This window comes from Vicia villosa, linkage group LG2 (genome assembly GCF_029867415.1).
Source record: "Vicia villosa cultivar HV-30 ecotype Madison, WI linkage group LG2, Vvil1.0, whole genome shotgun sequence".
In the NCBI taxonomy this organism is placed as follows: Eukaryota; Viridiplantae; Streptophyta; class Magnoliopsida; order Fabales; family Fabaceae; genus Vicia; species Vicia villosa.
This window is the reverse complement of record NC_081181.1, coordinates 99,942,779-100,014,867: the sequence shown is the minus strand read 5'-3', so window position 1 is coordinate 100,014,867 and position 72,089 is coordinate 99,942,779. Positions and strand designations below refer to the sequence as shown.

The 72,089-nt window shown below is 34.7% G+C and overlaps 3 protein-coding genes and 2 long non-coding RNA genes across 5 annotated transcripts; 4 read left to right on the top strand and 1 right to left on the bottom strand.

The window, feature by feature from the left end:
- Positions 1-22,523: 22,523 nt before the first annotated feature.
- Positions 22,524-24,644, top strand: LOC131651696 (eukaryotic translation initiation factor 5A-5). The gene is made up of 5 exons (XM_058921375.1): positions 22,524-22,701; positions 22,822-22,944; positions 23,054-23,110; positions 24,062-24,136; positions 24,250-24,644. Exons 1-5 carry the CDS (start codon positions 22,579-22,581, stop codon positions 24,349-24,351), a joined length of 480 nt encoding a protein of 159 aa, XP_058777358.1. The 5' UTR covers positions 22,524-22,578; the 3' UTR covers positions 24,352-24,644.
- Positions 24,645-26,501: 1,857 nt separating this feature from the next.
- LOC131651694 (isopentenyl phosphate kinase-like) lies at positions 26,502-36,555 on the bottom strand. Its single transcript, XM_058921373.1, has 12 exons — positions 36,378-36,555; positions 35,043-35,267; positions 33,882-33,979; positions 33,682-33,724; positions 33,516-33,577; positions 33,339-33,395; positions 33,212-33,247; positions 33,056-33,133; positions 27,509-27,575; positions 27,376-27,429; positions 27,183-27,286; positions 26,502-27,100 (listed from the first exon to the last, which is right to left on the bottom strand). The coding sequence occupies exons 1-12, from the start codon at positions 36,457-36,459 to the stop codon at positions 27,005-27,007; spliced, it is 1,002 nt and encodes a 333-aa protein (XP_058777356.1). The 5' UTR covers positions 36,460-36,555; the 3' UTR covers positions 26,502-27,004.
- A 5,074-nt stretch (positions 36,556-41,629) lies between these two features.
- Positions 41,630-42,447, top strand: LOC131646519 (uncharacterized). Its single transcript, XR_009297508.1, has 3 exons — positions 41,630-41,906; positions 42,006-42,252; positions 42,358-42,447. It is a non-coding gene; the product is annotated as an uncharacterized LOC131646519 (long non-coding RNA).
- A 657-nt stretch (positions 42,448-43,104) lies between these two features.
- LOC131646518 (uncharacterized) lies at positions 43,105-45,466 on the top strand. Its single transcript, XR_009297507.1, has 8 exons — positions 43,105-43,489; positions 43,584-43,629; positions 43,755-43,847; positions 43,952-44,016; positions 44,129-44,198; positions 44,419-44,483; positions 44,789-44,843; positions 45,189-45,466. It is a non-coding gene; the product is annotated as an uncharacterized LOC131646518 (long non-coding RNA).
- A 12,261-nt stretch (positions 45,467-57,727) lies between these two features.
- On the top strand, positions 57,728-58,978 carry LOC131649656 (uncharacterized). The gene has a single exon (XM_058919408.1). The coding sequence runs from the start codon at positions 57,728-57,730 to the stop codon at positions 58,976-58,978; it is 1,251 nt and encodes a 416-aa protein (XP_058775391.1).
- The last annotated feature ends 13,111 nt before the right edge of the window (positions 58,979-72,089 follow it).

Sequence of the window (72,089 nt, the reverse complement as noted above, 5' to 3'; positions counted from 1 at the left end):
GTTTCGGAGATGCATCTCCGAAATAAAGTTACATTTTCAGAAAATGTGGTGTTTCGGAAGTTCATCTCCGAACGCACCCCCATGATGGAATTCGGAAATGAACCTCCGAATTTATGTCTGGACAGAAGAAAAATGAAAAACAACAACGATTCGCTTTATTTAATCGAGTGAAGATTACAACGATAATATTACTGAAAATTAAAGTTACATATTGTTGAACACGGGTAGGTGGGGATGAGTCAACATTTTGATAACGTCGTCCGCCGATCTTTGAAGTTTGGCGTCCAACTCGATCGGGCCTTTCGAAGAAAATCGGTCGAACGTTGTCCACATAACCGCTAAATCTTCGTCGTTCTTGATCTCAAAAGGTGTGAACTTAATGCCTCCCTCGTCGTTAAGCGATGGCGAGCGGTACTCGAGCTTGACAACCTTTCGATTCTCGGGATAGCGCAAAAGCGTGTTGAGCGACGGTATCAATTCCGCAAACGGCGTGTCGCGCGAGAAGCGAAATTGGAACGGCATCGGGTAGCCGGTTTCAAAGTAGACGAATGCTAGGTGGGGGTAGGTTTGTGTCATTTGTGTTTTGTGGTGTGAAGAGGATGAAGAAGAGTGTGTAGTATTTATAGACTTATTGGAGCATTGATGGCCCAACAAACCTTATCCGGCCTCAGGGGACATTTCGGAAATGAACTTCCGAAAATAGGCTCCAGACATGTATATTTCGGAAGTTCATTTCCGAATTATGCAGAAACAGAGGTGAATTTTGCATTTTGTGCATTGCATTCTGTTTTGTGTAAACAATACCAAAAGCATACAAAATAGGCATAAAATAGGCAATGACAACATAAAACATACTTATATTATATATGTATTGAATCGGTCCGATTTTACATGATAAACAACAATACATACAAAAAATGATCGTTACAAACAAAAACGATCCGGAACGAACTAAAATTCACCGAACCAATCGGTGGATCCTAAGTCCAAAATAGGCACGTTCTTCGACCGCTCTCTATTTTGCTCGCGCTCTTTGCTCATCATTTCTTCAAACTCCGCCATCCTCGAAACGAACGGATCCGGCCAAGTCTCCGCCTCATTTGAACGATGTGCCGTCCATTGACAAGAAGTAGCCGGTATAGGACAACCCGGTTTCAAAAACACTTGAACGAAGTGCCGCGATCGTAGATACCCGATGCATATGATGCGGCCCGACGCGTCCAATGGCGGTCGACTATGAAGTGGAAAGAAAGTCTCACTTAGTCCAAACCTCGTCAAATCGATACACACCATATCATACGCACTTGCTATTAGATGACCCATATCGGGGAATGACATCCACTTCAAAACCGGAGCGATACCGGTAAGTGATGGAACAAGTGCATCATGAATTTTTGCAAACTTTTCTTGATTTTCATATAGTCGGCCGTAGATGTCCCGATACGAAGTCAACTCCGCAATGAGTTCCCGTCGGACTAAAGTGTGATTATTTTCCCCTTTACCGAGCAAACCCGCAACGGCCCGATATCCACAATTGCCGTCGCCTCCAACATCAACGATGTTATCGATATATTTGTGCATAAAAAGTGGCATCTCATCAATGTAGACAATTGGTGATTTTTTGATCGGCGGTGTACGAGGTGGCTTCGAAATACGGGCTCCTTTGTTACCACTACACTTAGACTTCGGTGTCTCATGAATTTCCGGGAACGATGCATCAACATGTTCAAAGTAGGAAGGAGATCGTTTTGTTGACGTGTTATCTTGTATAATTTTGGACTTTTTCGGTGCACCTTTCGTTTTAACCGGTTGAGATGGCGGTTTCAAATCGGTGGTCTCCGGAAATGCGATCTTTCGCAATTGTTCTTTTATGTGCATTTTTGTTGTGTCGTCCGCTTTAGCAAACTTCTCCATTATCACTTCCAACTCGTCGGAGATGGTGATTTTGGAGTCATTTTCTTTCGGCGGGTCAAAATCATCAAAACGAAGCTTCTTCCAATGGTCGGCTACCTCATCCATGCGTATTGGTGAATTCAACTTCTTCTTTTTTGCAAGTATACAAGCACATGGAAGGCCGTATGTCTTTCTAATGGTGCACCCACATAATGAACTATCGGGCCCCGTGGTCTCCGACCGCTTAGCTTCATGAAACAAAAAATTCAAACCCGTTCGAGATATGTTGTAAATCAATTGGGAGAATAGAATTTGGCCCTTATACCGGTGTTCCATAACCGTCTTGCTCCGACCGAACGATGTTTGAATTTCATTGTGTTGATTTTCAAGCATTTGGTTCACGGTGTCCCATCCCCGACACAAATCTCCCTTGCTATCATCCAACCACCTCTTGAAGACCGCATGTGCGGATTCAACACGGTTAGTCGTGGTGCAACCAAGATGTCTAACTCGATTTTTCCAAGCGCACACGACTTTTTCTCTAACTTTGTCAAGAATGGTGGATTCGACGTAATGACAAAATGTCCTAATGGAACCACACAAAGACCTAAAGTGTACCAATTTCTCGGTATACACCTCTTCGGAGTGTGCATCCAAAATTTCCTTCCATGCCGACATTATCCTTTCAACCACAACACCGGCTTTGACAACTTTACCGTTTTCATCCGGCCTATCTTTTGTCCCAACCGCGGGTTTCAACTTGCTTCTCACGTTGCAAGTTATGTGATACCGGCAAAGTAACGCGGTCGATGTCGGGAAGACGGTATCGACCGCATTCATCAAAGCATTGTCTCGATCGGTGACAATGACGTTTGGCATAACCTTGTTAGTTAATATGTGCGCCTAAGAGGGGGGGTGAATTAGGTGATGGTAGATTTTTGTTCTTTTATTCTTTTATGATCTTGTTGAGTGTGTTGAAAGCAATAAAAGCGGAAAGTAAATGAACACACGATGTATACTGGTTCCCCTCACAGATCGAGAGTACTCCAGTCCCCTTGCCAACAAGCAAGAGATTTTACTATAATGTTATGACTCTTACAAGACTCTTCCTAGTCCTTCTAAAGAGACACCCACCAAGAACACCCTTCTTGGATTTCAATAAGTCCTTAAGAGAACACCCTCCCTAAGGATACCTCTTGTTTCCAAAACTATGGACAACAAGGTTACAACCTTACAATCTTATATCCACACTTGGAACAATAAGATGTAATCAATACAAACATAAAGAATTACAAGTGATTGAATATATTTGGTAATAAGTAAAGTTTTCTCACAATAGGTTATTATGTACTCAATGGAAATGATGAAGAAAATTTTCTAAGTATATGAAAGTGTATGCTGAAAATTTTCTTTAAAGAAGTTTGAACACAATGGAAATTTGAGAGCAAGAGCACAACAAAATGATTATGAAAAAATGATAGTATATGTGTTTTTTCAAAAGGAATAAAGAAGCCTTTATATATGATAAAACACCCTTCCAAAAGGCTGCAAAAACATTTTCAAAAAGATGCAAACTCATGGCTAAAAAGAAATTTCGTATGGCTGAAGAAATAATGAAAAGATGTGATGCTTCAGCAGTAATCGGTTACCAGAAGAAGGGTAACCGGTTACCCAATTGCAACGTTCATATTTTTCAAATTTTTAACAGGGTAACCGATTACTGAAACCAGGGTAATCGATTACCCATACAAAAACTAGAGAGAGATCTTTTGAGAAACTCAGTAACCGGTTACCAAAGCTTCAGTAACCGATTACTTCAAATACAAAACCAAAAAACACTTTGAAAAAAGCTTTTTATGTTGAAATGAGTTTTACCAAAAGCCTTTTAAATGCAATGCATGTTATGTGTGATATTTCCATTGATTACACAATTATATCTAAGTGAGTTTTTCTTTAACTTATTTACCTTACAATTGATCAAGATATATTGAAGATTAAACTTGTATATTGAGAGAATTCTTGATCCAAATCCTTTGCCAAAAGCTATGGTGATGTTTTGTCTTCATCAAAAACCCTTGAAGAAGCTTGTCTTCACATTCTCCCCCTTTTTGATGATGACAAACCAATCTTAGATGAAAATATGAATAATATTGCTTTTGCCTTATGATTGACTTTTGCTCCCCCTATCACCAATACTCCCCCTTTATGAAAGAGTATTTCTTGATTTTGAAAATTAAGTATTCTTGAGCTTCTTGAGCTACATATGGTTAGTAAAAGCAATCATATAATTTTGAGATCTTTCTCCCCCTTTGTCATTAACAAAAAGGAATGAAAGACTAATAAAAGTTAGAGTGCATAAAAGTTACAAAGAATATAGACGATATTTTGAAACCAAACATAACTCAAATTTAATAATTTCAAAACATACTAACATAAGGCAAACACTGTTTTTAGAACATGAAATTTAAACACACAACTTTGATGAAAATAACATAAAAGTAAAACAAACAAAGATGATAAAACATAAGCTAAATGATAATATGAAATGAAATGACTATTCTTGCTCATCCATGTTCTCTTCCTCTTCCTCCTCTTCTTCCTCTTCATTTTGGTTGTGAAGCATATCTATTTGGAGTTGCATGTTGTTAAACCGGTTGATCATATAGGTGTCCATAGCACACACCTTGTTGTAGGTTAACATTTGAAGGTTGTAGATAGCTTCATTTGTGTATCCTCCTTCGGGTATATCGGGAGGTTGGTAGTGAACATTTGGTTGTTGTGGTTCAACATCTCGATAAACAAACCGACCTTCCCGGTTTTGAAAAATGCCGGTATTTTTGGTGATGGTTGAAGTGTCGATCTCATTGTCATTAGTCATCATGATTTTAGGTTCCCTTCTTAGAGCAATATCAAATTGAGGCAAAAGGCGAGAAATCATTCTAGCATAGGGTAGGCCACCCGTCAATTTGAGTTGATGTTCCATATTCCTTAAAATCATAGTTGCCCAATCAAGTTTAATGCGGTTTTTGACCGCAAACATAATCATCAACTCGGTATCACTCACTTGAGAGTGGTTAGAGTGTTTTGGAATCAAAATATAGCTAATGAAAAAGTGAAGCACTCGATCACTTACGGTTAAATTCTTTGCCGGTAAAACCAAACGGTCCGCCGTGTTAGCCTTGGCCGCGAAACTCTCCCTAACCGATTCTCTTGAAATGTCATAAAAGTAGCCATACCTAGAAAAGTTCTCCCATGGAGGTGTCATGCCGTGAAGGATAACCAAGCCGGTAGTAGGAATAGTTGAAAACTCCCTAAATTCCTCTAAGGTCATTGAAATTTGTTTCCCTTGAACCTCACTAGACAAAGATAAATCATTCCCAATTTCAAAAGAACAATAGAAATCTTTCACTAAATCCGCATATACTTCTCCATGGTCACTAACAAATCTATCCACTTTTTGATATCTAAGCAATTCCGGAAATTGGAAACTAGTGTTAGGGAATTTATGCAACATACCATACTTTGTTGCCATTAGAGGTCTCTTGCGGATATTGAAGGTGAGACGTCGAGCTTTCAAGGAAGGTGCTGCCGGATGCCTTGAAGAATCTCCATCCATATGCTTGTTGCTTCTTGAAGATCTCATGATGAAAGTTAGGGTTTGGAGATGATAGAGATGTTAGGTTATGGAGGGTTTGAGGTATTATATAATAGGTAGAGTTTATGGGAATTTGAGAGTTGTTAATGTGTGAGTTATGTGAAGGTTGAATGTATTGAATGTGAAAGTTATGAGAGGTTTGAATGAGTTGAATGAGGTTTATGAGAGGTAGGTGGAAGAGATAAAAAGGAGATTTGAGGAGAGAGGAAATAAAATAAAAAATATGATGCATGCATGTATGCCACATATGCAATATAGGAGAAAAAAATAAAGTAAAAAAAAACATATTTAAATAACCTAAAAACGTGAACAAAACAGAGCTGGACGCAGGGTAATCGGTTACTGGGTTTTAGGTAACCGGTTACTCAAAGTGAAAAAACAATTTTTGCGCAAAACTCCCAGGGTAACCGATTACTCTCATCTGGGTAACCGATTACTCAAAATAAAACACTATTTTTTGCGCAAAATGCCCAGGGTAACCGATTACTCCCATCTGGGTAACCGATTACTTATGCAAAAAATGCAAAAAATACATAAAATAAACATAGGAAAAACATGATAAGCATAGAAAGAAAGCACCTTAATATTTTGGTGAAGATTTAGGCTAGATCACTTTCATCCAGAATGCCAAGTTCTCGACGGATTTTATAGAAAGCATCCTTCGGAAGCGGCTTTGTGAAAATATCTGCAAGTTGATTTTGCGTATCTACAAAAGTTATCTCAACGTCACCTTTGAACACGTGATCCCGTATGAAATGATGTCTGATATCTATGTGTTTTGTGCGGGAGTGCATCACTGGATTTTTTGTTATGTTGATCGCGCTTGTGTTATCACATCTTAGAGGAATACAACCAAGGTTTAAACCATAGTCAAGCAGTTGTTGTTTGAGCCATAAGATTTGAGCGCATCCACTTCCGGCTGCAATATATTCAGCCTCAGCAGTACTAAGAGCCACGCTTGCTTGTTTCTTGCATGACCATGACACTAGAGCATTTCCCAAAATGTGACATGTTCCACTAGTGCTTTTGCGATCAGTTTTACAACCTGCATAGTCAGCATCAGAATAACCAACTAAAGTATTCATACTACCTTTAGGATACCATAAGCCGACATTGGTTGTTCCTTTTAGATATTTAATGATTCGTTTGACTGCTGCAAGGTGAGATTCCTTAAGGTTGGCTTGATATCTGGCACATAAGCAGACGCTAAACATTATATCTGGTCGACTTGCCGTTAAGTATAAAAGTGAGCCGATCATTCCACGATATTTTGTGATGTTGACAGGATTGCCTGGTTCATCTGGATCAAGGTAGGTGCCAGATCCCATTGGTGTTGCACTATCTTTACTATTTTCCATCTCAAATTTCTTGATTAGTTCTTTGCAATATTTTGACTGATTGATGAAGATTCCATGCTTGAGTTGTTTGATTTGGAGACCTAGGAAGAAGTTTAATTTTCCCATCATGGACATTTCAAATTCTCCTTGCATCATTGAAGAGAACTCCTTACACATTTCATGATTAGTTGACCCAAAAACAATATCATCTACATAAATTTGTACAAGTAAAGTATGACGATTGAATTTTTTAATGAAGAGAGTAGTATCTACTTTACCCTTTACAAACCCTTTTTCGATTAGGAAGGTACTTAATCGATCATACCAAGCCCTTGGTGCTTGTTTTAGTCCATATAAAGCTTTCTTTAGTTTGAAGACATGAGTAGGATTCTTGTAGTCTTCAAACCCGGGAGGTTGCTTTACATAAACTTCTTCATTGATGATACCATTGAGAAAAGCACTTTTTACATCCATTTGGAAAAGTTCAAAGTCTAATGAGCATGCATACGCAAGAAGTAATCTTATCGCCTCCAATCTAGCTACCGGAGCAAAGGTTTCTTCAAAGTCAATACCTTCTTCTTGATTGTACCCTTGTGCTACTAATCTTGCCTTGTTTCGAGTAATTATACCATTTTCGTCCATCTTATTCTTGAATACCCATTTGGTTCCAATGATGCGTTTGTTTCCCGGATTAGGAACAAGTTCCCAAACATCGTTTCGCTCGAATTGATTTAACTCTTCTTGCATGGCAAGAATCCATTGATCATCTTCTAGTGCTTGAGATACCTTGGATGGTTCTATTTGTGAAACAAAAGCCATGTGTAAGCAAGCATCTTTGAGATTTAATCTTGTTGAAACTCCTTGACTAATATCACCAATAACTTTGTCAATAGGATGATCTCTATGAGTTCTCCATTCTTTTGGTAGATCATTGGTGTTTGATTCTTGTTGTACACTTTCTTGTTGAACACTTTCTTGTTGTACATCCGGTACCTTCACAATTATATCATTTGAAAGTTCTTCCGGTGCCTTCACAATTGTATCATTTGAAGGTTCTTCCGAGGGTAAATCTAAAGGATCATCATCATAACAAACAACTATTTCCTCTTTGGAGGTGTTAGTCTCATCAAAAGATACATGCATGGATTCTTCAATAGTTAAAGTTCTTTTATTATAAATTCTATATGCTTTACTAGAAAGAGAATAACCAAGAAATATACCTTCGTCGGATTTCTCATCAAACTTACCAAGATTGTCTTTGTCATTGTTTAGAACAAAGCACTTGCATCCAAAAATGTGAAAGTGAGCAATGTTTGGCTTTCTTCCTTTGAAGAGTTCATATGGAGTCTTCTTTAAGATAGGTCTAATGATTACTCGATTTCCAACATAAGATGCCGTACTAACCGCATCCGCCCAAAAATATTTAGGAAGATTTGCATCACTAAGCATTGTTCTTGCAAGTTCCACTAGAAACCTATTTTTCCTTTCGACTACTCCATTTTGTTGTGGAGTTCTTGGTGCTGAAAAATTATGAGAGATACCATGTTCTTCACAAAATTCTTCAAACGATGCATTTTGAAACTCTCCACCATGATCACTTCTTATGGATACAATCTTTAATGATTTTTCATTTTGGATTTGTTTTGCATACTTCTTAAAGGCTCTAAAAGCATCACTTTTCTGCACAAGAAACAAAGTCCAAGAATATCTAGAATAATCATCAACAATAACTAAAGCGTATACATTACCTCTGAAGCTTCTTGTCCTTGATGGACCAAATAGATCCATATGCAACAATTGAAGTGGTCTTGTTGTAGTCACCACATTCTTTGGTTTAAAAGATGATTTGGTTTGCTTTCCCTTTTGACATGCATCACATAGTTTATCTTTGACAAACTTTATCTTAGGTAAGCCAATAACAAGATCATGTTTGGTTAACTTATTTAAATGATCCATATGAATATGGGCTGCTCTTTTATGCCATAACCATGATTCATTATTGTTTACCAACAGACATTTTACTTTCAAAGATAAATCATTTAAAGAAATCATAAAAATGTTATTAATTCTTGTACCTTTGAGTTTTACCTCATTGGTGACTTCATCGATGATCAAGCATTCTTCCTTAGTGAATTTGATCTTGAAGCCTTTGTCACAAAGTTGGCTAATGCTTAGAAGATTGTGCTTTAGTCCTTCAACATAAAGAACATCTTCAATGGATGTGAAAGGTGGTGCACCAACTTTGCCTTTTCCAAGAATTCTTCCCTTATTGTTGTCTCCATAAGTGACAAAACCCTTGGCCTTTAACCTTAGATCTGAAAATTGGTTTAAGTCACCCGTCATATGCTTTGAACAACCACTATCTAGATACCATAGGTTTGAAGTGGTCTTCAAGCATACCTACAAAACAAATTAAGTTTTGTTAGGTACCCAAATGGCTTTGGGTCCATCATAGTTAGTTCCTTTCTTCACCCATACATAATGTCCACTAGGAACACTAAAGTTCCTTACATAACAAGCATTGGGTGTGTGACCAATAATACCACAATAAAAACAAGTAGGTTCAAAGTTACTTCTATATCTAGGAGGATAAGATTTCTTCTTAACAAAGTTCTTCCTTTTAGGATAATGTTGCATTACTTTAGGCTTGATCACTTTCTCTTGAATTGGTTGGTTACTAGCCTTGACAAAGATAGTCTTGTTGGATGTTGGTTTATCAAATTTAGAGAAACCAAGTCCGCTCTTATCATTGGAGTATCTTTGTGTGCTAAGAACATTTTCCAAACCAATTTGCCCTTTTTCATATCTTTCTAAAACACGTTTTAATTGGACAATTTGGAAGGAAAGTGATTCACAATTCTTGCATGCAACATTATCTTCTTGAACACTAATCATTTTTTCTTTGTCATCTTTATGTTCTACTTCAATTATCTTAACCTTCTCTTCTAACGATGATATTATTTTCTTTTGAGATGAGATAGTTTTATAGAGAATTTTGCATTCTTTTAATAATTCTTCTATTGCACCTTGCGCACCATTATCAAAAAGAGAATCATCATAACTAACCCCGCCTTCTTCATCGTCGGAGTGGTGTGATGCCATTAGTGCTAGGTTTGCACTTTCGTCACTATCGGAGTCCGATGAGGAACTTACTTCATTATCTTCCCATGCTATGTAGGCCTTTTTATTTTTGAACTCCCTTTTGCCTTTGAATCCATTCTTCTTCGAAAGCTTTGGACATTCCGGCTTTATGTGTCCTTGTTTCCCACATTCATAGCATGTAACTTCTTGTGATGAAGTGGATGCTTCTTTATCTTTATGCTTTGAGAATTTCTTTCTTTTGACATAGTTAGTATTATCAATATTATTTTTATTACCAAAAAATTTGCCTAACCTTTTTACAAGAAGCAAGAAGTTTTCATCTTCATCCGATGCATCTTTCATTTTGCTTTCTATTGAATCTACTTTTAATGCAATGCCTTTGGATTTCTTCTCTAAGTTCTCATGCTTTTCCAATCTTCCAAGTTCTGTCTCATATTCTTGAAGTTTTCCAAATAGTGTTGCGGAAGTAAGTTTTGATAAATTCTTCTTTTCGGATATCGCCGTCACTTTTGGTTGCCACTCCCTTGTCAAAGATCTGAGCACTTTAAGATTAAGTTCTTCGGTAGTAAGAGTCTTACCAAGTGCCTTCAAGTGATTTGTCAAATGTACGAATCGTTTTTGCAAATCGAGAATAGTTTCTCCGGGCTTCATTCTAAACAGTTCGTACTCTTGGCTTAAAGTATTCAATCTTGATCTTTTAACTTCAGCGGCACCTTCATGAGTTTCTACAAGAGTATCCCAAATTTCTTTTGATGTTGTACATGTCGATACTCGGAAGAATTCATCCATACTAAGAGCACCATGAAGAAGACTGATCGCCTTTTTGTCAGCAAGAACCCTTTTTCTATCATTATCATCCCATGACGCTTTAGGTTTCTCCGATCCAACACCATTAACGACCGTTGTAGGAACATGAGGACCTTGTAGGACAGCCTCCCAAACTTCTTCTCCTTGTGCTTCTAGATGAGCCTTCATTTGGATTTTCCAAAAGTCAAAATATTCACCACAAAACAATGGAGGCTTGTTGTTAGAACCACCATCTTTGAAAACCGGTCTTTGATTTGCGGAAGCCATTCTGGATCTTTAGGAACAAGTTACCTATAACTTGCTCTGATGCCAATTGTTAGTTAATATGTGCGCCTAAGAGGGGGGGTGAATTAGGTGATGGTAGATTTTTGTTCTTTTATTCTTTTATGATCTTGTTGAGTGTGTTGAAAGCAATAAAAGCGGAAAGTAAATGAACACACGATGTATACTGGTTCCCCTCACAGATCGAGAGTACTCCAGTCCCCTTGCCAACAAGCAAGAGATTTTACTATAATGTTATGACTCTTACAAGACTCTTCCTAGTCCTTCTAAAGAGACACCCACCAAGAACACCCTTCTTGGATTTCAATAAGTCCTTAAGAGAACACCCTCCCTAAGGATACCTCTTGTTTCCAAAACTATGGACAACAAGGTTACAACCTTACAATCTTATATCCACACTTGGAACAATAAGATGTAATCAATACAAACATAAAGAATTACAAGTGATTGAATATATTTGGTAATAAGTAAAGTTTTCTCACAATAGGTTATTATGTACTCAATGGAAATGATGAAGAAAATTTTCTAAGTATATGAAAGTGTATGCTGAAAATTTTCTTTAAAGAAGTTTGAACACAATGGAAATTTGAGAGCAAGAGCACAACAAAATGATTATGAAAAAATGATAGTATATGTGTTTTTTCAAAAGGAATAAAGAAGCCTTTATATATGATAAAACACCCTTCCAAAAGGCTGCAAAAACATTTTCAAAAAGATGCAAACTCATGGCTAAAAAGAAATTTCGTATGGCTGAAGAAATAATGAAAAGATGTGATGCTTCAGCAGTAATCGGTTACCAGAAGAAGGGTAACCGGTTACCCAATTGCAACGTTCATATTTTTCAAATTTTTAACAGGGTAACCGATTACTGAAACCAGGGTAATCGATTACCCATACAAAAACCAGAGAGAGATCTTTTGAGAAACTCAGTAACCGGTTACCAAAGCTTCAGTAACCGATTACTTCAACTACAAAACCAAAAAAACACTTTGAAAAAAGCTTTTTATGTTGAAATGAGTTTTACCAAAAGCCTTTTAAATGCAATGCATGTTATGTGTGATATTTCCATTGATTACACAATTATATCTAAGTGAGTTTTTCTTTAACTTATTTACCTTACAATTGATCAAGATATATTGAAGATTAAACTTGTATATTGAGAGAATTCTTGATCCAAATCCTTTGCCAAAAGCTATGGTGATGTTTTGTCTTCATCAAAAACCCTTGAAGAAGCTTGTCTTCACAAACCTCTTGATCAACTAACAAAGACTTGCAAATTCCCAAGGCCCACGTAAAGTTTTCTTTTTTTTCACACTCCAAAAAAGCAAACCCCACCGAATAAGTCTTGTCCGTCGAGGTCACACCAACGATCTCTAGAAGAGGAAGCCTATACTTGTTTGTCTTGTACGTCGAATCCATGACTAGAACGGTTGGAAATGTGTTGAACAATTTGATACTTTCGGGATGAGTCCAAAAAATATCACGCACGGTAACTTTGTCCTCGGAGGTTCGGAAGCTTGAAACATAATTGTTATCGCCTAGAAGTTTCAAAAGTTGTTGCATTTCCGACCGAGGGCCCATATTCAAAACCTTGAGATTGTGCCGTTCATTGTAAACTTGCTTGATATTTGAAACACTATCCGGTTTCTTACGCTTCAAATCGGCAAGTATGCTGCGAGGCGCCAATTTGACTATCGTTAGGTCCGATATCACATTTCTCTCTTCGCGGGACAAACGACACGCCATTGGATGCCCGTGTAACTTGACATCCAAGGCATGATTATGCATTCCACAAATTACGGTTAACCGCCACAAATCATCAACCCTCCGAGTGGCACGCAACTTAAACGGACACCCGCACTTTCTCGATCCCGTGTCCTCGTGTTTTAGCACCCGGTTTGATTGTACATATCTACCACCCCGTTCGCAATTCAAAACAACGAAAGCTTTCCGCCTACTATTTCCGTTGTCCGACCTTAAAATAACAATTCCAAATCCATGTTTGTTAGCTTCCTTCCAAACCCAATCAATCAATTGTTCTCGACTACCGAAACTCCGATCATTTGTAAAATGTTGCCGAACATCGACCGCATTGATCATGGGAGTAGCGTCAATAACCGGATCGTTATTAACGTTGACAATTTCCGGATTTAATACTCCATCGTCTTGCACAATGTTGTCCGGATGCACCATACCTAACAAATGCAAAAATTAGCAAAATTGGCCAAAACTGTTTTTTTTAACTGCCAGGGCATATTTCGGAAGTTCATTTCCGAAATTTATTAGGTGATATATTTCGGAAATGAACTTCCGAACCATATCAGTTTTCAGCATAAATTTGTTGAATCAATGTAGTGAAATAGGGGATGAAATGAGAGATGTTTACCTGAAATTGTAGCTTTCTATGCTCCCTTTAACGTGATCAACGGTTTGAAATTTGATTTTAGGGCGAAAAATTGATGGAGATTGATTGGGTTTTAGAGAGGGTTTTGAGAAGTTTTGGAGAAAAATGATGAAATAGTGAAGAAGGGAAATTTGTATATGCAGAAATATTTTCGGAAATGAACTTCCGAAAATATTCACGGTTTTGAATTTTTTATGACTTCGGAGATGCATCTCCGAAAACACCAAAAAAGTGGTGTTTTCGGAGATGCATTTCCGAAGTCAAAAAAAAAAATCAAAAAAAAAAATAACTTCGGAAGTTCATTTCCGAAGCAGGGGCAGTTTTGGGTTTTCGCTGGGGGTGACCCCCCATAGGGAGGTGGGTAAAGAAATTTTCTATGTTAAAGCTATATCGTTTTTGCTTGAAAATATGGAGAGAGAAAAAAGGTTTCATTCACATCAGATAAGAAATAAACTTGAGATGGAGAGAGAAGAGTTTGAATATCTTTAGATTTGTTGTGAAAAAGTTTGATGGAAGTTGTGGCGAGAATTTTATGGTGAGGTTAAGTTAGAGTTGTGTGAACTGGGAACCATAGAGAAAAGAATATGAACTTGTCTTTATGACTTAATCTAAGTGTATGTGTGGGATGTGATAGTTTCTAGAATTTTAAAATAAAGGGTAATAAAAGAGGATGAGTGATTGAGAGTGTATTAGTGATTGAGAGAGTGAATGAGTGATGAGGTAGTTTAGATCAATTTTTTTGCATTTCGTACTGCTCAAGAGACAACAACCCTCAACCGTCAGATGATCTGCAATTTTTTATCCCTTCACCTTCATGCGACACGTGTATTGCCATCATTAATTTTTCTTAACGTGATAAACATGAAAGGGACAATTCTCTGCCACCTTTTCAAAACCAATTTTTCAAGAAACCCATAAAACTTTGCCAAAGTTAATTGGTGATTAATCAATTGAAAATTCTTAAATTATAGATAATTGAATTTAGACAAAGTTTTTTTTTTAAAAGTGTAAATGGGAGAAAAACTTTGCAGTTGAAAAAGGCTAAAACTAACCCATAATCAATTTATTAGTAATTAAGTGATGCACGTTGATGTAATTATAAAGTAGTACCATATAATATTATCTCATTATTGTAGTCTTTTCTTTAATTTGATAAGAAATAATATACAAATAATTGCATTCATTCATTTTCTTTTAAATAATGTTTCATTATAAATGATTGTTAATTTGTATTTAAGATACATTAAATGGAAATAGAAAAAAATAAATCTTTTTCGGTATTAAATTTTAAAATTTTAAAATTTATGTTATTATTAGTTGGTGTTGTTTATACCAGAGTCATACGATAAAAAAATGTACAACTGCTTCAAATACGAGAAATACGAGAAAATATTAGGATACATGTTTATACCATTATACATGTATGATTGATTTAAATATAAGAAATACGTGGGTTTTTTCAATAATTTATGTATTCATCAATCATCACAACTTTTAATGGGTCTAAACCCCCCATTTTTAATAAGTCTAAACCCATATACGTGGTTTGTTTCAATTTTTAATGGGAATACATTATTAAAAATTGATCTAAACTTTTGTTTAAAGTTATAGATTTATTTTTAATATCTTTAATTTTACTATTAAGATAAAAAAAATTAATTTTTATTTAATCAAATATAGTTTTTAAGTATAAATTATTTAAGTTTATATATAACCCGGTTTGGTTTATAAAATCAAATCAACAAGTGACATTATTACGAATTAATTAATATTCGAATATGCAGGTGGCTAAACTATTATAAAACTATTATATACAAGTAATTAGTGGTCACATGGCAATAACATAAGGAAAATTTTTTATCAAACATCCATACAATAGCATAATTGTAAAGAATGATAGTGCAATATGCTATTCGATTTTAGCATTATCTTTTTCATATGTAATATTATTTTGCAATTTATATATTAATATATAATACTATTTGTCTAAATCATGTCAACTCCTACACTAAAGTAGACAATAGGACCAACACGGCCACATTTTAAAAATCTGTAGCATAATTAATGCAGAGTTCTAACAAATCAATATGCTATCACATGCACCAACTTTTATTTTTTTATTCCAAGAGTACATTGTTGCAATACAATTTAAAAATCGCAAAAAAATAAAAAGGATGAATCTCCAAACAAATTCACAGCATCCATGTTAATAGCATAAAACAGCAAATTGCATATGCCTATGAATATAACTATGACTATATTGAAATGTCTGAAATATTCATGCCTCCAGATCTGTAGCGTTAATGGCACCAAAGTCATAGGTAGGATCTGCACTAGATCGAAAGTCGTCTTTCAACCTGAAACAAATGAACATTGCGCACAACGACAGAAAAACAAAATACACCGCACAAAGACGAGAAATCAAAACAAACAACAACGCACTAAAATGACGAAATCACACAAAAAAACACTATTGATTCAAATATTTTTATAAATAATATCAGAAAAAAATAGTATATATATATATATATATATATATATATATATATATATATGAGGAGGGATCAAATTACACCCGAAGAGTTACACCACGAGTTACACTCGTTCAATAACTACATCTAAAATTAATATTTTTTAAATTCAACCGTTGGATTGAAACATAATATCATATAGATCATAGCTATAAAGTTTGAGCTTAATCTATAATGATTTACTATATCATCAAGATATCTAAAGATTAACGTCAAAATGAGCTTTCATATAACGTTAATTTTGATGTAATTCAATGACATAGTAAATCATTATAGATTAAGCTCAAACTTTATAGGTATGATCTATATGATATTATGTTTCAATCCAACGGTTGAATTTAAAAAATATTAATTCGAGATGTAGTTATTGTACGAGTGTAACTCGTGGTGTAACTCTTCGGGTGTAATTTGATCCCTCCTCATATATATATATATATATATATATATATATATATATATATATATGAGGAGGGATCAAATTACACCATTTTATTACACCAAGTATTACACTCATTTACAACCTTTGATTTATTTAAAATCTAATGGCTATTAAAAAATCAAGCTTAGTAAAATATTTCCTTTTTAAAATGACCATTCATTCCATATATATCTATCTATTAAATGCCATATATCTTAACACAATATTATTTTTCTTTCACTTCAAATTCATAGATATTTACATCTACGGTTAAATAAAAAAAATAAATACCACATGAGTTTAATCTCAAAAAGATAAGTTTAATTATTATTTTTAATTAGCTTAAGTAACACTACTAATTAGAAATTGATCAGTGAACAATACTATTTGTATTTACTATAAAATTGATGTTATACGAAAAAAAATTCTCATTGTTTTCTTCAATTCTTTTAATTTACATTTTATTCTTTTCACTTAAATTAATAGATAAAATTAATATATTTTTAATGTTCATTTTGTATTTATTATTTATAATTTAATTTTTTTAAAAAGTTTTATGTGCATTTTGAATGTTAATTTCTATTTTATTTAAAAGAAACTTAGTTTTCATATATTATAAATTTGATAAATTCGATAGTAAAGTCCTATTAGTAAATATAAATATAGTATTGTCCACGGATCAATTTCTTAGTAGTGTTACTTAAGCTAATTAAAAATAATACTAAATTTAATTAGCTTGGTGTACGTTTTTAATAGCCATTAGATTTTAAATAAATCAAATATATATATATATTTGATCCCTCCTCATATATATATATATATATATATATATATATATATATATATATATATATATATATATATATATATATATATATATATATATATATATATATATATATATATATATATATTATATATATATATTCTGTTGATTCAAATATGTTTATATAATTATATGCACCAATTTATTATCACTTTTAAAAATAATAAATTATTTGGTTAAATAATTTAGTTTTTCTTTCGTTTCATTTTTATTATATTTTGGAAAAAAAATGTGTCTACCATATCACTACCCATGCGAACGCACATGTATCCACTAGATGGTATTTATGATTCAAATATTTTTTATTAAAAAATGGTATATGAAAAAAAAATTATTATTGATCTAAATAATTTTATATACAAAAATTTACTAGTGATCCAAATATTTTGGTAAATAATATCTAAACGAAAATAATATTTGTATACGAGAAAAAATATCTATTATTGATCTATATATTTTTATCGAAAAATGATATTTATGATTTAAATATGTTTTATTCAAAAATGGTATACGGGAAGAAAAATCTATTTTTGATCTAAATATTTTTATATACGTAAATTTAGTATTGATCCAAATATTGTAAATGATATCTAAGAAAAAATAATCTTTGTATACGAGAAAAAATCTATTATTGATCTAAATATTTTTATATACGAGAAATGATATTTATGATCAAATATTTTTGATCCAAAAATGATATACGAAAAAAAACTATTATTGATCTAAATATTTTTATATACGAATTTTTTTTATTATTGATCTAAATATTTTTTTTCTTTTTTAACCTTCTATTTAAAATAAATATATTATATAAACAAATGCGCGTAACAGACCAGAAACCCGTGTGTATGCACGAATTTGTTACTAGTTTGTTTCATAAATTAAGTGAGCATAGAAAAGAAGGTTCTCCGACAGAAACTCCACGTGGTGGTTTCTGGTTGTAGCGTTTTAAGAACGCAGACTCAAAGCTGCACTCAGTGACAAAAGTTCCAAAAGTGACGTGTTTGTTTAACTCAATCTTTAAATTCAACGATACCCAATGCTGCTTATAAAAAACGATGCCCAATGCTAAAAATTGATTTTTATTTTTAAGAATTCTCGCACTTTCTTTCTTTTTATAAATAATTTATAGGAAATTTTTATGAATAAAATAAAAACATTATGAGAGTTGGATTGAGAGGATTAGCTTCTCCAATAAAATAGGTTTAGGTCCTCCATTTAAGCTCAATAGGTAAACATGAGTTAGGGGTGAATTGTCAATGAACATCATTGATTTGATCTCTTTAGTTTTAGAATGAGATCATGTTTTTATTCATCTTTTAGAATGTGATCATTTGATCTCTTTAGTTTTAGGCATGCAAATAACTTTCATATTTTCTTTGATATAGTTAAGAATCACATCCCCTGTCTTTATCAATATTAGGGGCAGGAATAGGTTATGAGTTAGGTTTTGTCAAGTCTGAGTCTGATTTGATAAAACATTTAAAACCTAAGTCTGACATGTAATTTATTGAAGGCTTATTTTTTGTTTAGTCTGTCCTTTTTGAAGGTCTGATTGATCTATTAGTCTAATTAAAAGTCTATTTCATTTGAACATTTGTAAATAAGCCATTCAGCTCAATTTTATATAGATTAACCAATTAAAATATCAGTGAGATTAAATGTTTATTTGCATCGACTTATTTGAGTTTATCTAATAACAGACCATTTGTTTGAAAAAACTTAAAAGATGTTCATAAGATTTTTTTTTTCATTTTTTTTTTATAATTTCTTTAAGATAACTAAGATTTATTTTTATATTTTAATTCAGAGTACAAAATACAATATCATAATAATAAAATTATTCATATTTATTTAAATAGGCCAACCTCATTGACTTAAAAGACTTTTTATATGGCATGTGGTTTAATCCTTTTTTTAATTAAATAAACTTATAAATAAGTCTTGGACCGTAGACTCCTGTTAGTCGGTCTGACATATTCCCTCCCTAACCAATTAGTGCCATAGAATGAGATTCAGATCCTCTCTTGCCTTTCTTTCATTATGCCATACCTCCTCTTTTATTTCTGCTCATTGAATTTAATTTAAGGGTTTGGTTTTTTATGTTCCATTTTATATATTTATTTATTTCTCTTTTTTCATCATTAGATTAGAGATGTTCACTGAGGATATTTTTCTATTAATAGGCATGCGAATAATTTTTATATTTTCTTTGACGGCTTAAAAAATTAAAAATCATATCCTCTGTTAGACTTCTAAAACTCAAGGACCTTATTTTAAAAAAGAATGATTTTGGAGAAGTTTTAAAGATTAAAATTTTTTTTCACATTTTTTAAGTAGCTCATTGCTTAGAATTTCACTTTTTAAAAAATAAATAAATAATATTTCAAATATTTATTTACTCATATATAATTACTAGCTAAACTAAACTAACGGAATAAATTTTACTTTCACTATTATTATCTTCTAAAATTAAAATTTTCTACTGTTATCAAATTTTTTAAGAGTTCATTTGGTGCGCAGGATAAAAGACAAGATAGAATATTTGTTTCATATTCTATCTCAATCCAGTGTTCGCTGACACAACAAAATATGATAAGTTAATTCTGAAACTTATCATATCTTGTCTCACCAGTTCAAATTATTATCCTGAATATGAGCTTGGTTAGAATCCGGCAGAATAGAATAAGAAAATGATTTACTAATTTACCCCGATAAAATATAATTTAAAATAAAAAATTAAATATGACAAAATATAAATAAAAATTAACTTGATATTAAATTAAAAATATTAATAATTAATTTAATAAAATAAAAAATTAGAATATTTAAAAATAAAATAATTATTGAAATTTTAAAAATATGAATTCTAATTTTATTTTGGCTAAATTACAGTTTTGATCCCCCTGTTTTAGGTTTTTCACGATTTTGGTCCCCCTATTTTCTTTTTAAACAGTTTTGGTCCCTCATCCCAATTTTGTGCATGAACAGTGCATCAACAGTACATTTTCGTACATGAACAGTACATGTCCGTACATGAACAGTTGCATCAAAATTGGGATGGGGGACCAAAACTGTTTAAAAAGAAAATAGGGGGACCAAAATCGTGGAAAACCCAAAACAGAAGGACCAAAACTGTAATTTAGCCTTTTATTTTTTATCAAATTAAATATATGTTCTTGCAAGGGTATATATATATATATATATATATATATATATATATATATATTATTTGAAATTATTTACTCAATAATATCAATGAATTTTTTTTTAATTATTAAAATATATTTTTTTATCAATTTATTAATTTTAAAAGATTTTACAAAATAATTTAGAAAAAATATAGTTATTTTACAAGTATATATATATATATATATATATATATATATATATATATATATATATATATATATATATATATATATATATATATATATATATATATATATATATATATGATAGGATAAGTACCATATCTTATTCTTATCTTGCTTGACATGCTATTATGTCTCTATCATATCTTGCGCATTAAACAGGTCCTAAAAATATGCTCTCAGGATGACTTTCACTCTATGGACTAGTATATGAAATAGGTCATTTTTTTATGAACGATTCACTCATATATATATATATATATATATATATATATATATATATATATATATATATATATATATATATATACGGCATATCATATGAGAATGTCATATTTATATGAGAATGTGAGAATGAATTTGAACCATTGAATTTTAAAATAAATGATGGAGATTATGGGTAAATCTTTTTTTTTTCTCTCTCCTACATCATTTATTTCAAAAGGTAGGAGAGATAAAAAAAAGATTCACCCATAATTCACATAATCAATTTATATTTAATTAATAACCATTTACTATAACCGGATTTATTAACCAATTCATATAAATGATTATACTTTTACATAACCGGTTATAAAACCGATTTATCCATAACCATATTTTATAACCGGTTCTAAAATTTATAACTGATTTTGAATATCAAATAAATTTTTTATATTTGAATATTATTTTTTACGGTTAATTTTAAATTTATATATTTTTCGAAAAAAACGATTTTTTGTATTTCCGAAAAAAGATTTTTTTTTTGTATTTTTGAAGTAACATTTTTTGAAAACACACTTGATTTTCGAAAAAATTTGATTTTGTTTATTCCGATAAAATACGATTTTCGTAATTATTTAAAAACTCAATTTTTCCGTATTTTCGAAAGAACTCATTTTTTTTACAAATTTAGAAATAAAACCGATTTTTTTCGTATTTCCAAAAAAATCGACTTTTCGTATTTAAAAAAAATGGTTTTTCCATATTTCCAAAAAAAATTGATTTTTTCGATAACAATCAATTTTCCGTATTTCTGAAAAAATCGGCTTTTCATATTTCCAAAAAAACATTGATATTTACTATTTCAAAATATTTGATTTTTTCGTTTTTAGAAAAAAACTCGGTTTTTTGCTTTTTTGAAAAAAAATACAATTTTTTTCCTATATCCTAAAAAAATTGATTTTTTATTTTTTCGAAAAAACTCGATTATTTCTTGTTTTAATGTGGAAAAAAATATTTTTTTTAAAAATTACGATTTTCGTGTTTTAACGTCGAAAAAAACTAACTTTATCGTTTTAAAAAAATAAATTGATTTTATGTATTTAAAAAAACTGATTTATTCGTATTTCTGAAATAATTAGATTTTAAGAAAATATTTTTATTTTAGATATGGATGTCTAAAATATGAATTTAGTTAAAATCATATATCTAAAATGTCCAAAATGTGGATTTAGTTAAAAACCATTTTAAAATTAACCGGTTTTTCATTATTGAATTTAAATATAGTATAGATAATTTATAGAACCGATTAATTTGAACAACCTACGTACAATATTCATTTAATCACTTTAATTCAATATAATTGATAGGCCTTTATGGTCTAATTCCAATCATTAAAGTCTTAGATTATTATACATTGAATAAATAACAATTTCCTCTTTCTATATATTTTTTTAATTTTAAACAATTTGAACATGGTTAAATTTTCAACATACCAACCAGTACCTCGCGTAGATTGAGCAACAAAAATAACAAAATATTGAAAAAAAAATTAAAACTAAATTAAAAGGATAAACATGATTGGATGTGAGATTGAATAATTATCACTAAAAGATAGCGAGAATAATTAATTATCACTAAAAAATAGCGAGAATAGTTTTTTTTGTTACACTATAAATATATGTGTATAAAAGAAAACGCGAACACAGAAGCATTGGCGTGTGAAGAACAACAAGTGTGAAACAAACATGTCAGACGAGGAACACCACTTCGAGTCCAAAGCTGATGCTGGTGCATCCAAGACATATCCACAACAAGCTGGAACCATTCGCAAAAATGGTCACATTGTTATCAAAAACAGACCCTGCAAGGTTCTTTAATCTTTCTTTCCTTCAATTTTTGATCAATTTTAGTGTTGACTTTTCTAATAATTGATATGATGAATCAAACGCTATTAGGTTATATTATGAGTTTTCTTTTGTTGGTGACAGGTAGTTGAGGTTTCAACTTCAAAAACTGGGAAGCATGGACATGCTAAGTGTCACTTTGTTGCTATTGATATCTTCACTGCGAAAAAGCTTGAGGATATTGTTCCTTCTTCTCATAACTGTGATGTATGATTTTGATTTTGATTTTGATCTTTTGGATAATTGGATTTGTGTCTAATTTTTAATTGATTGGTTAATTGACTAGGGTTGATGTGTTTCTTTGTGGTTACAACAGGTTCCTCATGTTAATCGTACTGATTACCAGCTCATTGATATCTCAGAGGATGGATTTGTAAGATTTCACGCACACCTTTGTTCCTTCCTTTTTATTGTCTTGAAGTAGGTTTATGATCTTAAGCTCTATTTGGATTAACCTATCTGATCTTATTTAGTGATCAGAGCCGTCTCAAGTTTTTGAAGATCATATGTAGATTAGTCGCTTTGGATTAACTTATCTGATCTTATCTAGTGATTAGAGCTGTTTCAAGCTTTTGGAGATCATATGTAGATTAGTCGCACTTTAACCATGACTAAGCAAATAGGCCCTATTTAACTACAATTTAAATATGACAAACATTTTATGCGGCCATTTAGCAAAGGTTTAATCGTGATAAATTTTAGATCTGTCCAGTAGTTCGCCTCTCAGCAGTCCGGTTGTGATATAATCACTTGTGAGACTGTTTAAAATAGTCTATGGACACAACTTTTAACATGTCCACAAGTTGTTTTTAACTTATAATTATAAGCTACTCAAGATCAGAGCCCTCTTTGAGAAGGTGTAAGACGAGCTGCCATTCAGGACTTAAAATTTGACACGATTAAACTGTAGTTAAAAAGGGTCTCATAAATATGTTTCACGGTTAAACGGTAGCAAAATAGGATTCCAATTTATTTTGCGACAACTAAATCATAGTTAACCTATACTAGGTCTTTGAAAACTTAAGACGGTCTTGCTCAAAATAGCTTATGAAAGTTGACTTTATTTTTTTTTGTCATAGAAATAGTTTATACAAGCACTAATTATATGATCTAAACTTTTATGCTATAAGCATTTAATTAAACAATGGTTAAAGTAGTACTTTCCTGAGATAACTTTTGATAAACAAGGTTAAAGTAGTTTACATAAAAAGTTAATGAATTTATAGTTAATGTTTTTTAAATGGTCAATTAGTTAATAAATTGGTGGATAATTTGTTTGTGACACTGTCTCTTGAACCAAAGATGTTTTTCTTTGAATATGTAGGTGAGTCTGCTGACTGAGAGCGGTGGTACTAAGGATGACCTTAAGCTTCCGACCGATGATAGTCTGCTTTCACAGGTTAGTTTGGTCGATAATCTCAACCGCTTTTTCATGTTATATTGAATAGGTGCTTGAGATTAATCAGAGATATTTGCTACTTTCTTGTACTGATTTCAAATTCTGTGATGCAGATCAAGGATGGATTCAACGAAGGTAAAGATCTGATTGTGTCTGTCATGTCGGCCATGGGTGAGGAGCAGATTTGCGGCCTTAAGGACGTCGGCCCTAAGTAATAAATCCATGAATGCTGCTTGGAATTGAGATGATATATTTAATATTTCTGTGTGTTTGCTGTGTAAAGAGATTAATCTATGTTTGTGCAATTCTTACAAGATATGATGGTAATGGTTGAGTTTATTGAGTCTTTGACCACTTATTTTTTGTGGTCTGAGATCAATGCTAGAACCACCAAAACTGTTTTATGATGTGAAGAAGTTACATTGGCTACTACTATGTAACACTTATTTATGTGCTTATCTATAAGACCCTCTAACTTTTCTACTATAATTCTCTTCAATTTGATTTATTTCTTAGTTGCAACTGAATTTTATGATTTGTTATGGGAAAAGAACACACTGATCCCTATATTCTGTGCTCATTTTCTTTCTGCAGTTTTCTATTATCTTAAATGCTTAGTATCAATAGGATTTAGATCTTCTCCGGTCGGTGTTATTGAGCAGCCGATTGCGTTAACCCAAGCATGAGATGGTCAATCTCTCACTCGGGGCCTCTAAACAAAATCATTTTTTCCATAAGGAATCAGGCCCCTATATAATATATTGTTTAATATAAACTAATGATGTACAGTCCCGTTAAGCGAGCACAATCGATAGCTATGTTGCGATATTCAATTGCAGAAGCTTGAACTTGTGGCAACTTACGTATTCATCTTTTAAGAAGTTGAAATTTTACCATTATGCTACTAATCAAAATATTAAAAATTAATGACCTATTCTACTTTAGAGTAGGGGGCCTTGTTTCAAATGCTTTTTTGTAAAAATTATAATTTTTTATGTGAGCTCAACTAAAATACACACTTGTGAAAGTATGAAAATAGCATAACAAAAGTTCTCCACCATATTTGAACCCTGGTTCTGAAGTTAATGCTAAAATCTTTTCTACTACAATAACTCACAATATCTAAAATATATTGCCCTTTCTTATCACTATACTTATAATTATATTACATTTTGTTGGGATGTTCCTACAACAACAAACAACCCTTATCCTATTAACTAGGGTAAGCCTACATGAATCAAATTTAGTTTTGTCACAATGTTCTATTAATAAGTATGTTTTTAACCGAATCATTAATATTAAGATTTTTTTAAATAAATTTTTTTATAGTCTTTTTAAATCTTCCTCTTCTTTTAACTATTTGACTTCTTTCTATTTGATTTACACTTCTCTATGTAATTTACGCTTGTTATCACAAAATCTATAGATCTTCTCTCTACATGCCAAAATCACTTAAGTCTATTTTTCATCATCTTCTCTACTATAAGTTCTACCCTAACACACTCTCTAATATTTTTCATTTTTAATCCTGTCATGTTTACTTACCACACATTCAACGCAACATCCTCTCATCTTTCCTACACTTTATTCTCGTCCCAACTTTTTATCTCGTACAATATCACAGGTCTTACTGTAGTTCGATAAGATTGTCCCTTTAGTTTAAACGACACCTTTGCATCACATAAAACCCTTGAAATCTTCCTCCATTTTAGTCATCCAACTTGAATTTGATGGTTTACATCATCTTCTATTTCTCTATCATTTTATATTATGGACCAAAGATATTTAAACCGTTAGACTTAAGGGATGATATTATCTCAAACTTTCACCTCTAGGTTAAAAACACTTATTCTTTTGTTGAACTTACATTTCATATACTCCGTCTTACTTATGCTAATGAGTTTCTAAAACTTGTCTCAAAGTCTCCAATCTCTTATTTAAATCCTCCTACGACTTTCTAAGTAGGACTATATCATCTAAAAAGAAAACATGCATTTTGATGCTAGCTCTTGGACGTATTTCACGAGTATATCTAAAATTAAGACAAAAAGGTAAGGGCATAAGGTTAAACCATGATGCAAACTTATTTTGATATCATGTGTCTCTCCACCCGAGCCAGCACACTAGTCGACACCCTGTCATTCATGCATGTCTAAGATAGCTCGAAATATGTAATTATATCCCCCTTTTTTCTATATGTTTTTTACCAATTTTCTCTTGACACTAGTATATTCTTTGGAAAAAATCTCCAAAACATAATTCACCTCTTTTCGTAAGAAATAAAATTATAAAAACATTAACTAATTCTCTCTTACAAAGGATAATATATATAATATAAAATAATATCAATCATCAACAAAATTATTCAACACAATCAACTTTTTAAATTTTTGTATTACACTCAGATTTATATTTTGAGGCAGAAGTATGTATTATTAAGCACCATAAATTTTATGTCATGTTAAAAGTGTTAGTCTAGCCTTGGCTGGTTGCAGATGGTCTTTTACTTGTTACCATTGCACTTCATCAAAACAAGAAAAATTGTAACTCTCTCCTTTATGATATCTTAAGAAAAATGATCGCATGGAAGAACTATAAATGAAAAAGTTGCCAAAATAACAAACACTCAGAATAAGCTTATAAATAAAACATACAACTGCGCATCAAGTTTGAGTCTGTGTTTGGGTAATTAGTTCAGCTAAAATAGAAATGTGAAATGATCATCAGTAGTAGCTCATTTAATTGTCAATCTTCATTACATGCAGAACATCACCTCTCAAATGATCACCCTTTAACTCTCATATTTTTTAGTCTGAATTCATTACTTCGTCTTGATGATATCGACTTGTGTAGAAGATTCGATTATGGCTATCTTGATGATCGAACTACCGTTCCAAGCCAGTCATCTGGGATGCTGATTCTAAGATCTCCATTTAAGGCCTTTAATGAATGGCTTGTTGCTGCCTGAAATGCAACTTCATATTTTCAAAATTAGGAGCTCTAAGATATAAGAAAAACATATGAAACATAACAAACAGAACATTACTTTTACAATGTAGACATCAATTCCAAGTTTTGCTATCATTGCAGCTTCTGAGATCTTTGTTTTCATCCCACCAGTTGTATCATGGGCAGCAACAGTTAGCTCAACTGTAGATAACAATCACGTAAACAGAAAAATTCAATCGCATGCATGTAATGTTTGTCACTTAACAAACAAAAAGTCTAAGTCTTCTTACTTGAGTTCTGTAACTTGGGTTTTATGACTGACCAGCTTCCATCTTCAGCAACAGCTGTCATTATTGAAAAACTTGCGATATGAAGAAACTAAAATAGGTCATATGAAAAGTAAATCTTACAACAATGGCTCACCAATCTCCTTTAAGAGTATCGCATCAGGTTCTGATGGTGGCCGATCATATACTCCATATACATCTGTCTTTCATTCATGATTAATGGAAAACATTCATGTAACAATTTCTAATATTTGAGATATGTAAGTGGTATAGCATGTTGATGGGTTATATAACAAAAATGCAGAATAACACAGAAAAAAGAGAAAAGCTGTAGCTGTATTGATGGAAAAAAGATGACAAATTACAGATAAAACAAAGATAGAATGTATTGATAGTGAAAGCTATCAACCCAAAGCACTAACGGCTTCCCTCACCACTAGGAGATCTCTTTTCTCTCTCCAAATCACAAATTCTCAGATAATTCCTTCTCTCATCCGTCCCCATACTAAATACTAACTAACTTCACGTGTTCCGCGTCACCCTTTTGCCAGCTCAGCATCTTTCATTCCCTTCCCACGTTTCCTCTCGTAAACTCTCCAAATCTTGGGCTTATAATTCTCCTCAAGGCCCACTTCATCATTTTTGTTTCTATCAATACCACCCTCCTTAAACACGGCCTTGTCCTCAAGGCTAAAATCTGGAAATTGTCCTCGTATGACAGCATCGTCTTCCCAAGTAACATCATCACTTGACTTATTCTTCCATTGAATAAGGCTCTGCGGAATTGAGACACCCCCCTGTGTGATCAGCCTAGCACCAATAACCTTCTCTGGATATATGTCATCAGCAGGGCCAACCTCTAGTTCCCTGGGAAGTTCTCCTAACACAGAATAATTTCCAATGGCTTTTTTTAATAAAGACACATGAAAAACAGGGTGTATCTTAGACTGTTCTGGTAACTGTAACTTATAGGCAACTTCCCCCACCCGAGTTATAATCTTGAAAGGGCCATAAAACCGTGCAGCAAGCTTAGCATTAATCCTTTTTACAACGGATTGTTGCCGGTGAGGTCTTAATTTGAGAAAGACCCATTCACCCACATTGAATTTCACTTCCGTTCTCTTCTTATCGGCGTACTTTTTCATTTGTTGTTGTGCTCTCAACAAATGAGCCTTCAACTGATTTAGAGCCTCATCTCTTTCACTTAATTCCAATGCCACAGCAGCCACCTTAGTCTCATTGCTTAGGAAACGAATGATACTCGGTGGTTGCCTACCATATACGACCTCAAAAGGTGTCCTCCCTATAGATACATGAAATGTGGTGTTATACCAAAATTCAGCCCATGGAATCCAATACGACCAAGTCTTTGGTTGTTCAGAGGCAAAACAGCGCAGATAGCTCTCTAAACAACGATTAGTAACCTCAGTTTGCCCATCCGTCTCAGGATGATAGGCAGAACTCATGTTCAGCTGAGTTCCTTGTAACTTAAATAACTCCAACCAAAAATGACTCACAAATATAGGATCTCTGTCACTGATAATGGTCATAGGAATCCCATGCAATCGTACAACCTCCCTAACAAACAGTTCAGCGACAGATTTGGCCGTGTAAGGATGCTTCAATAATAAAAAGTGGCTATACTTTGAGAGTCTATCAACCACTACCAAAACAGCTTCAAACCCTCTAGACTTTGGAAGACCAGTTATAAAGTCAATTGAAAGGTCCTCCCAAATGGCATTGGGAATTGGCAAGGGTTGTAACAATCCCCCAGGTGAAGTAGCTGCATATTTCTGTCTTTGACATATATCACATGCCCTCACAAAGTCCCTGACCCTTCTCTGCATTCCTGGCCAATACAAGTTTGCTGCTAACCTTCTATAAGTTCTCAAAAACCCCGAATGACCTCCCATAGGTGTCTCGTGAAACTCTTTCAAAAGTAGAGGAATAGAAGGTGAATTAGGAGACAACACCAAACGGCCTTGATAGAACAAAATACCTTGCTGCACAGTGAAACCAGCCTTCATATCCGGATTCATTAGAAGTTCTTTTACTGTCTTCTGAAGCATTGTGTCCTGTCTGACTTCCTGCAACAGCTTCTCTCCATCCAGCCACGTAGGATAAGACAACAAAGCAGAAAATTCCATATCACCATGGCATCTTGACAGAGCATCTGCAGCCTTATTCTCTAACCCAGGCTTATATTTAACCTCAAATTGATAGCCCAAAAGCTTGGCCAACCAGCACTGTTGATCAGGTGATGTCAGCCTTTGTTGTAAAAAATGTTTCAAACTTTTATGGTCAGTGTAAACCACAAAGGGCCTGCCCAACAGATAGTGCCTCCAGTGTTGAATGGCTAAGACTAAAGCCATAAGCTCCTTTTCATACACAGATTTTGTTAAATTGCCCTCAGATAAAGCTTTGCTAAAGAAAGCTATAGGTTGTCTCTGCTGCATCAAGACAGCACCAATTCCTCTCCCTGCCGCATCACATTCGACTTCAAAAGGAATAGAGAAATCAGGTAACACTAGTACTGGAGCTGTAGTCATGATTTGCTTCAGATGATTGAAAGCCTCCAGAGCATCTTTACCCCAAATAAAGTTATTCTTCTTAGTCAATTCAGTCAAGGGTTTAGCAATTTTACCATAATCCTTGATGAATTTTCTGTAATAGCCCGTGAGACCTAAAAACCCACGTACTCCTTTGACATTCTTAGGTTCAGGCCACTCCAAAACACACCTGATCTTCCCTGGATCTACTGCTACACCCTCACCAGAAATTATATGACCCAGGTAATCAATTTGTTTACATCCAAATTTGCACTTTGCCTTGTTAGCAACAAAGCAATGCAATTTTAAAACTGTCAACACTTGCTTCAAGTGCTCTAAGTGTTCAGTTTCATTCCGGCTATAAACCAGGATGTCATCAAAGAATACCAACACAAAACTTCTAAGATAGGGTCTAAAAATATCATTCATTGTTGCTTGGAATGTGGCTGGAGCATTCATTAATCCAAAAGGCATAACAAGGTATTCATAGTGCCCATTATGAGTCCTAAAAGCAGTCTTCTCAACATCGTTTTCATGGACACGAATCTGATGATAACCAGATTTTAGATCTATCTTAGAAAAAATTGTTGCCCCATACAACTCATCTAACAATTCATCAACAATAGGGATGGGGTACTTATCAGGGACAGTAGCTTTGTTCAAGGCTCTATAATCCACACACATACGCCACGACCCATCTTTCTTCTTGACTAAGATTACCGGACTAGAAAAAGCACTCATGCTTGGTCTAATCACTCCCGCAGTCAACAGCTCTGTCACTTGTCTTTCAATTTCTTCCTTTTGGTGATGTGGATATCTATATGGCCTCACATTAATAGGACCATGCTCTGGGATTAACTTGATCTGATGCACCTGTTTTCTTTCAGGAGGCAGTGTTATTTTCTCTTGGAACACATCAAAAAATTTACCCAACAGCTTAGTCACTTCTTCATGCCCAGCTTCTGATGTTGCCTCTACTTCATCATGATTAGTCCACCACCAATCTTCACCACCTCTCCTGTGTTTATCCTCCAAGAAATATTGTAAACACCCTTGTTTACCTTGTAACCTACCTTGAGCTTGCAAATTAATCATATTTCCCTCATATAAAAACTGCATAGAAAGATCCTTCCAGTCCACTACCACTTTCCCGAGAGTACTCAACCATGATACCCCTAACACCACATCCAACCCTCCCAACTCCAACACTAAAGCATCAATTACAAATATTTGAGAACCCAAACTGATCCTAACTCCCTCACATAATCCTTTAGACAGAACCTTGTGACCATCTCCCAATCTGATCGTTTTAGCTGCCATAGGGGTAATTTGCAACCCTAATGCAGTGGTTATTTTTGGGGATATGAAGTTGTGGCTAGCTCCACTATCAATTAAGACCACCACTTCGATGCCGGCAATTTTTCCACCTATCTTCATCGTGTGAAATTCTCCCATACTTCCCAACACTCCAATAATTTTGCATTCAGCTTCTACATCTTCGTCTTCTTCCTCATTCTCAACAGTTTCAATGGAAACAATCTCACCTTCTTCATTCACCCCTTCACCTTCTCCCAAAATGAGGACACGCATGGAACGTTCAGGACATTTGTGAAGAGTGGGATGGAATTTTCCTCCACATTTGAAACATAATCCCTTAGCTCGACGTTCCGCCATTTCATCGTTTTGAAGACTCCGAACTCCCTTCCACCGTTCTGAAACTAGCGTGCGACGGTCGTTTTCCCCTTTCTTTCCCGTTGAACTCAAAGATGATGTGGAAATAAGGTTTGACCCAGCTGAACCCGTTTTCTGCCCCGGGTTGCTCCAACCCGAATTTGAGAATCGGGTAGAATCTTTGTGGGCCTGATTTAACCCGCTCCGGAATTTGGACGCCGACCCACTCCATTCATTTCGGCCCAAACGATCTCCCACCGCCTTCTTCCCATAATGTCTTTCACCATCGTCGTCCTCTTCCTTCAGCTCGTCCTCAACATCCTTTGCCATCCTCATCATTTGCATTCGATTTTGAGGATTCAGAGTTCTCACTCTCCTTCGAATTTGGGCTTTCAACCCACTCATAAAGTACCCTAGGTACTGCTGCTCTGGGAGTCGTCCCACCTGCGACGAGAGGAGTTCAAACGCTTCGATAAATTCTTCCACACTCCCTGTTTGTCTCAACGTTGACAATTCTTCAAAAGGATTTTCCAGCCGTCTGCCTCCGTATCGAGCAATTAATGCTTTCTTTAGTTTTTCCCACGATAGATCGTCCTCTGTTTCCAAGAGCAAGTTAAACCAATGAATCGTCGCTCCCTCCATACTCAGGCGAGACAACTTCACCTTCATCTCCTCTGAAGTATTTTGAACATCAAAATAAATCTCCGCGCGCGTAATCCACGCTACAGGATCATCACCTTCAAACACGGGTAGTTTCACCTTCTTCCCAGCAAAACGAGACTCACTCTGTGATGAACCCTCCATAGAGTTCTCCCCCTGCATCACTGTCTTCTTTCCAATCTGCTTGCTTAATTCTGTCAGGATAATGCTCTGTTGTTGCATTTGTTGAGCGTGTTGTTGCATTTGCAAAGCAAGCTCTTGCAGCGTCATTGTCACATTCTCAACCTGTGTTTCCAGAGCTTCAATTCTGTCACCCATCCTTGTCATGAACAATCTTCGTCACACTGTGTGTTTTGATCCGGTAGGTCGGACCAATTGATGGGTTATATAACAAAAATGCAGAATAACACAGAAAAAAGAGAAAAGCTGTAGCTGTATTGATGGAAAAAAGATGACAAATTACAGATAAAACAAAGATAGAATGTATTGATAGTGAAAGCTATCAACCCAAAGCACTAACGGCTTCCCTCACCACTAGGAGATCTCTTTTCTCTCTCCAAATCACAAATTCTCAGATAATTCCTTCTCTCATCCGTCCCCATACTAAATACTAACTAACTTCACGTGTTCCGCGTCACCCTTTTGCCAGCTCAGCATCTTTCATTCCCTTCCCACGTTTCCTCTCGTAAACTCTCCAAATCTTGGGCTTATAATTCTCCTCAAGGCCCACTTCATCATTTTTGTTTCTATCACATGTCGCAATTCAAGAATAAAAATGGATATGCATGACATATGGAGGATACCAAGAAAACAACATATTTAGGCTTTGAGTATGCTGCAAGATGACTTATGATAACATCTCCACTCAAAATAGTGCATCCCTGAAATGTAAAAGTTAATGCAAAAAATACGAATTTGGTTATTAATGAACGATAAAACTTAATAGACCGAGTCTATACCTGAATCTCATCAAGCACTGCATCTCCATGCAGAACCTAGAAAAATTGTAACAAGGAAAGGTCACAAGAGTGGTAAAAAATTACTAAAAAATTTCGAAGTTTTATAAACTGAAGAATAAAATCTTACAGGTGTAAAACCAGAATCAATAGCCTTAGCCACGGGAGACAAATCGGCTGAAGATATCTGCACAAGTTGCATATGAACTTAGACTATTAACTTTATCTGAATAGGAAAGCAACACAAAACTATAATCCATTTTTAATGAATATGATCCAGCATATATTCAGTTGAGAGTTTACTTACATGTCTTTCACCAGTGATCCATCCACACGAGAAAGGTGACATTCCGACTGAAGGAATGCCCTCTGCAAAGAGAAAAAAAATTTAGAATAATGAATTTCTATACTTTGTAAAGAGTTTGAAGCCAAAAAAAGGGTGAAACTAAAGATTGCAATAGTTACGACGCTACCTCTGGCTAGTGCTCTAACGATTTCAAGATTGAGAGTGGTTACCTGAAATTAAAATTAAATGGAATGCTAAGCATGGTATCACACTTAGCTCATAGGTGGAAGATGCACTTATATAACAGTCAAAGTGTAAAACTCGCCTTTAAAAATTCCGAATATACAACCGTTAAAAGATCTTAAAAAATTGGCAATGATTACTTACGGAGATTCGTGTAGCAACAAAGCCGCCTTTGACAAGAGGTTTATCCAGGTTTCCCTTGTGAACACCAGACTTGCTAGCTTGGAAATGCCCAAAAGAACCTGAGAGCACCATAGATACTAATATGAACTAATTGCTTATCATTAAGAATTAATTTCCAGTTTTTAAACATTACATATAATGTGAAGCAGGGTTGTCAAATCACAATTAAAATTGTAAATAAAGCACTTCAAATACAAAACTTCTTAGAGTCTTGTTTTAATAAACAGCTTAATTAAGCGCTTATAACATAATCATTTTTACAGCAAAAGATAAAATAAAGTCAAATTGTTTTCATATTAAGGTATAAGCTATCCGGAAGAACTTATGAAAATAAGCTGCAAGCAACTTATAAACATGCCATATGCTGTTTCCATAAGCTGCAAACAACTTAAAGATATAGACAAGGTAAAGGACAAAACTGATGTAATAGGTTATCATTGAAGGATTAAGGGGGCGTATGGAAGTGTTTATTGAACTTATCTTATGACATCAACACTTATATAGTATTTGAAAGAACGTACAACATTAGCTTATGATATGTCCTGTCCATAAGCTGTTTTCAACATATTTTCATACAATTTCATGAATAGCTTACAAAAACAACTTATAAAGAGTTAATGACTTAATGGCTATTTTACATTCAATTGTAACAACCATTCATTCACAAACTCTATCATAAGTGCTTAATTATTAAATACTTAAAATTTTCACCTAGAATCCCCTTATACCACAATGGGTTAGTTCCTATCTGTTCAAGATATACCTATGATGCATAGGTACGGATAAGGTAGGGTACGTTGATAAAAAAGTAAGAGTTTTCTATAAAATGTACGAATAGGGAACTAAATTGTTAGGACGAACAAACTAAAACTTAACTATATTATATTGATATTTGAGAAAACCACAAATTTCACTCAAAATTGAATAATGAAAAAAAATGAAGTACCACGAGTGCGGTACGTGTACCTAGTACGGGTGAGTACCCAGTACCGGTACTTCATCATCATTTTAGAAGTACTCATGCTTCAGAGAGATATACCGATATAAGCATACATACAATTCATCTAATATCATCATCAATTGAACCAAAATGTTTAACTCAGAGGGAAAAACTCGAGGAACCTGCTCCATGAACAACAATGAAACGGCTACATTCCGAGACATAATCATCTCCAAAATCTTCTGGTTTACAAAAGATTTCAGATTCACCAGGTTTCTTGCTCCAATCCATCCCCGGAGGCTTCTCAGAAGTAGCAATCATGGCTTGCCTAAGCTGTTGTGAAACTTTGTGAAGAATTTCCTCATTTATCTTCTCTAGCTCATTTTTGCAAGTTATTGCAGCACCTCCTGAATATCACATCAAAAGAATTTTACTTTGTCACTAAGTATAGCTAAACGCAGTATAGCACCGACACTTCAAATTGATGGCTGTGCCTAAGTGTCTCAGACGTGTTTATACAGGCTCTGACATCAGTAGAGGTGGCAAACGGACATGCAAGCCCACAAAAACTCGAAAAAAAGTGCGGGAAGGGGTGGTCATAGTTGAGGGTGCGGGTCTAAAACTTTGGCTCGCCCTACAAGAAAATGAGGACGGGACAAGCAGCGGCATCTTTTAAGTCTAAAATTGCAAAAATTTATGTTAATGCTCACTCCAGCAAAAGCCACACAATAAAATGAGGCGTGGAGGACATATTAGAGGTGCAGGGGCTCACCCCGCGAAACAATGCGGGTTAAACGGGAATATCCGGCGGGTCAGTCCATTTTGCCACTCTTAGACACTAGCACGATACATAAACATGTGTCTTTCATGTGTTTTTATCTGTGCGTCATAGGTAAACCAAAAGTAATTCTAGAGGTGCAGAATTGATTTTGGAATGATTTTGAAGTGTTTGGTTATTCCAAAGTATAATTTCTTTTAATGTGATTTTTACATTGAAATTTATTGTTCAAATCAATTTTGCATAAAGTTTAGTATTGTTTGGTTCTGCGGTGAAAAAATGATTATGAGTAAATTGATTCTGCAAAACTCATCCGGGCTAAAAGTGAGTAGAAGATAAAGTGATTTATGTTTGAATAAATTATTGCAAAAGTGTGTTGAACCGTAAATATTTAGACTTAAAAAGCTACAAACCATAGTTTCAAATAGAATCAATTCTGAAAAACACAATCAATTCTACTCGAGAGCAACAAAACATATCAAAATCAATTCTAAACATCTAAAATAAATTATAAGTACTCCAACCTTGAAACCAAATATACACTAAACATTCCAAGAATAATGGATTTCATTGAAATAATAGAGAACAGTTTTATGGGTCATTTAATCATTAAAAAAACGCAGAAACACAAGACAACCTAGATGCTTATACACTAAAAAAAAAGCTTAATTTGAGATGCTATAGACAATCAAAATTGTAAAGAAATGAAGCAAAAGCAGAGAGAAAGAGAGAGTGATACCTAATTTTACAATACAGCGGATAGGTTGAGTGAAGGGAGAATGAGAAGTTTGTGTTTGATTCTGATTATTGTTATGCGCCATTTACGAGTTAGGAAAGTGAAGAGTCAAAGGAAGAATGAGAGTGAGATCAACACTGAAATGGTTGCTTATGACATGGACAATGGTTGTAGTTTAAACTTGTCTGTAATAGACAAGTGCGCCTTTATATAATAGATTATTCTTATAAAAGTTACTAGCGTGCACCCCGTGTACATAGTGCAATCCTTTTCTTTATTAAAGGTGAAGTAAAATTTTTATTTTATAGTACATTTAAGATTAATTATGATCTAGAGAATAATCTATTAAGATTGTATGCAATGCATCCAAGAAGGTAATCATCATAAGAGTTAGATTACTCTATCTTTGTCACTCACTATTATGCACAATCTAATGAATTTTAATACTACTCTTAGGCCGTCTTTAAGAATGTGGAAAACAGTTTTTCGCACAATATTTTACATTTATCAAGGTTAAATTATAGTTAAATAGGGTCTCATAAAATATTCGTCAAGTTAAATTATGATTAAATAATGTTTCTATTTATTTCGTCGTAGTTAAATTATGACTAACCAATACGGAGCCTCTAAAAACTTGAAACGCTTCTAACTCTATTCACCTTTTTTTTATTTGTGCGCTTAGTGTGATAAGAATCAACACAAGAATAAAGTATGTGTAATAGAGATGAGAATATTGCAGTGAATGTGTGGTAAGATTCGACAGGATAAAATTAGAAATGAAAATATTAAAGAGTGTCAAGATAGCGTCTATAGTAGAGAAGATGGTGAAAAATAGACTTATGTTGTTTGGGCATGTAGAGAGAAGACTTGTAGATTATGTAATAAAGAGAGTAGATCATATGAAGAGAAGACAGACAATTCGAAGAAGAGGAAGACATGGAAAGACTATACGAGAACTTATTAAGAAGATTTCGAGAATAATGATTTGGATAAAAACATGATCTTTGATAGAATATTATGGCAAAAATTTATCTACGTGTCGCTACCGCGAAAATGGATCAGAGTCGCCACTAATATATTTATCCCATCAAGGGAAAGGAATACCAGGAAACCTAACTCAGAATAAGAACAAGGTCTTTCGACCAGAGAACATGGTACGGGAGTCGGTTACGCAAGGGGAAGGTGCTAGCACCCCTCACGCCCATCGTACTCGATGGTATCCACCTATGTTTGTTTCTATCTAAAGGGTGTAATCTATGTCTAAAACCTAAATGTGAATGCATGCAAAAAGAAATACGGGGAAAAGAAGGAATTATTTACAAGTGTGCTCGCTTAGGCCCCGCGACCCAATGCCTACGTATCCCTTACCAGGAATTAGAGCTACCGTAGTTCGGCTCCATAGTTTCCATTTGTTTTGTGTTTTTTAGTTGAACAGAGGTTAAGGTCACAATCCACGATGCTCGACCTTTGGAGACTTATACGCCTAATTTTGGAAAGGACTTAACTTGTTCTTAAGAGAAGAGAAATTGTGTTTGTGTTTTTTATGTAACTACATGATGAACAAAACCCAATACAAGGCTTCGCACCACTTCATTACTTTGTTTTAATTTGAACCATTATTAGGTGTTTTGAATGTTTTTGGTTGAGTATTTTTTAAGGGAATTTACTTTGTGATTTGAATCACATAAAAATGTATAATGATCGAGAAACAGATTAGGGAATGAATCCCACTCATTTCTATCCCATTATGTAATGTTCGAGAAACAGATTAGGGAATGAATCCCACTCATTTCTCTCCCATTAAGTAGTGATCGAGAAACAGATTAGGGAATGAATCCCACTCATTTCTCTCCCACTAAGTGATTGAGAAACAGATTAGGGAATAAATCCCACTCATTTCTCTACCACTTTTAATAAGGTGTGATTCGCATCTCTATTTATTAGTGTTTTAATGTTGAAAAGAAAAAGAATGAACAAGGGGAACTAACCTATTCTCTAATCTAAGTTATTTTAATTCCTATTTAAGGACTAACCTAACATCTAAAGGGAATTAACTAAGAAGAAAGTTGTTTAAATTGACTAAAGTCAACTTTAACAACTAGGGGTATTTTAGACATTTCTCAAAATACGAAGATATTCACAAAAAGAAAGAATTAAAATCTAAACTAACCATGAAATGTTCACAAGCAATTTTCATTTTTTATCATGTTGAAACTATTTTTAAGAATTAAAACTAAAAAACTATGTATTTTTATTATTATGTACCAATCACAATTTGAAGAAAATCACCAATTAAATTCTAATGAAAATAATTATTCCTAAAAATTCTAATTTGGTTAGAAAATGTTTTTTATTATTTTTTTATTTGAGTTAAAACTGGTTTATGAATAAAAAATTAGAAAGAAAATAAAATTGAAAATAAAACTAAAATCTGTCTACCAGGGGGTGAGAAAGTAAGATCTGGAATGAACTAATTTATAGTCACTAGCGCGTTTGGGCCCAAATACAGGGAGGTGTTGGAAGTATTGCGTCTGGGCCCAGCTCCAATCTTAGTCCAGCATCTTTTTATTTCCCACATTGTGTGATTAACCTCTATTCAAAATAATCAATGCATTCTACTAACCTATGCTTTTCACATGTGGTAGAAAAAAATGTAACATGGAGATTAATCAATCAGTGCACTATCTTTTAAGTATAATAAGACAAAAAAAATTCATGAGCCAATCACCATTAGACAGCACATTCTCCAATCATTAGCACAAAGCATAGTTTAAAAAAAAACTGGGAAAAAACACCAATGCTAACGCGCCACCTAAGCGACGGAAAAAAGAAATGCATGGCCTGAAACAGACGCCGGAGCTAGGGCTCCGGTCGTCTTCTCCGATCTACCATCACCGGCGCCGCGACTAAAACACACAGAAAACATAAAAGGGGCCACCTTTCAACTCAGTTTCGCATCCTGAACAAGAATATGATCCTAGGTTTCACATACGCTACTTCTAAAGTTCAAACCGAAGCAGATCTCTTAAGCCCTAAGTTACCGGAATCTCGCCAAAACATGAACCAGAACCACACAATCATTCATACACACATGCTAAGTTCAGATATGCCACGCAAAATTCAATGAAACAAGCATTAACACGAATCAAGAATCATATCATGCAGAACCAATATGCTAAGAAAGACGAACAAGATAACTAACCTGAAGGAGGTTCTTGAATCGAAGGAATAAGGAGACTCTACCACTCCATGGACTCGCGTTTGAAGGAGGTGATGGACCAAGATCCTAACCGACGTTTGATCTGCGAGAACTAAACTCATGGAGTCCTTGAGTGATGGAGATACTGAGATGATCTTCAAACCATAGCTTGATGATCATGGAATCCGAGTTTGAAGATTTGTTTGATGAAGGTGAATGAAGGCGTTGAGGAAGAATGAAGATAGAGGTTGGAGGATGATTGTGAAAAACGGTTATGGAGGTTCTTTAGAATTTGTTATGGTGGTTGGAGGTTGTTATGGCGGTGGAGTGTAATGAAGATGAAGGAGAGAGAATGAGAGAGTGAAGAAAAGAATCTGAAACTGAAAAAAAGTGGAAAGTGAATCGTGTGTCCTCGAATGGTGAAGTGATTCTACTTTATATGAGAGTGAGGTTGCATATAACTTATGGTAAGGTGAGGTGCAGTGTATATTTTCTCAACACTTAGTATGCAAGTTATGCCCTTGTAGTAACTTTCTTCTTTGCCTTTCACGTGCAGCATTTTGCATGGCTTTTAAAGAAATGGCTGGTGATGCAAAGGTTCATGGATTACTCATCCAAACAATATTCATGACACTCACTTTGGGTGTTGATAATTTCCACTATATGTCTTCAAACGGTATAATCTTGATATCAATTTGAAGAGGAGATGGAGTAGAACAACATTAGTGTTGGAAGTTTCTTGAGACAGGGCTTGGAAGTAGGATAGAAATGGCTTGAAACATGGTGTATTGTGACTGCATATGATACCTGTACACGTGACCTGGGCTCTGACTCATGTTCCCTGCCAAAACATAACTTTGTAGGGGCATGACTTTAATTACTCGTATCTTGCTCTATGTACCACCAATGGCTTTGATTCTTATACCGTTTGAAAGAAGACATGGAATAGAATGGTATGATGTTGAATTTGAGTCTAATGGATGCTTCTAATTCCTTATAATCATCCTTTAAATTGGCACGCCATACGCTTGAAGAAATGCCTCGCGCGTGCCTTAGATCCTTGCCCAGCTATGCGCCACGAAATACCTTTGCATGATCACCACTTTGAAACCTTCTAATTCATTCATTACACATTCAATTGCTATGGTATTAGTTCCAATTGAAAGAGTACATGGGGGAGAGGCGAATGATGCCAAGATTGAATTTGTAGGGTTTTTGTAGTGATCTTAAACTGGCTTCAAAGATGACACACCATGTGTTTGATAAAACGCTTCCCGTGTGCCCAAAAATCTGCCCTAGCAGCTTGACTAGATCAAGTGTGATTCTTCAAACTTTTTAGCTTCATATCTCTTGATTCAGACTTCCAATGAAGAAACCTTCAACTACAAAGTTGTTCTATGCCATGATGTGAACATTTTTTATGTTGACCTTGTTTTGAGATTTTGCCATTATCCATACTTAAATCAGCCATGAAGTACACTGGTCAGCCATTTACAAACTCCTCAAAATTTTCTCTAAGTATTAATTTTCCATTTTTGGTAAATTCCAATTTCAACTAACCTTCCCAAAATGGCAGCTTTGAATATTTCTTGATTTTATTTATTTCCTTGATTTTCTTTGACCGATTTTCCACCACGAGTCAATATTTGACAGTTGACTTTGACTTTGACCAAAAAGTCATCTTTTCCTGACACTACTAGAAATTTGGCCTACGGCCACGCTAAAATTGTCCACAGCTCAGAAACTGTGGCCACATATATGATTTGGCCATGGTTATCAAACCGTAGACGTATGTTATAGAATATTGAATCCGGAGTGTAAAACTGTGGCCTGTACTTCAATTGCCACGGTTATAGAACTGCGGATATTTTAAGGCGCAAAGAAAAACCGCGGCCTTATAATTTTGACTAAAAATTGTGGACAAGTCCAAAAATTTAGTGCCCGCCATGTTTTCCCTCTTTTTTTTTTAAGTTTCCCTCTCATTAATTATTTTTTTTCTAATTTATTTTAAATTAAAAAAACAACATTGAAAATGTAAATACAATAGGTCCCTCGTTTTAACCTAATTTTTTCTCTTCTCTTCCTGAATCGCCGCCGAAGAAGAACAACACCAATCTGCATCACCATTCACTAAACCTACCTCACTCTAAAACTATTATCATTCATTCAACAACACCTCTCTCCTCTCCTTTTTCTCTTCTCTGTTTGTTCGGATCCAACTCGAGGAAAGAAACAAATTAGGGGTTAGGGTTTGCACTTTTCAGAAAATTTTCAAAATCGAATTTCCATCGCAATGGCTTCCACAAAGAAAATCACTCTCAAGAGTTCTGATGGTGAGTCATTTGAGGTTGACAAAGTTGTGGCTTTGGAATTCTCAATTCTAATTTTTTTCCTTTTCGAATTTTTCAATCCGCTGTAACGGAATGGTCCAGCGACCTCATCGCCTTCATCTCAGAATGGAGGATATATTGGCGAGGGCGAAGTACGCGGTGGTGGAGAATGAGGATTACGGTAGCCTCATGTGTGAGCAATGTGGCACCGGGGAGCAGCCGGAGGAGCTGCTGTTGTGCGACAAATGTGACAAAGGATTCCATATGAAATGTGTGAGGCCGATTGTTGTGAGGATTCCAATTGGTTCTTAGATTTGCCCTAAGTGTTCAGGGGTGAAGAAAGTGAAAAGTAAGTGATTCTCTTTGTCTTCAAAACGTGATTATTTGATTGGGATTTTTTCTTAATGTGATTATGAATGTGGCATTGTTTTGATGATCGTTTAATGTGTTTCAGAGTTCACGCAAAGGAGAATACTTGATTTCTTCGGGCTTCCAAGGAATTTGCCTGATTTCAGAAGGAATAATTCTTCTTCTTGGGGGTAATGTACTGTTAATTTCAGACATGTTTAATATCTACTTTATATTTTTTTATTGTTATTTATTAATTCGTTTGATGATCATTTTTGTTAATGTGCTATGTGGATATTTGTTTTTCCATTTCGAATTGAGCTTCTCAATAGTTGCTTGCTTTTGTGAAAGTAATGTTGGTTGAATACTGTTATGCCATTGGAGCTTGACTTGTGAATTATAAATATTTTGAAGCTTGTTCTTTCAAATTTATTAGATATATGAATGAGTTTTTGTAATGATGTTTGGAGCTTGTTTTAATTTTTTGTGAACGAAGCATGCATGTGTAGTTGATGGAAATCCATTGTACCTCTTCATTTAAAAGGAAAATCTGTGACTTGTTTTTCGTTATTTCACAAAGTAAATTCAGTTAGCCATGGATATGGAAAAACTCCAGTTTATCTCAATGTGTATGACATATGCTACAAGCTGACAGGAAAAGCAATTCCAACTCATAGATTGAAATTTTCATATCTACTTTAGAAATTAAGGCTTAAAAAAGTGAATTTAACTCAATCTTAATTACAATAATTTTTTATTATATTTATGGAGAGATACAATATTGTCTAAATTCATGTCATCCTTTTCAATTTTGAAGATATTGACACTACTGTTTAATGTTGGAGTAGGTTTATTGGTGGCATGAAAAATACAGACCAAGGAAGCCGAAGTATTTCAACCGTGTTCACTGCAAAAGTGAAGTTAAGTTTATTCTTTGAGTACTGTTTTTTTCTGTTATAGGTTCAATGCAACAAAAATGTTGGAGTTGATAATAGAGTGGTGCAGAAACGAAGACCGACGCTGCGAGTTGATGCCATTGATCACGGTTCGTTGAGATGGAGAGGAGCTGATATTTTGGTTTTCAACACAGCTCATTGGTGGTCTCATTACAAAACCAAAGCTGGTAATTCTGGGTCTCATTGTTGCTACAGTCGAGCCCGTTGTTGCTGCTACTATAATTCTGGGTGAGCCAATGGACATCATGCAGTTATCTTTCTGTATAAATCCCTAATTTGCAGGTAATCAACTTTTATGGCTGATTCTATCGATAAGAGTTAGAACTCTTACTCAACCGATTATATCGATATTGTTATGTTGGACACTCTCCGATAGAATGACAAAGTCCATATCATCCATTAGGTTGGCGAAATACGGAAAGGTTAGTTATCTAATTTCCAGATATAAAGCAAAGTATGCAATCTTTATAAACTCTTTGCTTTACTCCTTATTGCTCTCTAGATTGAAAGAGTACAGTTTCTGACATCACTTCATTACTACCAAAAGGAATTTTGCAGAATTAGGATGGGATGTAAGGGTAGCACAAAGCATCTATGGTGCTTTCAGCGGCATCGAGTATGTTAAAGCTCAAACAACGGGGTTCGTTCGTCCTGATCTATCAAATTTCACAGAATGGTCTACTTTAATCATAGATTTTTTTTTCTTAATCATGCAATTACATTTTTATGATATATTTATAACAGCGTGACAGCATATCCGGTTCAAGATGATGCCTTGAAGACCGGTGAACTTGACTACATCAATGGAGGTATATTCAGCACCCAACTATTATTAGTTTCCCCCATATTCCTCAACCATTCTGCAATTTCAATTGAAACTGTCATGTGCTCATTTGATTTCCCATCCTTCAATTTTGGCAGGCTCTAAGCCAAACTGATGGAAGATGGCGCTACAGCTCTGATAATCCAGAGTCTAGTACCTATGCTGCTGGTAATATTTTGCATGGATATTTGTTGATATTCAGAGCTTGTTTGTTTTTTGTTTTTGAAAAAAAATCAGTTTTTTGTTGGAGAAATAATCACTTTTGAAATAATTTTTCTCAATACATGTAAATTTTGTTGCTGAAGCTAGCATTTCGTGGTTCTTTCGAAAGATTTCAATCCTTATCATTTGTCTGTCCTGACATTAGAATCATCTATTGTGTTCACAGGATTAGCTCTCGAAGCTCTTAGTGGAGTGATTTCACTTGCATCTTCTGAAATCGATCAGAGTAAGGTAAAGTTCTGGATCTCTGTAATAGTTGCTTCACTACTTCCCTATTATAAAGCTCATATAGTTTAGTAATAATTTCATACACTAACCAGAAATTCATGCATAGAATTGTGTTATACGCAATATGTTATGGGACAAATTATGGAATGTGAATTTGTAGTTAAACTCACTGGTGCTTTTGCTGTAATTAGCTGAATATCTATTTTAGCCTCTGCTTCACATACTTATCTAGCTTTTAAATACTTCTTACCAACATACCTTTATACAGGAAATTATATTAATATCTTATATTTGCCCCATATTGGCAGGTCAATATAGTAAAAACTGGTATAGTAAAGCTATTTGACAGCATCGAGAAATATGGTATGTGGAGCCTTTTGCTTTTAATTGGTCTGTTTTGGTTTAGTGGATGATGCTAAATTGGTAATTCTTTTTGGTTTTCTATTTTTGTAGAATGTAGACCATAGTGGTTAATAGATCCAAATTTAACTGGCTTAAAGTAGGAATCCACTTCAGTAAATAAGTAACCTTTTAAAATAACCTCTAATGTTAATTTTTTTTAAAAGCAAAGTGTTTTCCTGATCCAGATTTGGATATTTTATGGGTAATTAGTTTATCAGAAATATTCTATGATTTGTTCGATACCTATATGTTCTGTAAATTTTTGTATGAGGAAGAGGAATCATGATTTGAATTTTGTTTTTCCAGATATTTGTGGCTTCTAGATTGAATCTGCACTGTGTGGTTATTGGAGGTGGTCATATAGGGGTGGAATTTAGTGGTGAATTGAGTGATTTCATCACGAAAGTCTTTGCCACTCAAGTTTTAAACTACGTCTTCTACATATCTAAAGTCATTGTCACTCAAGTTTTTATATTTAGTTTTGGTTCAGGTTTATTAGATATATAATGTACTTAGTCAATCATATACTGATGCTATTGTCATTGATGTGTAGACAATAAAATAATTTGTATTCATAAAATTATAGTGATCAAATTTTATATTCTTTAAAATTGGTGCAAGTGATTGTTGTGTTGGATTAATATAAACCACTAAATTTATTTACATTAAATTTATATTAAACCGTGGCAAGATAAATGGTTTAGAAAGCATAACATATAACAACGGTTTTAAATATGTGGTCATAACCAAACCGTGGCTATATCTTGAACCAAAACTGTTTCGTAAACGTTAAATTGAAGCTGTGGCTTTACCATATAGCCACAGTTTTGCAGTCATGGCAAATACAAATCGCGGCCTTAATCAAGCTACCTAAACCGTGGCCTAAAAAAGCCACGGTTGTAAAAAAGGCGTGGTCTATACCAAAAAACCGTGGACTTTACTTTAGGCCACGACCGTATACTCCACAGTTGGTTTTCCGTGGCCAAACCGTGGCCTCAGCGTTACGCCACGGTTATTTTACATATAGCCTCGGTTTTCCGGGCATGGCAGGAGGCCTTTTTTCTTGTAGTGTGATTTTTCCGATTCCAGATGAATTTCCCGATTAATCCTTTTCCGATCTAATTCTCAATCAATTTTCAACCAAAGAAGCTCCCAAGAATATTTCTTCAAGGCAACCATACTTCATACTCAAAACCATCTCCTGATTAAATTTTGACCAAAAAGTCAACAGGGTTGACTTTGGTCAAAGCCCTAATTTGGAAAGCCTGATGAACTTGAGGATTGTATCTTTCAATCAAAGGGCTTTGACTTGGAGATGATAAGACCCTGACCTCAAGAGAATGCCATTGGAGATGATGCCTGAGACCTCATATCTGATTTTTCTTAACCAGGAATTTCCCCAGCCTTAACTTCCCTTTTTTTGTCAATTTTCTTGAACAGTGACTATGATAATGAATGAATGTATCAAATGAATGACCTACATGAGGTATGCACATGGATGTGATATGAAAGCCTATTGGGTATAAATCAGTGGACAAATTTTGGGGTGCAACACTACGTAGTTGACTTCACCTATTGGGATAAGGCTTTGTTGTTGTTGTTATTGTTGTAGTATTTTTGCACCTAATGTGTAATTATTAGTAAGTTTTAAGTCAAAAATAAAAATTTAAAAGTTTAGTTGGCTTAGAAATTGTTTCTAATATTAACGGAGTGTATTAGAAATTACATATAGATTTTTTTTATTATTTATAAATCGTTATTTATCTTTTCAAAAGCGCCCTTGACCCATAAAGTTAGGAAATCCTAAATATTTAAAGTATAATTTGTTGAAGTTGATGTTATGAAAGGTCCAAATTTTGTTTATGTTTTCTTCCTTTTGCAGTCTAGATCTATTGTAGTTTTTGTATAATCTATCATTTGTGCTTTCATTCTTGAATTCATGTCTATAAAACTACCAATTCTTCTTCAAAAGACTTAGATGATATTATTCAAGCCGCTCATAACCACATTGAAGATGCTATCAGCCACACACATTATCAAATGGATGAGGGATTTCATGAAGCAAGTTAAAACCTAGAAAATCAATTGGAAATCATTCATACAAAAATGGATAATCAACATCAAGTTATGAATTTTAGACATGAATCCCTAACATCACTCATTACAAGTCTGATGGCTCAAATTGGATTGCAACAACAACCACCCTCTTCTCACACAACATTATCATCGGGTATCCCCACCAACCCTTTTACTTTCCCTAGTTATGGATCTGTATTTCACTCATTGTCTCCCCTATTACCCTATGTTATACACACATTACCTCTATCATTACTCACAATATTCCACAATATGCATCTTTTATCTCGAACCACCATCATAATCCACCTAATTTTACTACTGTTATGAGAAATAATGTATTACAACCCTCACCATAATTTATGGGACCAACTGACATTCTAACACATCTTCTAAAACACACCCTCTTATATTTATCCCTTTCCCCCAATACGCATCATCCCAAATTTCCCTAAATACCCACCAACCCCTTTTAGAACTCGTAAATTAGAACTTGTTGTGTTTGATGGCTCTGAAAAATTGGAATGGTTATATCAAACAAAATAATTTCTTAATTTATACCAATTTCTTAATTTATATGAAGGAAAATGCTCTGAGTTGGCTTAAGTGAATTCAATAAAACCATCAATTGTTTGATTGGTTCTCATTCACAAAAGTGTTAGAATTGCATTTTGGTCATTCTTCATATAAAAATCACCAAGCAAAATTGTTTAAGTTGAGACAAGTGGGGCCAATTATTTATTACCAAGCAAAATTTGAGAGATTGGGAAATCAAGTGGTGGAGTTGTAACAGCCCGAATTTTATTATTTGACTAATTAGATTAAATAAGGATTTATTTACTTAATTTGGACGAAGTTTGATAATTAAATCGATCGTCGGTGTTATTGAGAAACATGTTCAGATTTTTTAAGTGAAGTTGGAATTTATTCGGTTAATCGAAGAATTATTTAAGTGGAGTATGTAGAGAAATAACATTAGAAATAATATTATTATTGAATTTTATTTATTTGAGATAAAGTCGGATTTAATTGGATTAATCGAAAAATAATATTAAGGGTAATAATATTATTTGTTGGAGCATAATTATTTATTTGACTACTCTATTTCTTCAATTGGGCCTATTTATTGGAGTGATAAGCAATTAGGGGGTGTTATTAATTTTAAAGCCCAATATAATAAATAAAGATAGTAAGAGAGGAAATAAGGGGTAGGAACATCATTTATCATTTTGCTGGTTTTCAAGAATAAAAGTGGAGGAGAGGAACAAGAAGAGGAAGCTAGGGTTTTGGAGGAGAAAACAAGAGGTAAGGGGGAGAATCCCTAATCATTGTGGGCTAGTATAATGGGGTAATTGGTAGCTTAACATATTTATATTTGTTCATAGTTAAATATTATGAAATCTGTAATTTAAATTGTGCTTAGTATATTGGAACCTGTAGAAAAAAATTAGGTTGAAAACAAGATTTAATACCGGAAAATGAACACCCTGTGTTCATACGCTTGTGGAAATGAAATATCCAAGTGAACATTATGAGCCACAACAATATTGCTTTGTTCTCCATATGTTTATCTTATTTTTCGCTACTGTGCTGCATAGGAATAAGAACCAACATTTCCTTTGAATAGTGCTGCGGTAGTTATATACTACTTAGTGATGAAAGTGGTACCAATTGCAATTCCTTTTCACTGTAGCGTGTGTTGTCTTGATCAATCACAAACATGATTCTATATTGTACTAGTTAATACACCGCCCCTGTAGCTGCTCCCTTGGCCAATAGAAATGCTTCCTATTCTTTTCATTGTTTTCTTTTATCTTGCTACTTAGCTATTGATGCTAGTCTACTAAAGTTCACATGTGAATACCTACCAAGCTTTATCAGTAACATCATTTAGTAGTAGTACAATTAGTGATTGCTAGTTATTTATTCAAGAAATAAAGGTGAGTTATAATATATACTTGTTTCACTTAATTGTTCCCTTTATTCATTCATTAAACTAATGATTTCTTTTTATTTACCAAACATCGTCATGTGAGACACCATATTATTCTCTTATAGAAAATGCTACCTTGCTAACCTTGAAGCCACATAGAAAGATATGGTAGGTATGCATAGGCAACTTGGCAAATGAAACAAAAAGTAGATCTTCAATGTACACTTGTTTATGTATTTCTTTACTGTAGCGTGTTCACATGATAATGAATTAGTATCTCCCTTTTCTCTATGTCCTGTTCCGATTTTGGCTAGCACAGAACATATATATAGGAATGCCTTTGACTGAGTGAAAATATGAGATCACCATATTATATTTTTTTTATAGAAAAAAAGCTACTATGCTAGTTATAGAACCAAAGGGAAACGTGAATACCATCACCCATTGATGGAAAAGTGATGAATATGCATATAATTAATACATGGATATATCCTTGAATTATTTTAGGTTGAAACTTCTATGAGTGGGTAAATGGTATACTCTTAATGACTCTTAGTTTATTGTGAAAAGAGTAAAATCCTATATAATTGGTAATTATGGGCTAACATGTGATAGTATTAATTATTAGTATTAATTAAAGTGGTGGATTGGGAATTTCGTGTTGATTATTATATGTGAATAATGCTTATGTGATGAGAATGTGGTGTACAATATTGTGGATAATTCATTGAGTGAATTATTGTGATATGCTAAATATTAAGATGGTAGAGATGATCTTAATTGCATATGTTTGATTAACATTGTACATACATTCATATCATGGATGCCTTGAAACAAAGGTGGTTTGCTTTGAAACAAAAGCGAGGCTTAGATTCTAAAGTGAATCGGAAGCGGTAAACTATATGTTTATGTTTTGGTGGGCTTTGGTCTTGTCCGGATCGGAAGCGTGGCTTGGATTCTAGATATTGAATCGGAAAGCGGTGAAACATTGGGTTCACAATTCGGTACCACATGCATAGCGTCACATATCTTGCATTGAGTCACATTAAAATTATGCGATAATTGAGTATGTGAAGTTGATGTAGTTGTGATGTGTGTATGAGTTTGATAATTGAAACGAGTGAAGTTTGAATACATATTTGATTAGATGTGTGAATATGTGAGAATTATGATTGTGTACTTAATTGAGAATATAATAGTAGAATTGAAATATTATACTATTTAAGCTTGTTGTATACTCGATAACATGTGAAATATGTGTTGATTACTATTATCTATTCCGTTTTACACAGTATGACTAATTACTTGAAGTGTTGATTTAACCATTATATTCTGTTATACTTTCTTCATAATGGTTCGTATTCTCACCCTTCTGTTTTAATGTTGCCCTCGTTTGGCGACATGCATGTTCTGGAGTTTAGTAGCCGCGTGTGACCTAGCCGGAGGTTCTTCCTTGGTTATTGGAGATTAGGTAGTGAGTCGATGCTCTGGTCATGTAACACTGGGTAGACTAGGTGTATTGAACTCATGTTATGTTTGTGTATGTATTATGCTATGACTGGTGAACTTATTTATTGGTTACATGTCTTTTGAGAGGCTTACAAGCCAAACCTTTTGATTATGTTTTATGTTGGATTGAGACTACTAGTCGATGTATGATCATGGTATGGGACATGAATCATTATAAATCACATGAGTATCATATATTTCTGCTGTTAATGCATATCCAGGTTAAATTGTGATTTGATATTGAGTGTTATTAATATGACCAGGAGTATTGTGATGTATAGATAAATGCTGTCAGTTTTTTTTAAGGTTTTTAGTTCTTCTAAAAGCATCAATGTGACGCCCTTTTGAATTATATGCATGTTATTCTCTGATCATATGTTAAATATTTTGGGGTATAAAAAGGGGTGTTACAGGAATCACCCAAAGAAGCCTTTCTTAATTATTTTATTTATTGGTTAAAATCAGAAATCTTAAACGAAACGACTATCCAAAAGACATATTTTATATCTTAAGCAAATGGCCTTGCCAAGGATATTGAAGCCAAGTTGAAAGATGACATATCCAAGTTCCAAAAACCTTACCCCAAATCCTTTAATCGTGCAAAACCTACCTCGCAAACCAACTTTATTCAAAAACCTCAAAGTTCAAATTTCCAACAATCCGCTTTTATTCATAATCACACATCCACATCACAATCATAGAAACTACCCATAAGACACTTATAACAATATTAGCTACAAGAGAGACATGTACGTTGTCTTTGCTATGACAATGATGAAAATTTTGTTCTTGGCAACAAGTGCACTTCCAGTAAATTTCTGTTACTTTTAGTTGATGATGACACACAACCAACCAAAGTGGTGGAACACGAATATGATGATAACTCGATTTCAAATCAATCTTGCTAAAAATATTAGCTCCCACCAATTGATCCATCAAATCATCAATCCACGAGAGTGGTTACTTATTCTTGATAGTCACTTTATTCAATTGTCTCTAGTCCACATATTATCTCATACTTTCGTCTTTCTTCTTAACTAACAACACAGACGCACCCCGCGGAGAAACACTCGACCGAACAAACTTCTTCTCAAGCAATTATCCCAACTGTTTCTTCAATTCATTCAGTTCGGAAGCCAATATTCTATAAGGAGCCATTGATACTAGACTCGTACCTGGCGCCAACTCTATAGAAAACTCTACTTCATGTTTCAGAGGCAAATCACCTATATCATCTGGAAACACCTCAAGAAATTCACAGACAACCGAAAGTTTAACACTTGTAGCCTTATGGTCTCTTTGAAACGATGCATACATTGCAAACATCACGGCCTCATCCCTAAGGAATTCACTCACTTGTTTAGCAGTCAACAACATCAGTTCTCCATTATCACCAAACTTGGGGAACCTCAAAGTCTTATTGTAACAGTTGATATGAACATAGTTGAACTCCAACCATTTCATTCCAAGGATCACATCAATTTGGTATAAGGTTAGACACACCAAATCCATCAGAGAACTCCTATCAAAGATAGTTAAAGGACCTCCCGAACAAACAAAAGTAGTAGTAACAGAACCACTAAACGGGTATCTATTACCATACTACCATCCATAGAAGACAATTTCAATCCAAACATAGTAGCACAATCAAGCGAAATAAACTAATGAGTAGCACCAGTATCAATAATAGCAACCAATTCTACATTGTTAATAAAACAAGTACCTCAAATCAAGTTGTCCTTCTTGGAATCTTCAACTCCGCTCAAAGCAAACACTTGACCGTTAGTCTTGGCGGAGTTACCATTCTTCTTTGGCTTCTGAAACTGGGTACTAATATGACCCTGTTCACCATAATTAAAACAAGTCAAACCATCGTCCTTGCAGTCAGGAGCATGATGACCGGTCTTACCACACTTGTAACATCTCAACACTTAATTCTCACATTCATTGGAATGGTGACCTGGTTCACCACATCTATAACATCTGAGAGAAGTGGGAGCCCCTCCCCCACTTGGCTTCTTCCCATCGACAACTTTCTGTTTTCCTTTGTCAGCAGGAGAACTATACGGTTTACCACAGTCTTGGTTCCTTCCCTTCTTCTCATTGTGACTCTTATAATACGCTGAATGAGCCTTGCTGTCCTCCTCATAAATCCTACAGTTCTTCACCAACTCAGGAAACCTACGGATCTATTGATACCCAATTGCCCATTTGATTTCTAGATGCAACCCATTCTCAAACTTCATACACTTGGAAAACTCAGTCGTCTCCGCATTATAGTGTGGGTAGAACTACACAAGTTCCACGAACTTGGCAGCATACTCAGCAACAAATGAATTCCCTTGTTTCAGCTCAAGAAATTCCATCTCTTTCTTGCCCCGAACATCCTCAGGGAAATACTTTCTCAGAAACTCCCTAGTGTACACAGCCCAAGTAATCACCTTGCCAACAACCTCCAATCTCTGATGAGTGCAAAGCCACCAGTCGTCAGCTTCTCCAGCCAACATATGAGTACCATACCGTACCTTCTGCGCTACAGAGCAATCCATCACACAGGAAATCCTCTCAATCTCCTTAAGTCATTCTTGTGCTCTATCAGGATCGTACTTACCCCTGAAGGTAGGCAGATTCTCCCTCTGAAATGTACTCAAGCTATGAGATTCTTCATTCCCACCAGCATTAGGCTGATTCTGCATAGCCTGAGCAACAGCCTACAAGGCAGCAGCAATCGCATCATCGTTTCTTCCAACAATGCTCTATTCACATAAAAATTAGCATCAAAGTTAGAATAAATAATGACAGTATTCCACTATCACACTAATAGAATCAATAATTTGGCTAGACAGAACGACCTTCTCTGATACCACTAATATAACAGACGATCCCAACCTCGACGTTACGTATCAGAGCAAGACTCCCTTTATCAACGAAAAAGCAAAAAAACGCACTCTTAGGCTATCCTCTAAGCTTCCATGCACTAATCTTGGTCACCTGCAAGTTACCCACGTTTCGAGGCAATATTTCCAAGCACAAAGGGTGAGTAAATCATAATTATTATAAAATACATAAGGAATAGATATAGTAGTTATATCAAGGAAACAACAACAACGTAATATGATTTACTGCATTATATAACATAACAACAATCACTAGTTCTTCCCGTCAAAACATCATAATCCAATAATCCATCAAGGACATCACTTAGTCCAAGTATTGTGTAATGCCACAAATAATGAAATGCAACTTCATAAGACTCATGCATGTGGTACCCAAACTTAACTGATGACTTAGTCACTGTTATTTCCATAGATCTCCACCAATAGGATTGATTCCCGCTTGGAACTAGAGCATATCACAAGTTGCACTCAATCCACACTATAGTATTGAGGACATCACTGGACCAAAGCGTGCTTATATCACTGGATAAATGTCCTGCAAACTTCACTTGACAAAAGTCCTACAAATGCTATGAACTCATGATGCACAACATAACATAAAATATGACCACGACTAGTAAAAACACATCATAATTCATCATATTCATCATACTTCATCACATGCTTCACATTTCACACATTATCAATTCATCATAGAACATACATCAAGTCACGACAAGACATAGTTAAATCAACTCATAATAGAAAAGCATACCTCCTATGATATCACTGCATAGTTCATCACTTAAATACAAGAACTAGAAGACCATATCCTATGAATCATTTTATTCTACTTGGGGATAGTTCACTGTGTTAGCTTTCCATCGCACCTAAATAACCCCTATTCCACTCAAATCCAACACAGTACAATCTCAAAATCACCATAATTCCTCATGTTTACCTCATACAACAACAACTCAATTTATTATACATCCTATACATCAATTGGAAGCAATTACTACATCAAACCATCTTCAATTTAATCACGTTTATCTCATTATCAAAACCACACCAAAAACCCAATAATCCTACAAGTATCTAAGCCTTAAATCAATTATAATAACAATGATAAAACTCCCCTTACCTTAATTCATAGTTGAATCCGACTTCTCTTCGCGTTCCACCGAAATCCAAGGTTCCTCTTGCCTTTTTGTGCCTTAGCTTTCTCTTCACAGTGTTTCTCCCAATTCTTACGATTGCACAAAATGAGACAACTAAACTCTTTTCCCTAATTTAACCCTTGAATCCTTTCTATGATCTTCCCATCTTGCCCTTAATTACACTTCACAAATGACCACCTTGCCCTTATTATCTCTAACACTAAAATAACTCTTATTTTTCTAATTAAAATAATTCTACTTAATTATTCTAATTATTCTAAATATTCATGATCATCTTAAATCCAATATCCCACACATATCATCACATATCATCACTTCATATTCATCAAAACATCACAAATACACAATGTAAATCAATTAAATAATTAAGTAAATAATCTAATTATTTCGGGGTGCTACACCGCCTTCTTTTTAGAGTTAGAATAAGAGATACTTAAATAACATTCATGCTCTTAAATCTGGACCCTCAATGATTGGCTTCAGCATTTTAAAAATACTCAACAATAATATTCATGCTCCTAAATCCAGAATTGCAATTGATGTTCTTTGACAACCCCCCCCCCTCTCTCTCTCTCTCTCTCTCTCTCTCTCTCTCTCTCTCTCTCTCTCTCTCTCTCTCTCTCTCTCTCTCTCTCTCTCTCTCTCTCTCTCTCTCTCTCTCTTCTTACATTGGCTTGGGAAGTGCTTGGTTAGCAGAGATGACTGGTGCGATGCTCGCCATTGAGTTGGCCTTGGACAAGCATTGGAACAAAGTCTCTATAAAGATTTTAATGGTGGTCAAAGCTTTTTTCACTATTAATATTTCTCATTGATCTATTAAATTTTGTTGGTTGAGCTGTCTTCACAGAAATAGACATTTGGACTTTATGATATCTCACATATTTAAAGAAGACAACCTAGGTGCGAACAAGTTTGATAACATTGGATTGTTCTCTAAGGCTATGTTTGAGAGTTTGGAGGGGAGGGGAAGGCTTCCGAAAACGAATTTTTAAAAAAATATAAAAAATATTTGACATTTTTTGAAAAAATGATTTTGTTTAGAATGATAAAAGAGACATTATCATTACAAAATTTTTAATTTTCAAAAAAGTATAACAACCTAAAAGATATTTGGAAAATTTATGTAAACCCTCCAAAATCCTCCTTCAATACAATTTTTGAGTTCCCCAGTTTTATAAGATTTTTGGTTTTATGAATAAAATCAAATCCTCCAAAATCCTCCTACCCAAAATCTTTTTATTCTTTTCACCAAATTTTTCTTATTTTCCAAAGCCCTCCATTTCCCTCCCCTCCAAACTTTCAAACATAGTCTAAGAGCTTTACTCGGTATGATTATCTTTTAGATAGCCTTGGAGATGATTACTTGTATAACAAACTTGAAATGCCTAAACTTAAATTGTGTTGTTCTTCAAGATTTTGGCTTTAGTCTCTCCTCTCTTTTGTTTTTTTCTTTTTAATATATTAATTTTGCCTTTGTTTTATTTATTTTTCCTTCTTTTCGGTAATGATATATGTACACCTCTTTTTGTATATGTGTGATATATATAATTAACCTCTTTAAATCAAATGAATCAACATTAATTTTGGTGTAAAATGATTTTATACTGATAATCAATTAACAACATATATTCAATTAAATTATATTTAAATTTTAAAACTATTTTAATGATTTAACCATTTATTATATTTTTATTGGACGATATATAAAACTATTTTAGATTACATTAAAAATGTGTATAAAATAATATTCTTTATTAACTAATATATTTAATGGTAGCCGATTCTTCACGAGAGCGAGGCATATGCAAACTTGTAACCACGCCACCCTTCATTGACCTATTTATTCTATTAAAATTTCACAGTATTTTCGACAGTTCCACCAGAAATGCACCAATATTAAATTTCTTTATGCGACGTGTGTTGTGTCTCTTTACCAGACAAATATTCACTTTTTTAATATCTTTTTTCATTATACTTTCCTTATAATGTCTTATTACTTAATAATCTGAATAAATTGTTTTTACTGTTGACAAAAAAAGTTGTCTGTATTCTTTAGTAATAGTAGTATATATATGTTGTTGCAGCTTTGATATTTGCAATCAAATTAATTACTTTTAGACACGACAAGTGAAAATGGAATGAAATAACTTGGAGTCAGATACTAGCTTTGATATTTATGCAATTATATTAATATTTATTTTTCTGCTATATTACTATATATATAATCAAGTATATTCATTTTTAAAAATGGTATCAAACTGATCGGTTTAGCCGACGGTATCAAATGAGTATTAGTTAATTTGATTAAATTAAATTGAACGGTTGAATTATTTGATCTTTAGTTGATTCAACCAATTATCTTTTTAAATATTTTCTATTGTCTAACAACACCTACAAGTAGTAATTTTTCATTAAAAAATGTTAGTTATTTATTAAAAAGTTATATATGTAATATGAAAAACATAAGTTAAAATTTCTTAACATATGCAAGTTAAAATTTCTTAACATATGCAAGTTTGTATAGATTAGAAAAACCCAACAAAAAATTAAGGAACAAGACCGGAGAATGACACCTCCCTATTATCATTGATGAGAGGCAAAAATAAATTAAGAGAGAATATGTATTTTAAACATATTAAAGCTCCAATAAGAGGAAGATTAATGAGGTAAATATGTGTAGTCTCACATTTCCACTCCTAGAGAAGTGGTAAAAGATAAAGATTATTGGTTTTCTTTGAATGCATCATACTAACCATGGAGAGAAAAATCCATCTCCACCAAAATAGAATTCAAACCCAATTTATAGGGGCAATTTAAGCCCATGCACCAACCCCCCAAAGTCCAATTAAAACAATTATAGGTCGACCAAAATTACAAAAAAAATTTCTAATATAAACATTCGAAAACTGACCCCCTTCTGCGTTTTTCTTATTGTTATTCCTCATGTGTAATATCTTGCCGTTGGATTTAAATCTAATGGTTTAATATTTTTTTTACTTTTTTCTCTCTCATGTCATTAGATTAATTTAAAGGTATAGGATTTCAAACAGTGAAATCCCTATTTCTATAAAAAACTCCACGTGACTTTTTTAGAGAGAAGGTTAACCATATCTCTCTAGAAAGCCTTATCGTGTATTTGCCGCCCTCCACCCCTTGGTTGTAGTGGCTCTTCAAATCCAGTTTCTTCTGGTCTTCTCCCATCCTTGATTTGGGTTTTCTTCTTCAGTGAGTCTGTCTCACTCTCTTATCCTGTTTTTTTGACCTTTGAGTATGGAGAAGTGGAAGGAATTCGCTCTTTCGAAAGAGGAGGAGGAAGGTGTAGTCGCTGACGAAGAGGAGATTATCGAAGATGAATCCATTCAGCGTACGCTCGCAGGGAAGCTGTGGACGGAGAGTAACTTCAATACCCGAGCATTCAAAACCACGATGCTGAATGCTTGGAAGCTGAAACACGCAGTGGAAGTTCAGGATCTGAGTAAAAATCTATTTCTATTCAAGTTTGGCTCAAAGAGAGATATGGAATACGTTCTCAAGTCTGGACCTTGGAGCTTCGGCAGAGCCTTGCTGGTATTGAGATGCATATCAGGAGAGGAACAACCTTCAGATCTGAACATGCATTTCAGTTCCTTCTGGGTCCGAGTTTACGACTTGCCACTCATGCTCAGATCTGAAACAATGGCAAAGAAACTTGGAAACATTATTGGATCGTATGAGGAAATGGATGTCAAGGAGGCGCACCGAAATGGCAGGTTCCTGCGGATTAAGGTTACACTAAATCTGAAAGAACCTTTGAAGCGTGGAACGGTTGTTTCTTTCAAAGAGAAAAAAATAAGGGTCCATTTTAAATACGAGAGATTGCCAACCTTTTGCTTTGTCTGTGGTCGTATGGGTCATCAGATTAAAGATTGTGAAGCAGTTGAGGATCTCAATGAGGAAGGATACGAGGAACTAGAGGAGCAAGACTTAGCTTTCGGGCAATGGTTACGTGCATCCCCTCTCCCGAAAATGAATGAAGATTTTAAGAGGAAGGATTCAAGCTCTAGTCTTTGCAGCAGAGAACTCTTCAATGTTTCTTCCAGTCAAAGCCGTTGTGAACATAAAGGGAAGGGTGACAGTGATGACCTTGAAACCCAACAAGATAACCAGATATTAAACCAGCAGAAAGATAGCGGTAAGCGTGGAGAGGAGACAAATGCAAATCCTGTAGATGTGGAGACGGTAGCTGAATCCCTCGGGGCGGTAGCTTTATCAACAGAGAAAATAGCCGAGTCCAAGGAGGTGGGAGTCCAGAAGAGAAAGTGGGTGAGAAGAAAGACCACAAAAAGTGCCAAAACGGCTGCAGATTCGTCGGCCAAACCAAAACTATCCAAGCGACATCTTGTGGATGTCATGGTGGTCGAAGGCTCTCTTGAAGATTACGGTGGGGGAGATAAGAAGAGGAAACAGGTCGCAGACACTAAGCACTCTCTTAACAAAGGACCAGAGGTGGTGTTGGATGACCAACACCGCCTACCCCAATGAAAACTGTTAGCTGGAACTGCAGGGGTTTGAGGAGCCCTCGTGCAGTTCGAGGCCTTGCGAGGCTTCTTAAAACTGAAAATCCTCAACTTGTCTTTCTAATGGAGACTAGGCTGAAGAAAGATGAGATGACGAAACTAAAATTGAAGTTTAACTTTTCTTTTGATTTAATAGTGGATTGTCGTGGGTCTGGTAGAGAAAGATCTGGGGGGCTCTGTCTATGGTGGAATGAGGGTACTGATATCTCTATTCAATCCTCCTCTCCTAATCACATAGCGGGATTCTGTCAACAAGAAGATGATGATGAGCCATGGTTTTTTGCAGGAGTGTATGGTTATCCGGATGAGGCTAGGAAGAAGGACACATGGAAACTGATACAGGCTATAAATACGGAAAGTGGCAGCAATATAATTTTCTTTGGAGATCTCAACGATATATTGTATGATTCTGACAAAATGGGGGGCAACATGCGATCGGATACTCAAATGAATTGGGGTCGGAGCACAATGGGTGTTTGTGATTTGCAGGAAGTCTGTTTCGAACGATATCCCTTCACCTGGACTAATGGAAGAGTGGGAGATCAGAATATCCAATGTAGGCTGGATAGGAGTTTGTGTTCGACGAGTTTCATACATAATTTCCCCCTCACCAAGGTGCATCATTTGGAGAGGTTCGGTTCCGATCATGCGGCGCTGCGTATTCTGATTCAAAAGGAGGCGGATAATGATAGAAGGAGGTATCTCTTTCGATTTGAGGAGGCTTGGTCCAAGGAAAAATCTTGCGGTAATTTCGTGAGCCATTTATGGAAGAGGGATCCTGGAAATTTTCAACAGCAATTGAGGTCTATCCAGGAGCTGCAATTTTATTTCAAGGATATGCGTACTAGCAGTATTAAGAAAGAAATAATGCGTCTGGAAAATCTAATTAAAGAGGATCGAAGATGGTCTGGAGATGAAGAGGAGATAAATCACTACAGAGCTTTAGAGCGGCAGAGAGATAACTTGCTTAGGACGGAGGAAACGTTATGGCGACAAAGAAGTAGAGCGGTTTGGCTACAGGATGGGGATAGAAACACAAAATATTTCCATTCTAAAGCTGATCGTAGGAGAAGAAATAACTCAATCAAAAGATTGAAAGACGAGAATGGGAATTGGCAAAGAGGTCGTGATAGATGTGAAAGAATCCTGGTAAATTACTTCACTGAGATATTTACTTCGACCAACCCTCCTAGCATCTCTGAAGCTTGCAGCTTTGTCCATGTGAGATTATCGGAGAGTCACAAATCCTATTGTGCCAACCATTTCTCTCCAGCTGAAGTTCACGAGGCTATTTTTCAGATGCACCCAACAAAATCCCCGGGCCCGGATGGACTCCCAGCTCTATTCTTTCAAAAGTATTGGCCTACGGTTGGCAATGACGTTACCCACTTTGTTCTGGATATTCTAAACAATAATGGTGACCCTGCTGCCATTAATGACACCTTCATAGCCCTTATTCCAAAGAGGAAGAACCCAACCTCACCTATGGATTACAGACCAACCAGCCTGTGCAATGTAGTCATGAAGGTCGTTACCAAGACAATAGCTAACAGACTTAAAACCTTCCTCCCGGAGATCATTAGCGAAGAACAAAGTGCTTTCATCCGGGGAAGACTCATCACGGACAACGCGCTAATCGCAATGGAATGTTTTCATTGGATGAAACATAAGAAGAAAGGGAAAAAGGGATATATGGCACTGAAGCTAGATATGTCTAAGGCTTATGACAGACTGGAGTGGAGTTTTGTGATTGGAGTTCTTCAAAGAATGGATTTTCCCCCCTCAATGATTTCCTTAATTCATAAATGTATTTCTACAGTTTCATACCAACTGCTCATCAACGGACAACCGAGTAGAAGATTCACACCAGCAAGGGGCCTCCGTCAAGGAGACCCACTCTCACCCTATTTGTTTGTTCTCTGTGCAGATGTGTTATCCAGAATGTTGCGGCAGGCGGTGAACGAGAGGAAAATCCATGGCATTACAGTAGCGCGCAAATCTCCAACAATTTCTCACCTATTTTTTGCTGACGACAGTCTCCTCTTCGCTAGAGCCAGTGAGGTGGAAGCTGAACGTGTTATTCATATTCTTAGCTTGTACCAAGCAGCATCTGGCCAAATGGTTAATGTGGATAAATCGGAAGTGTCTTTTAGTGGCAATGTGGGAGAAGCGACGAAAGAAATCATTAACTCTACCTTAGGTTTCCGTGGTGTGAGTCATCACTCGCGATATCTGGGGCTCCCCGTTGTCTTTGGAAGATCAAAGAAGGAGGTATTCAGGCTTGTTGCAGACAGGGTTTGGAAGAAAGTGAAGGGGTGGAAGGAGAGGTTCCTATCCAGGGCAGGGAAGGAAATTCTGATTAAGGCGGTGGCTCAGGCAATTCCAACATACATCATGAGTTGCTATCGCATACCTGAAAGTTGTTGTATAGAAATTGAATCGATGCTAGCGAAGTTTTGGTGGGGTTCAAAAGATGGAGAGCGAAAGATTCATTGGTTAAAGTGGGAAAAGCTAGCCCAATCCAAAGGAGATGGTGGTATTGGTTTTAGGGGAATCCACGACTTCAATTCAAGCCTCCTTGGTAAACAATTCTGGCGTCTACTTCAAGCTGATGGCTCTTTAATGGAACGGTTCTTTAAAGGGCGTTATTACCCTCGCTGCTCCATCGCGGAGGCGCAGAGTGGCTATAATCCCAGCTATGCTTGGCGTAGCATTCAGAGCTCTAAAGAGATGGTGTTGAATGGATCCAGATGGAGGATAGGTAACGGCAATAAGGTCAGCATTTGGAATGAGCGTTGGATTCCAACTCTGCCAGGTTTTCAAATTGCAGCGGCGCCGCGAGCCCTTGATCCCTCTACTAAAGTTAATGCCCTCATCAATGCAGATTTGGCCTGTTGGAATTTGGATATGCTGCGGGAAAACTTCAGCCCTATCGAAGTCCTTCATATCAGTAGCATTCCTCTTTCTCATAACCCCCTGAAGACAAATTGGTTTGGCACCACGAAATTGATGGCTTATATTCGGTTAAATCGGCATACCACTGGTTAGGGGAGCAACGTCGCAAATTCAATCCTGGACCCTCGACTAATGGGAGACCGCGAATCTGGAAGCAAGTTTGGAAATTGCAGGTGAATCCTAGAGTTAAGAACTTTCTGTGGCGAGTCCTTAGAGATATCCTGCCCACAAAGAGTAATCTTTTGAAAAAAGGTTTGCCTAGTGATGGCCTCTGTCCTCTGTGCCAACAAGAGTTAGAAAATTCCACCCATCTTTTTCTTCGCTGTGAATTTGTTAGAAGAACTTTATTCTCTTGCCCCTTGGGAATTCGTATCCCTTCAAATGGTGGCGTTGAGGATCTGTTGAGCGACATTTTCTCCCGAAAGGACATGATGCTTGGTCAAATCTTTGCGATTTGTTGGTGGAAAATCTGGCAGTTACGAAACTGCGTGGTCTTTAAAGGAGTCAAGCCAATGATGGAGGTTGTGGCTGCTGAATTACGTCGCACCATCGATGAAGAGACTGTGGGCTTATTATGTGTGGATACGGATTGCAATAGAGCTGATACAGGTACGCAAAAGCAGGCAGGGTGGATTATCCAAACTGATGCAGGTTGTTATGATGATGGAACGATAGCGTTTGGTTGCATTATTAAGGATCCTACTGCTAGCATTTTCTTAGCAGCCACCAAGCGAATTGAGAGCGTGGCTTCTCCATCTACGGCTGAGATGTTGGCTATCCGGTGGTCTCTTCAACTCGCAAAAGATTTGAGCCTTCAAAACTTTGTCGTTCAGTCCGACGCTATGGCAGTGGTTGACTGTATCAATGGCGTGTCGACCAACTCTGACTTGGAACCTATTGCTAATGACTGCAGAATTTCAATTTCTAATTTCTGTAATGTTTCAATCATGTTTATTAGTAGATCTATTAATGTTGATGCCCATAGAATGGTAGGTATTGGTAAGGCTATGGGATCTAGGACTTGGACTGGGCATATACCAATTTTTGGTAGCCCTGCTTGTATTTCTTCTGTTTCTGGTTCTTAATGAAATATGTTTACCATCAAAAAAAAAATTTAAAGGTATAGATTGGAATATATCAGCATGAGACACTAAACAGGAGAGAATCCAAATCTTAAACACCTATATGATCTCTGATAAGACCTCCATAAACAACAAAATTTATATTACCATCTTACGATCCATCAATATTAAAGTTTAAAAGAATTGACATTGAAAGGATGCTACTAAATTTTGATTTTCCTTTTAGGACCATCTATAAAGGACGAAAGTCTAAGGTAAAAATATTGGTGGAAAGAAAAATAAGTAATTGGTTCCTATCCAGCCACAACATATTAACCATAATATTATACACCAAAGACCAGCGACCTTTGATTGAACCAATATTTGTTAAACTAAGGTTAAAATCAATCCATTGAGATAACCCAAGACTGAAAAAAGAACTTCATTTTTCATCATCCATAGCTATAAAAATATTCCAAAGTTTCTTTATCACATCACAAGTCTCTAAGAACATACATAATAGTTTTAGAGGCATCGTTACATCTGATGCAAATATCATCATTTGACACACAACAATGATGTCTTTCTTCATTAGTTAAAAGTCTTTCATGAAAAATGTTAAATTGTAATTCCTTGTGTTGAAAAGATTTGATTTGATTTAAAAGTGTGGAAACAGTTTGTTACACACAGATTTGATTTAGATCTAAATTAGATAGATTTGATTTAGGTCTAAAATAGATTTGATTTGATTTAGTTCCAAAATAGGTATTTTGGCCTTTTATAGTTTCCCATCTTTGTCAACAGATGGCGAGCGGTACTCGATCTTCACAACTTCGTGATTGTCACAATAAGGTACAAGTTCCTGCAATATTTCACACACATCTTCAATTGGGGTGTACTTGGTGAGCTTAAATTCGCGTGCTGTAGCGCCGGTAAAGTGGACACCTCCAACATGCCATTTGATGTTCATTTCTGGTTTTTGATGTTATGGTATGAAACAATATGACAAGTGAGGTTATTTATAGTAGTTAGAGGCAAGCATGAACCATACACATCCTATTCTTGAGTCATTTGCGCTTTAAGGTTGCAAGTATATTTTTGGGCGGTACCAAGTTCAAAGTCATGTCAGAAACACATGTCTTCTCATCCGGAAGGGGCCGACATGCAATTGGATAACCGACTAACTTTTGACTTAAATCATAGTTGAGTAAACCACATATCACATTAAATCTCCATTTCTTATTTGGCAAAAGATAACCACGCAACCTAAATGGACATTCACATTTTCTTGAACCGGTGTTATCGCGTTTCAATTTTTGGACACGACAGATATATTTCCCACTTCTTTCGCATGTCAAAGTCACAAATGCATTTCTTCTATCTGTACCAGTACCGGACCTTCTAATCACAACACCAAATCCTAGTTTCGTAGCCTCTATAAGAATCCACTACAACATGTCTTCACGTAATTCAAACTCTTCTCCATTTTCAAAAAACTCACGAATATCTACCACCTTAGTTACGATAGAAGATACGAGAGGTGGAACAACTTAAGACACATTAGGTTTTGGAGTGTTATCACGATGCACCTTACCTAATGTTATAAAAAACATAAAACTTATTAACACTTACATAAAACATGGCAGAAGCTGTTGTCAAATAAACACAGACAGAAATCAAAATTGCATTTCCGGTTATGTTCAACTACCAACCGAAAATATACATCCAGTTTTCGCGTAACCTTTTTCCATAATGATAAACAGATTAATGTAAGGAATAAGGAATGAAATGAATAAACTTTACCTTAAATTCCACTTTCTTGAGCTCTTTTGGATATGATGAACCACAAAAATGAAGATTTAGAGTGGAAAAATGGATTGAGAATGGAAGAGTTTTTGAGAGGTTTTATGGAATGAAGAAGAAATGGTTTGATCAAAGTTGACTATGTTGGTTATTGTTTTAAGCATTATGAATTTTCCATAATACCGAAAGTATACTTCCGATTGTATATGAAATGACAAAGTGGCAGAAAAAATCAATCTTCCCGCTCTAAAAACCGGAAACATAATACAAATACAGAACCAAAAGTATATCCCCGATTTTGTTTTTATCTTTTGAAGGGTGAAACCACATTTAGCATGTTTTTGTGAAATATATGGTGCGAACCAGAAATGTATTTCCGAACAATTTTGAAATTGCAAAGGGTATTTCTTTTGAGCATGAGGTGAAATAAGAAATTCCTAAAAAAAGGGAGAAAATTAAAACTCTTAGTGAGAGACCAAAATAAAAAGAGAAATCTTAAGAATCTCACTCTACTGCTCGAGCTCTCGCGAAGGAAGTAGCAACAAAGCCATCCTCCTCTTCCTCAATTCTCCTTCCCTAGCTTCATAATTTTTTCTAACTCCTACACTGGCTATATTAATTGAGATTCTCTTTGAGTTCAGATTATGCACGGTAAATATAATTGTGGTAATTTGACTATGCTTAATATTGATTTTATCTCTCATTTGATTTTTAATATAGTGAGAGGGGTTTGTTTCGAATACGTATCCTATGTTTATTAGGAGATTGAAAAAACATTTTCAAAAAAAAAGTAAATAAATTATTAATATGAAGGTAAAATTCATAAATAAATCATAAATATTTTAAAAATTTAATATAAATTTAATATAGCCTAATAAATGATATAACAAAATAACTAAAAATTTATGATTAAACAAATAAAACAAAATTAAAAGCATGATGAAATGAACGAAACGTGAATGAAAGAAAATAACTAAAATAAAATGATAAAACTTAGAAGTTTGTGTGCTTGTGATGGTTAAAGAGATAATGTTTTTAATTGAAAATTAGTGGGATATCCGTGCGTTCGTATAGATATCACTGTGGTACACTCATTTGTTTTATATGATTTATTTTGTATAGAAAATTAAATAGGATAGTTAAATGAAAAATTATGTGAAAAAATAAATATGAAGACATGAAGGAAGATTAATATGCGCATTTGTTTCAAAAATATAATAAAAATAAATGAATTTTTTTAAAAGAGATAATAAATTAGTGCTTATAATTCTTTCAATATATAAAAATATTTGAATAAACAATATATATATATATATATATATATATATATATATATATATATATATATATATATATATATATATATATATATATATATATATATATATATATATATATATATATATTATTTTTGTTTTGAAATTATTGTAAAAAATATTTAAACTAATAGTAAAGTTGTTCTATTATTATTAAATATTTTTATCAGTAACTTCATGTTCCTGTTATTAGTCAATATTTTGATCAGTAATTTTATGTTTCCGTTATTATTAAATATTTTGATTAGTAACTTCATGTTCTCGTTAATATTCAATATTTTGATCAGTAACTTCATGTTTCCATTAATATTCAATATTTTGATCAATAGTTTAATATTTTCGTTAATATTAAATATTTTGATCAATAACTTCATGTTAATATTCAATATTTTGAAAATTAATTTTATGTTTCCGTTAATATTCAATAGTTTGATCAATAACTTCATGTTCCCGTTAATATTCAATATTTTAATTAGTAACTTCATGTTTCCGTTAATATTCAATAGTTTGAGCAATAACTTCATATTTCCGTTAATATTTATTATTTTTATCACCAACTTTATGTGAAACAATTGCACGAGTACAACTGTGTTACGCGCAATTTTTTAAAATATTGTATCTAAAACTAAAGAAATGTCAAAACATAGCTATTAATAACATAAAAAATTCAAAAATAATACATTTTCACCTGTTTGGATTCATACATTATTTTAAATATAATTAATTTTATTTTATTGTAAAAAAATAAAATAACACGTGGGTTTGCACGAATTCAGGTATGATTACTCATACGTTCAGACGGTATTGGTGTGTTATGTAACACCCCATATTTTACATTTATTAATTTAATGGAATTTTAAATTAATTTCTTGGATTATTGGTATTTTAATTGGACTTAAGTTGGAATTTGTGTAAAATAAGCTATTGGGCCAAGTTATGGTTAGTAATGGAGGGGTGTGATTGGTAGGCCCTATTACTAAAGTTATTTTGCTTTATTTTCATAAAATAAGATAATTGGAAAATAGAAGAGGAAAACCTAAGAGGAAGAAGGAGAGAGCTCATGGACAAAGACCCATTTTCGTATTCATGGAGCAGCTCCCACAAATCATGTCATAACTTTCTGCTTGTAGCTCAAAATCAGGTAATTCTTGAAGATTCGGATTCTACACGAAATTTCCTTCGATTTGATATATTAATTCGTGTCAGGAAAGTTCTTGATGAGGGAGATAAGCGAGTTTGAAGATTGGAGATTCTTGTTGAATTTGATGAAAAAGGGCTTACGGGTTTGATGGAGAAGAAAGGGAAAAGTCCAGATTTTTGGCTAAGGTAAGGGGGGACTCTTCGGATTAACATCTATTATTGGGTTATGGATAATAGGACTGATATAGGTATATTATTTCATGTCAATTGATTCGAATGATAGAGTTTGGGTTTTGGGATGTTGTTGATAATTATCTGTTTTGATGAATCCCATGAATTTGGTGTTGTATGAGGTTTGATGATGCATAATATATGTTATATGTGTGTATGATATATGTTGTGTGGCTGTTTTGTGGTGTTTGATCAACTTGAATCGATTTGGTCGAGGTTGAGGAATTTGGGATTCAGGTTCGTATGCCGTCATTTTGCGATTGGGATCTCTGACCTGGTCAGTTCGCGCCGCATCCAATTGTTGGATCCGCGAAGTGCTTGGCAGAAAGGTCAGAAAGATTTTGTTCAGTCAGTTCGCGCCGTGAAGTGCTTGGCAGAATGTTCAAGGAAATTTGATTCGCTTAGTTTGCGCCGCGAACTTTGTTTGCGCCGCGTGCTGTTAGTGATAGTTGTTTTTGAAAAGTTTAAAGATGCATAACTTTTGAACTGTTGGCCTGTTTTAAGTGTCGTTTCGAGCAGGATGAAGCTTATGAAGTATTCTTTATGTTAGGATGATGAAATGATCAGTAGCTCGAAATTATTTTTAAATCACGATTTTGCTTGTTTTGATGAATGCTGTGTTGTGGACATATATGATGAGATGTAAAGATACAAGCTATGTTTAAAACATGATTCACGCGATGATTTGTTTGTTGGTATGATGAAGCTTATGAGATAGTTTTTGTGATGATGTGAGTATGATGTGAATATCTCGTCTGTTGGATGGATGACTAATTGTTGACATATATGATGAAATGTGACAATATAAGATATTGTTTTGAAAAGCATTGTTATGTGATGATTGTTGAGAATTGTATGATGATGATTGATTTGTTTTGTTATAATGTGGATACATGTATGTTCTTTCTTATTGATGATGATGATTGATGCGGATACATGTATGTTCTTTAATGATGATGATTGAATAGTAATTGAATGATGCTAATATATATGAACATACTTGATGATGATGATGATGATATAAGTATGTTATATATGTTGCATTCATTCATAATCATTTGTTGAGGTCTGAGTCCTGAATGATGTGGGGATTCAGTGAAGGGCATAATTTCCATTGTGTGGAATTTGTGCTGGCAGGGCCGTATCTTGATGATGTTGGATCAGTCGGTGGGTTAATCCCATTGATGATGTTGGTACCACATGCATAGTGTCAGTTGCATTCATATGCATGATTTTTATAACATGAATGGATGTTTTCCAGTGTTATGAATATTGATGATGTGTTGGTTGTTGTGGTTGATGTTATGCTTATCCGTATGATGAATATTCTGTTGTGTAGAAACATGATTTTATTAAATTGATGATTGTTCCTTAGCGAAAGCATGACAAATGACTTATAATAAATTGTTTTATTGAATTATGGCAACCTTGTTTTCATGTTTACTCTGAAATTTTTATATAATTGTCGCGGGGTTTAGAAGGGTGTTACGATAGTGGTATCAGAGTAGGTCGGTCCGTCCGGCCAATTGTCGAGTCAGTTGAGTTTTGTGACAGTTGAATACTATCGGGGTATTATCCCCTGGTACCTGACATATGAGTAATCACTGTCGCTACTTGTTTGTTTTGTTGCAGGAGTTGGTTTGAGCGAAGTGGGGGAGAAGCTTTGCTTCTCGGAAGAGGTTCAGTTGCAAGTTTACAAAGAAGATTGCTGTCATGATGTTTCAGAAATCGGACTTCGGCGATGGAATGTGTCGCCCAAGTTATAAGAAGTTTAGGAGAGAAGAGGTATGATAAGAGGCTGTTTGGAATGTGATTGATTTGAAGATGATGAGTTTTAGGGCGGGATTTCCGTAGGAAAAACGCCGGAAAGTTGTTGAATTGTTATGAAACTTCGAAAATTTATAACTGGAGTTCTGGACATCCGATTTGAGTTCCGTTTGAAGCGTCAGAAAGCTAACGAGATGAACTTTGTTATAAAAATGGTTGCAGCAGCTGTAATATATTTAATTGTGACAGAGTGATGTTGGAAAGAGGTGAAGTTGCGGTTACGTTTGTTCTTAGAACTAGACTTGTTTGTTGGTACTGCACGGGATGTCAGTGTCAGAGTTGAACGAATTGGAGGAATAATTAAAAAATTTGTTGAGAAGTAATTTTAGGAATTAAATGTACCAATTTAGGAGTTTTGGAGATATCATATAGAGTGTCGTTGAATGATTTCGATGTTGCATTTCGGATGACGATGGAAAATTCATATCTTGAGTTCCGAGTGTCGGAATTATGTGTCGTTTGAACCTACGAAAAGGAGAGATTATTTTCTACCTTATGAGAGAGTTATAAATACAGTAGATTGATCCTATGAGGAGATATTCTGAATTTGGTTAAGGAAGAGTGAAACTTGTTGAATATGAATGTCTACTACCGCGATTGTTTGATACAAAACTGAGTAGAACATGTTGTTGATGAATAAGTTGATGAGATGTTTGGTAATAAAGATGATTTGAGTGCCAATGGATTTTAGTGAGGAGTGAATTAGTAGTAAAGGCGAAATAATTTTTAGAACGGTTGAAGTCATATTTGTGATGCCAAAGCAACAACATGTATAAAAGAAGAATTATAGAGGATTTCTGACACCTATTGATGTGAGGAATACTTTGTTGAGATTCCGAGTGGAATGATACTTGGACGCGAAAGATGTCATGGGATTTAGAGTGAAACCACGAGTTATGAATGTTGTCGTGGTTTTTTGCTAAGATGAGGATTTTGATTTAGAACAAGATGAATAGAAATGTACGAGTATATTAGTGATTATGAAGTTTGTAAGTACTTAACAAGTGTGTGATGCTAAGTGACTATGAAGCGGATTGTGTAAAATGTTTGGACGTTGGTGTCTCACCGATAAGATCCAATGAGAGGGAAGTGTGCAAGTTGTAAAGACTCAAAATGAATTATTGGGCTATGACGATGTTAATGAGTTTGAGTGCAAACTCGGAAAGGGACACTATTATGTAGTAACGACAGTTTATGCTTAAATATGATTGTCGACTATCTATTGACAAATTTAGGACTTGATCACCCTAAATCTCTTGTTGGTAGTAGATGGAATCATATAAATGGGATGAACTTGTTTTGTTACCTTAATGGTATAAGTTATTATGGATATTAGACCGTGAGAATAATCACTCACCATGTTGTGTGAACTTATGAAGAAGTGAATATGAAAGAGTGCAATATATTGGATGATGACTTAAGATGGGTAATCAGAGTCGCGCAGCGAAAGTGTGATGTGGAGTAGTGTTGTGAGTACTACTCGTGGGCAGTGAGGAATTAATATGTCGGGAGCCTACGTAGAGAATATGTATTGATCCATATGTTGGATTTAGAATCTAGTGGATGTAATAATGTCGTGCCGGAGGATTAGAACTCTTTTGAGTAATTGCCGAGATGATGAGCATGTTATTGAGGTTGTACGTGGTTGACGAGTATGTATTCGGCGAAGTTAGGACGATGAGTTGATACTATATGATGCTATAATAATTTTGTGTCGCTGTTAAGGTGTTATTATAGATTCCATATATAATGAGGAATTATACTCTATGAAGGACGAAGTTGATTTAATTCTTAGAGAAGAGCGGGACTCAATTTGAGCTATTCTGTGAGCAATGGTATATTGAGGCTGATGAGTGTGATTATAACTACTTGTGTGTACTCGTTTCGATGGTTAGAATGTTTAATAGATAAAGTAAATCGGGAATTTGTTTTTTTAGTGCGTGTAAGTATTGCTAAGTGGTAAATTAGTACCATGTATGGTAAAGGAGGATTTTAAACGAATGAGTAAAGAGAGCCAGAATTGGGTAAAACTCAGAAATCTAATTGATAGTGATGGTTGTAACGAGTAACCAGAGTAGTGTAGCAAAAACGGAATGTAACGGGTTGGATAATTGCTGGTGCGACTTGAGAGGAGTCAGATAGTTGAAATTCAATGGTATATGAATATGATTATTGAGTTTCTTGAAGGAAGCAGTTGGCGAAAAGTGTTAGTATTATTTTACCGCTCAGATGGGAAAATATATTTAAGGTTGATACGTCCGGTAGATGGAATGCATGACTGCAGTGTTGACTAGGTGTGGTCATACCATGGTTGTGTAATTATATTATTCAGTTATTGGGCGCATTGTATAGGTTGTACCTCAATGTTCTATTGTTGTTAACCTTTTGGAGATATAACGAGTGGTACACCTTTGGATGGTCAAATGTGACGTAAGATTTGAGATTTGAATGTATGAGACATGCTTTCTGTTAGTTATGTCAGATGAATTTGAGGATCGACTATGGAAATGTTACCTGGGAACAGGAAAGTTAGATGAAGGACTCCTATCCAGAACTTTTCACTGGAAGTATGTTTTCGAGGACGAAAACTCTTTTAGTGGGGGAGAGTTGTAACACCCCATATTTTACATTTATTAATTTTATGGGAGTTTAAATTAATTTCTTGGATTATTGGTATTTTAATTGAACTTAAGTTGGAATTTGTATAAAATAAGCTATTGGGCCAAGTTGTGGTTAGCAATGG

Bases quoted from the DNA above. Each gene is read 5' to 3' on its own strand.
- LOC131651696 (XM_058921375.1), top strand. From the start codon at position 22,579: ATGTCAGACGAGGAACACCACTTCGAGTCCAAAGCTGATGCTGGTGCA. The intron at 23,111-24,061 runs GTAAGATTTCAC...TTGAATATGTAG, and splicing joins ATATCTCAGAGGATGGATTT to GTGAGTCTGCTGACTGAGAG. The intron at 24,137-24,249 runs GTTAGTTTGGTC...TCTGTGATGCAG, and splicing joins ATGATAGTCTGCTTTCACAG to ATCAAGGATGGATTCAACGA.
- LOC131651694 (XM_058921373.1), bottom strand. From the start codon at position 36,459: ATGGCGCATAACAATAATCAGAATCAAACACAAACTTCTCATTCTCCC. The intron at 33,725-33,881 runs GTAAGTAATCAT...TTTTAATTTCAG, and splicing joins TTGTTGCTACACGAATCTCC to GTAACCACTCTCAATCTTGA. The intron at 33,134-33,211 runs GTATAGACTCGG...TTTACATTTCAG, and splicing joins CAGTGCTTGATGAGATTCAG to GGATGCACTATTTTGAGTGG.
- LOC131649656 (XM_058919408.1), top strand. From the start codon at position 57,728: ATGGAGAAGTGGAAGGAATTCGCTCTTTCGAAAGAGGAGGAGGAAGGT.